We start from the raw sequence: 59,477 nt of genomic DNA, 5'->3' as shown, positions 1-59,477 counted from the left end.
TGTAGGTGTGCAGAATGACAGGTATGCTACCTGGGCTGTTGGAGCGGTTGAGGCAGAACATTTCACTTACGTTTTTTTTATTTTTTAATCAACCTCTCTATCCTTTCATCAGAATTAAAATAATAAATTATCACTATTATAATTTCAAACTTCTTGGGATTTATAAATTCAACATTTCAAGCTAGATTCATAACAAGGTTTGCATTCTATAAAGCGTTATAAATCAGTTCAGCCACAAGACGTAAGTCCCGTGCACTTGATGCTGTAACTTTACTGTTACAAACACGGGTCTTATAGACGGAGACGTTTGCTGCCATGCAAGTAGAGCTGGCAGGAGGGCAAGAGTCAATACATTCAGGCTCAACCTGATCGACGGCCTACGACCATTTCTCTTACAATCACTCCACCCCTTCCCCCTTTTCTCTTCTTCTCGTCTTGCTCAGAGCCTGCTTCGCTTCATTTACTTCTAAGCCATAAGAATGAGTGGTGACTTTTACTAAAGCTATGGGCTTTTTTCCCCGCAGCTGGGTGGAGTTGGGACCAGCATGCATTTCTCTAACTATAGTATTTGTGACATGACTTTAACGTGCGTCACACCTGTTGACCAGAAACGATTTGCGGTGTGAAAAGAAACTCTTCTCACAGATCCACATTCTAGAGTGTATTAGTGAGGAATGTTGGTTACTATATTTACATATTGTAATAGTCATCTCTCACACATGCTCTCTCATTCTGTCAATTTCATGTCAGTCGAGCGTTCCTGCTTGGCTTGTTACACCTGCGTTTCTGCGTTTAAACTTGAGGTTCACATGCTGCTATTTCTTTTCATCTGTCAAACTTTCTGAAATGATTAGTATATTTATTCCAATCCCTATCTTTTTTATTTATTTTGCCAGATGGAATCGATTTGTTGGTGAATATTACTGCACAAGGGCATCCGCTCCCACTGTCCATTTATATGCCCAAATACTTAAACTGAATAATTTGATTAAACTCATTCAAAGTTTGAATCATTATTTGCAGAAACGTTGCAAATAATGCACAAAATATCATAACACAATAAAGGCTCGGTTATCTACAGAGGCATTTAAACCATGCTGAACTCATAACTAGACTGACCTAGAATAGAATATCAATAGATTATAAAAAAATCTTAAACATAAAAGTATTAAAAAATATTATGCCCCTATTTTGGGCCTTTTGTTCCAAGGCCTGGTTATTTTCTGTTCCTCATTCATAATTGTATTTATTTTCAAACCCTGAATGCCCAATGTACATATCTAATTTTTAAGTTCACATGGCATATTTCCAAGTTCACCTTTACAATAAGTTACTGTTGCACTACATTCAGAACAGTATGCAAGTAATACATTAGTTTTAGAATGAGACACACTAAACATAACAGTAATTAGAAAGAGGTGGTGCCAGAGAACAGAAAAACCAAAAAGATTTTATTCAATAAAAAGAAAAACACAACACACGGTTTTCCTCATGGGGACTAAAAGTGACAAGGATCAAGGATCTATGATTTTGGATATTGCCATCTTTGTGGGGATTTGTCCCCATAACGTAGGGTTAATCTGAAACGCACACACACACACACACACACACACACGGGAGATAGTTACAAAATTTTGTTCTCCGGAGAATATGTTTTATTCTAAGGTTGCTTTTGAAAGTGCATTTCCGAGTAGACACATATCTTAAAGGCTACAAAACAAAAGAACAAACGTAAAAAAATAATCTAGTATTTCCACAATTACTGCCCTCAAGGAAAAAAGTTAACTGATACTGAACATTTGTTTCATGTTGTCATGATGAAACCTGCTTTTGTGACAACATCCCTATACCCCTAGCTTATAAACATTAAGACAACTTTATTAAAAACAAATAGCTTCCTTATATCTGTTCCAAATTGATCAGTTTAACACATTAGCCATGAAAAACAGGTCCACACCGGTGAAGTCTGTTTTAAGTAGACTGTAGTTCATAAAGAGGCGTTTGGGGTTGTAAACGTAACGTAGGCCCGTTTGAACCACGTGTTTGCGAAACGTTATGAAAAGAGTGCGGTTAATATTAATATTCACTTAGTAGTTCTGCCATCTGGCGGTTTGTTGAGGAAACTCACTCACTCGTTCAGCCCTCGGGTATCTTCTCTCCGACAGTTACTTTTGACATGCTTCAACACGAACGATGTAGCCACAGAGAGAAAATACCGTTAGGATTTGATTGGGAGTAACCCAGATAGAGCTGTAAACAAACAACAATGTAAAGACAGTGTTACTGTGTCAGTAACAAACACGAGGTGGTTGCAATGTTGGCCTATTAGACCATGTAAGTGTACAGTAGCCTAGCCTAGCTAACTTTCGTCTTGGTATTCTGGCAGTATGAAAGAAAGAGACAGAAAGGGTGGAATGTCATAAAAAGAGAAATTACCTGCAGAAACTTGCCATCTGACAATGACATTTTTATTTCATCATGCTCGCAATTACACTTCATAACAGAAACATAAGGTGCAGTGTGTGAGAATTACACGAGTAGACTAAATTAACTTAACGGTGGACAAGATACAAAATAAAGTGAATTGACTAACATTCAGATTTTATTAAAGTAATAGGCTAACTTCATCTTCAATGCCTGACAAGTAATACAGTGTACACAATAAGTAGATTGCAGTGCAGTCTTGTTTATTTTACAAGAAATATGTAGGCCTATTATTTTAGTATTTTCATTCTAAAGAAAAAAAAATTCCTGTTGATTTCGGTATGTTAAGGTCATTATGAAATCAAAATGGACACTTTTTTTAATGCAATATAAATGATTTAGTGCAATTTAAAAAAAAAAAGTATGTACCCTTGTAATCTTTATTCAAAATATATCTTCCCCTCCCTCTTGCAGCAACATCTCTTCCCTGCTGATGCGTTTACTGGCGTGAGGGCGGGGCAACCTGTCACTCACATGAGATCGACCAATAGCAAACCACAACCATCCAATCAATTCCCAAAGGACAAAATCAAGTCCAGCCCTACATTTTTTTCTTGTTCAGGAAGCCACTTCACTCAGATGCATCATGTCACAATAGGGAATAAAAGACTTTTGCAACCTTTGTTTAATGCCAACTTTAATAGAATAAGAAAGATTAGAAGATTTGTTTGTATGAAAAGGCTATTTTGTTAGGCAACAAAAGAAAAGCCCAAAACATGGAGCAGATCTTTGGTCATAAAAGCTTTTCAAGTCACTGGACAGGCGTGATCGCCAGCGGAGCATCATTTTTGCCCGTTTTGTTGGTACAGGGACTGAAGAACGGATAAATGGTCTCCGAGAAGTTGTCCATGAACGTGTAGATGTGCATCTTTGCGTCCACATTATAAAAGGACACTTGGCCTTTTTCGTAGTCCACAAACAGCCCTATCTTCTGAGGTCTCAGGCTGAGGGGTAGTGCAGTGGAAGGCTCAGTCCTGAAGGCAAAGTTGTTCTTGTCCCGCAAGCTAAGAAACCAGTAGCCGTTGCTGGGGCTGACTGTGATCTTACCTTTCCTGTTGCTGGAATGACTGGCCACCCCCAGGTCCCAGTCGGTCTTTCCATCGACCTCTACCTCCCAGTAGTGCCGACCCCCGCTGAAGCCCTCACGCCCCAGGACGCAGACTACACGGTCGAAGCGCTCGCGGTTGTTGGGAACATGTTGGTGCTTTTCACTGCACCACACCTTCTTCTTGTCTTCTGATAGGAGGAGACGTGGATGAGCAGTGCTGGAGTCCAGGGTCACATCAACTGATGGAAAAAGTTCAAATTATATATACATGTCTAGAATATACATAAACTGCCTGGCCAATAAATAAAGTTTCTCTTTGGATTTAAAAGAGTCTATGATTGGATCGTTTCTAGCATGTTATGTTTGGCAACAGTTCTTCTCTAATTGATGGAGTGTGTAGCTTTTCATTTCTTAAACAACCATGTAGTAAGACACATCATGGCCGTATTCCAGGATGACAATGTCAAGATTAATCAGGCTCAAATTATGAAAGAATGGTTGGGAGGGAGCATGAAGAACCTCTTGATGGCAATAAACATTTAGATGTTATTTCCATCAAGAGTTTCATAAATTTTTTGGTCAAGATCTTGGAGTAATGATGCTGAAAATTCCACTTTGCATTACAGGAACACATATTTTTAAATATATATTAAAGCAGAAAACAGTTATTTTAAATTGCAATATTATTTCACAATATTATGGTTTATACTGTATTTTTAATCAAATAAATGCAGCCTTGGTGAGCAGAAGAGACGTTCTCTCAAAATGTTTTCTCAAACATTTAAAATATCATACCGACCCCAAACTTTTGAATAGAGACACATTAAAAATGTAATATAATTTTGATTAAATATTCTGGTACTATATAAAATTCTAACTTGGATTTTATTAAATATTATGTAATTCAATATTTTATATATATATATATATAAAAAAAGGAATAGAGACATAAAAATTTAATATAATTTTGATTAAATATTCTGGTGCTATATAAAAATTCTAACTGGAATTTTATTAAATATTATGTAATTCAATATTTTCTATTTAAAAAATAGGTTGGCAAATAATGGGTGAAGCAAATCAGAAAAATGCTGTCTAATATAGTTTAATTAAGTATATCATGTCATACTGCTCGACATGCCATGTCAAGTTCCCAAATGCTCAATGTTCAAGAGGAACAACTTGCACAAGAACAACAGAAATTAACTTATTTTGGCCTTCGTAAACACAAGGGATGCAAATGATATGATGTGCAGGAGTCTACAATCAATATAAACTGTTATCTCAGCTATTTATGACTTTATATAAGAGGGCAAAGCAGTTTTTCTCAATTGTTTACACACAAATACTGGTACTTGAGACACAAAGACCACAACATGTAACCCATGCACCAATCCCCTGAACCAATTTTGCTAAACTACATGCACAATTCCTGCTTTACACTCAGATTGCAGCTCTAAAACACACGCTTTCAAAACACTGCACACAATTCTCTGCATTTGGCACAATTTTCATGCAGAACATCTCTTGTTTTCACAAGGAACACACAGCCATTTAAATATGCACACTGACTCATCACACGGGCAAACACCCGTCACACAGTTTTACAACGAGCAATCAGAGCTTTAGCATAAAAGGGCAACAGGTGAGCTCTTCTGTTTTGGAGTAATGGATGCCTTTTTTACTTTAACTTTATAAAGTAAATTCTTCTGTTGTTTTATATGTAGAATCACTGTATGTGCAACTTTGTGTTGGTTGGGATGTACATGGTGTATATTGTTTTTGTGGGAAAAATATAATATATATTTGTTAGTGTATTTGTGTGTTCTGAGTATATTCTCAAATATTTTACAACACACTTATGCATGTACTGTCTGTAGTAAGTGTAACACTGAACAAAAAAAGGCCTAAGTCATTATGATGAATGGGGAAGAAGTGTTTTCCATTGAGCACATCAGTGTTCAACTAAATTCTTATAAATGTCTATTCATATGATGGTTTGTGCGTGTCATTTGAAAACAAAATACCATTTTGAGAAGAAATAACATTGTTTTCAATGTAAAGTTTAATTTTGCAGGAGAATTGAGGGGTTTTGCCCATTGTGTGTGTGTTTTTTGATTTGTGTGTAGAGTTCTGAGAATATGAGGCTTTCAGAAAATGTGTGTAAACAATCGAGAAAAACTGTAAGCCTTGAGAAAAAAAATGATATAGTACCTGCTTATATATACACTGCAATAAAATGTAATCTATAACTCATACCTGCATATTCCTGTACTCTCTTCACTTCTGCAAAACATTGAAATAAGATCATGTTATTGAAAAGAAAAATGCATTTCGTAATTCTACATCCGTAGTTATATAACAAATCATGGTGAGATAAACACTTGGCAACAGAAATCTTACTTGGGTGTGACTTCACTGGTGATTGGTTAGCGGACACAGAGAGGCCTAGGACAGAGAGAAAGGATGTCACTGCATGAAGGAGCATCCGCCACTAGATGGCGCTGTAGTTTAGTGTTTGACAGGTGTCACTCACAGACTGCAGGCGGTTTCTGAAGCTCCTGCTTATATTGTTCCAGTAGCTGACAGACTGAGGCGTAAACTGCTTTAGTTCCCAGGTCACAGGTCAGCGATACACCCGTCCAGTCTTTCTTTGACATGGGGGTACTGACATCAGAGTAGCCCTGTTGGAGAAGACCAAGAGCAATTATTAGTGTCACGCTTATTTTCTTCCTAGAGTTTGCCCATTATGAAATGCCTTGATTGATTAATCCAAAGGAAATTCAAGGCATTCAGAAGCTTACGCAACAGAGAAGACACCAATACACACAGTGTCAGATATAACTAATATAAAAATCAGCAGTCCAGTATAACATTCAAGTATATACATACGTCAAAATGATAAAATATATGCAAGATAAAGCATGTGCGCTGGGGGTTATAATAATATAGTGCAAATTCAATAAATCGCTTAATAGTGCAAGGATAACACTGAAAATATATATGTAAACAAGTACAAAATAACAATTGTGCATGAAGGCTAATACAGCCAGAATTAAAGAAAGGAAACTGGAAAACAATTTAAAATGCAATTATACTAACATTTAAATAACATGTCATTTGCGGAAACTTTATTTAAATAAAATATTTAATTTACATAATTAAAGCTACACTGTATAATGTGTCATATATAATTTCACCGCCAGATGGGAGTAATTCCTACACAGTGTAATAAAAAAAAAAAATAAATAAATAAATAAATACAGCTATTTATTAGCTTGAAAAGTGATTCATTTAAAACTACAGCTCAAAAGTTTGGGGTCAGTGTTATTATTTTTTTTATTAATGCTTTTCTTCAGGAAATTTCATTACATTAATCAAAAGGGACAGTAAAGAATAAAGAAAAAGAAAAATTGTTAGAAAATATTTATATTTCAAATGAATACTTTTTTATAAACTTTCTAATAATCAAAGAATTCTCTATAAAAAAATCATAAAAATATTTGTAAACAATAATAATAAGCAGAAAATCAGCATATCTGAATGACTTCTAAAGGATCATGTGACACTGAAGACCGATTTAAAATATAAAACAGTTATTTTAAATTGTACTAATATTTCACTATTTATTATTGTATTTTTTATTAAATACAGTACATGCAGCCTTAGGGAGCATAAGAGACTTCTTTCAAAAACACATTTGACCTCAAAAGTATTAATTAATTTAATTATATATATATATATATATATATATGTACCATGGAATGTTTTGCTCTGACAAGCACCATTCCAACACAACGGTGTTGTGAGTGGCTTTGCTATGTGGGCATTGGGGTGATTTCTTATTTGCTCATGTCAGTAGAGCTCTATGGTATTTGAAATAGTCGAAGAGAAGAGACTGAAAAGATGAGTCTCAAATGAAATCTGATGCACACTTCCCAAGGCATGTTCTCTAGACACATTACAGACCTTCAGTCCAGTGACAAAATTGTCCGTTTGTGCCAGTTTGGCCAGCGCTGTGCTCCTCCTCCTCATCTCGGAGACCTCCAGCTCCAGCTCTCGGATCATGAGCTCCGCCTGGTGCTCCGCCGCGTGCCGGTGTATCTCCGTCTCCTCCAGCAGCTCGGCCTGGCTGCGCTCGAGAGAAGCCATCAGCGCTGCCAACATCTGCATGCTGCGCTGCACCTCGCTCTCGGACAGCGCCTGGAGAAGAAGAGCTGGGTTTACACTACAGCGGTTCAGTTTTCTCAGAGAACTGGGGGATTTTTACAGTTGTGAGGAAGACAAGCGATCGCTATCGTGTAAACTCACCTTGACGTCAGCTAGTGATCGTTTGATCTCCTCCACTTTCTGCATCCTCTCCCTGGTCATCTCCTGTATCTCGGTCTCTGTGGTAGAAATCTTCATCTGTGTGAAAGTAAACAGGAAATGATGCAGCAGGAAGTAGCCCAGATTTGACCGGTAATGCTACATTATATTAATATAGCTCCACACAAGTGCTTAAGCAATATCAGTGCTTCATGTACATGTTTACATCCCATATATATACATATATATATACATATTTTTTTATGAATGACTGCTCCCTGTTTTTGAATCAAGGTAGTGGCCAAAGATCTCAGCCCATATCAGTAATACTCAGTGGACCCAAAAGAGTATGTGGACACTGAAGTCACACTTACAAATGTATGAATGCCATTGGGTTAGTTAACAAAATAAAAGTGGATTTTTTTTTTTTTTTTTATGTATAGGACAAGCACACCTTTAAGCAAGAAATGTTACATTTGCATTTATTATTTTATTTATTTATTTTATAGATTGACAGCACAAGCAAACTTTTCAAAACAAGAAATGTTACATTTTTGTAGTTATATCTATTTATTTAGTTATTTAATTTAATGATTTAAAATTATTGAATTCAATTATTGAAAACACACAAAAAAAAAATGTTTCAAACAAGAAATCATTCACATTTATTTTGTTTAATTTATACCGTTTAAAATTAATTGACCACTTAATGAAATTAACTCCACTGGCAGCAGTTGATGAAAAGTAATTACTAAGTTACTTCATTAGTTTGCAAATGACACATTTTTAAGGGGAGTTAAAAATGAAAAGCACAGTAATATATCATAATTAAAATATTATTGTATAATAACAGTTATATAATAAAAATTATGTAATAGTTTGGGGGCCAGTGAGGTGTGAGGGGTTTTAACAGGCAATTTGTTTATACTTCCAGAGTTGGGGAAAGTTACTTTTAAAAGCAATGCATTAAGATTGCGTTACTCACTAAAAAGTAACTAATTGCATTATGGAAAGTAAAGTGCATTACATTAATGTTTTGCATTTCTTTTCTTTTCTTTTCTCTTCTGGGCTGGGCTTGTTTGTTTGTTTTTCCAATAACAAACAATTTCTTTGCCAAACATAAAGGCCCTTTCACAAATGAATAAGCCTCAGGCTGAAGGAAACACAAAATAACGCCTGTAGAGGGCGCAACTCAACCTTCAGCTGCGGTGTAATTATGGATTTTAAAAGAAGAAAATTTAACACAGATGTGCTGTTTATCTAAAGTAAATGTTTTGCTTATTCGAATGTTAGCAGCAAAGACATTGGTTAATAAAGGGATATTAAATACATAAATTATCATTGTGAAATTTTTCATATTTAATTATTACAGGTTTGTGTAATATTCACATTTCACTGTATTATTTATTTTGAGGAATACTAAGTGTACTAAGTTTTGTGCAAGTGAGATGAGTAAATGCATGCTCACATTTAGCCTAGAACTACAATATCCATCATGTACACACACACACGGTTCACTATCTTTGTGAGGACTCTCCATAGGCGTAATGTTTTTATACTGTACAAACTGTATATTCTGTCCCCTTACACCGCCCCTTTCCTAAACCTGCCCATCACAGGAAACATTCTGCATTTTAAAATTTTCAAAAAAACTCATTCTGTATGATTTGTAAGCGTGTTTACCCATGGGGACCTCAATTAAGGCACGAGTCCTCATGAGTCTGTGTGCATTCAGGTTTAAGTCCCCACCGGGATAGAAAAACAGGCGCACACGCACGATTTCTCTCAACATGTGGATAAAAGAGCTGTTGCTTGCGTTTTTGTTGTAAATTTAAAAGTACCATTACTTTACTAGTTACTTGAAAAAATAAAAAAGTAATTGATTACACATTACCCTAACACTGTTATATTCTACACAGACTCTCATTCCTCATCATCCTACCTTATAACTGTGCCACTCTTTCTCGGCACATGCGATGTCGTGTGATTGGTGTTCGGTTTGTCCACACTCAACACAAATACACTCCAGATCAGAGAGGCAGAACAGCTCCAGGTTACGGTGATGTTTTGGACATAGCGGCACTTTCATGACATCTGCCGCGCCACTCAGGGTATACCGTCGCAGAGACAGCTGTTTGGCAATAACAGGCATCTGGGTGCCATTAGTGTCAGTGTTCAGTGTTTGTCCAGACCCTCTTTCATCAGGACAGGCCTGAGAAGCACTGCTATGTGCTCTGTGCCGTGATAATCTCTGCTTCATTTCGTCAAGAAGATAACCGGGACGATGGCCTGGCTCTGGCTTTCTCCCCTCTTCTTCAGCGTCTTCTTCACCCGCCCCGATCCCCGCAGAATCCCCCGGGTTTGCCATCATATGCTTGAACTGTTCGGTGATCTCGCGCAGAGTCCGATTAATGTGGAGGTCGGGCTTTCTCTTGAAGGACTGCTTGCAGAGGGGGCACTGGCAGAGCTTCGCCGTGTCCCAGTAGCGCCTGATGCACGTCATGCAGAAGCTGTGGCCGCATGGCGTGGACACCGGATTGTCAAACACATCCAAGCATATGGAGCACAGCAGCTGGTCTTCAGACAAGAAGCTGTGTGAGAATGGCATGGCTGTGCGGAGGGAAAGCAGGAAAATGATGAGAGAAAATGCAGAAATGAATGGAAATGTACATATTTGGCTGCATGACGTGGGTAGGGGAAAATACAGAGTAACACTTTACAACAAGGTCTAATTTGTCAATAATTTTATCCCTTAAAACTCATTTTTGATAATCAGACACATTTAAATGTTTTTCCAGTGAAAATAATTTCTTCATGCCTTAAAATAGTTTGAATGTAACTACACCCTTGCTTCATTTAGTATATGCGGATCAATGAAAATGAAAATTAGCCCCGCCTCCATTCACTCACAGTAGCTCTGAATACCTGATCTACTCGTATAACTTTACTGTAGTAAACGCTACACGATGGCAAGTGGAAATATTAGTTTATTTCATTCATATATGTTTGAATCAGAAACTGATTTATCAAAAGAAGAGGAATTTATTGATGTATCAGAATGGTAATGCGTTTTATGTATCGCTCTCTATAACGTCAGGCACATAACAGCAAATTATATGATTAGCCTTTTGCTTGATACGTTATCAAACCATGTTCCCGTTCGCCATCTCGGAGTCAGACAGCTGCCTTCTAACAATCAGAATCATAAGAAACACTTTGAACAACCATATAGTTAATCATAACATCGTAATATACATCCTAATTCACCCGCTTTACAACTTTATGTACCCGATTTCCCTGTCCCTTCTTAAAGGGATAGTTCACCCAAATTGTCGTCATCATTTACTCACCTTCTGCTGAACACAAAAGATATTTTGAAGAATATGGGTAACCAAACAGTTAATGGGCCACATTGACTTCCACAGTATTAAAAAAAAAATCCATGGAAATGAATGGCGCTGTGGAATTATACATTTATATATCCAGACATAACATCACATGAAAACTAAGGTGAACTACACTGTATTGGGCATTCAAGGTGAACATGCTGGCATCAGATCAGTTTACTGATAGTTTCCAGTGTGTGGGTTTTGTCAGTCTTTGATCTTCCTACTGAGAGTCAAACTATGCGTTCATGTTTACATAGTCCTAGTTCTCATAACTAGATGGTGCTTAAACCTTTTGATAATGTTATCTGTTGTTTGAATTCTTTTGAGATAGATCTGCTGGAGTTTCATGACCAGGGGTGATTTTCTGTATTGTCTTTAGATGCTTTTTGTTTTAGCAGTCACTTCTAAGGCTGTGTGTAAGGTCAACACATTTAAGGACTGCCCACTGAATGCCTGTATAAGATATCACGTAAAGTACCCTTAGCTAGACTTGAAGCTGACATTCAGTGGGCAGTTCAGTTCAGCAGAAGAAAGAAACTCATACAGGTTTGGAACAACTTGAGTTTTCATTTTTGGGTCAACTGTCTTTAAAGGTGTCCTTGCTCATTAATGATAGGAAAAGCCCGGCCCCGCATGTTAATGGGATTATTTATATGTGACCCTGGATCACAAAACCAGTCATAACTCGCACGGGTATATTTGTGGCAATAGCCAACAATACATTGTATGGGTCAAAATTATAGATTTTTCTTTTATGCCAAAAATCATTAAGATATTAAGTAAAGATCATGTTCCATGAAGATATTTTGTAAATTTTCTACTGTAAATATATAAAACATTTATTTTTGGGAGTGAATGCAGCACAATCGTGAACATAAATGGACAACTTTAAAGGCGATTTTCCGATTTCTTTGCACTCTCAGATTCCAGATTTTCAAACAGTTGCATCTCAGTCAGATATTGTCCTATCCTAACAAACCATACATCAATGGAAAGCTTATTTATTCAGCTTTCAGATGATGTATAAATCTCAATTTTAAAAAATTGACCCATATGACTGGTATTGTGGTCCAGGGTCACATGTGACGGTAGGAAACGAACGATTTCAAACCCTATTTTTGATACCGTCTTTGGTTCACTGCAGTTTTAAGGAGAAAATACTCAGCAATGGTGTTGTAGAATGATGAATTTGCACATGGTTAAATGTCCACAGACATATATAGGCCTTGATTTTTTACATTTTAACATTAGTTAATGCATTGAGTATTAATAACTAACATCACTGTACAAAGGTATCATAAAAATGTGGTACCATCTCACAATAATTAAAAATGTTTAGGGCTGTAACGATTAATCGAAATCCAAAATAAAAGTTTGTGTTTACATAATATATGTGTGTACTGTGTATAATTATTTTGTATATATAAATACACACACATGCATGTATATATTTGAGAAATATTTGCATTTATATACTGCATATATATTTTTATATGATTTATAGTATATATAAATAGAACTATTTTATATATATAAATAACACATTTTTATTAAATATATACATGCATGTGTGTGTATTTATATATACAAAATAATTATACACAATACACACACATTTATTAAGTAAACACAAACTTTTATTTTGGATTTCGATTAATCGCTACAGCCCTAAAAATGTTATTCACTCTGATGAAAATCAACCTGACAAATTGGGCAATACCAATAAGAATAATTTCAGTTGGTATGACTTCACATTAGCTTCTGTGTTGACCTGATAAAATGGAAACCTGACTATAGGATTATTGGATGTTAGTAGTAATAGTCAGATTGAGTCAGATTGAGAAAATGGTGTTCTCACCTCTAATCAGCAGTTTTACACTGGAATGAGGCACTACTGGCTAAAGTGTGCACATGTTGTGTAAGAGCTCATCATGTTATCGTTCCGCTTCAATAGCATGTTTCTTATTTTCCAAGTATCTTAGTCATCTGGTGGGTTCTGGGAATCCAAATCTATTTCCAACTGAGGAAATGAACATGTACACAAACGCAACCATTCAGTTGTACTTCTGACCACCATTCTGTCAGCGGCATGTTTTTAAGCTGCACTTAAAACACCTGAATGCAAATAAAAATATCAAACCAAGTTACATCTGCTAAACATGATCCAGTTTCTCGGTTGACCATTTTCCCAATGACTTGATAAAGCGTTAGTTCATGTAAATATGAAAATTCTGTCATTAATTACTCACCCTCATGTCATTCAAACCCGAAAGACTTTCGTTCATCATCTTTTTAATTAAATCTTTCTGTCCCTCCATTGACAGCCTATGCAACTACCACTTTCAAGCCCCAGAAAGGTAGTAAAAGACCTCATTAAAGCAACACTAAATTACTTTCTCTTCGGTCGCCCTACAGGTTGGAAGCGGAATTGTCCATTACCGCTGTCGTAAATAATTTAGCCTACCGTCGCACGCACGCTCGCTGTTTATCCAGCACCGGCTTTGGAATGAACGATGTACACAGACAAGGTAGAGTATGTTGCATGATTTCGTGAAAGTATGATGTATTGCGACATCAGAAATAGGGATGGGCAACGATTAATCGCATCCAAAATAAAGTTTGTTTAAATAATATATGTATGTGTACTGTGTATAATTATTTTGTATACATAAATACACACATATGCATGTATATATTTAAGAAAAATGTGTTATTTATATATAATATAAATTATGTATAAATATATACATGCAAATAGTTCTTTCTTATATATATATATATATATGCGTGTATTTATATATACAAAATAATTATACACAGTACACATACATATAATATTATTTAAACACAAACTTTTATTTTGGATGCGATTAAAAGTTGCCCATCCCTAAGAAGAAAAACAAAATAATGACTATTGTAACGCTTGACGTAAAGCAAGTAAAATTTTTTTTTTCTTATGTCTCATTTGAACGACAGAAACGCGACCCGATCTGGCAAACTTACATAGTGTGGTGGTTATAGCAGATATAGGGCTGCAAAGTGAACCCAGAAGTGCCTTTCACCCTGTTACGACTTGATGAACCACTGACACGATTTTGAAAACATTATTTTAAGGTAAAAAAAAATCTTTAGTGTTGCTTTAAAGTAATTAATGTGACTAGTGGTTTAATGAAAAAACAACTACACAATTTACCACTTAATTTACAAAATATTACCACGATGCATGCATGTTGTGTTGACACGAGACGAGGGCACTCAGATTTCATTAAAAAGATCTTCATTTGTGCTCTAAAGATGAATGAAAGTCATAGGGGTTTGAAACGACATGAGGGCGAGTAATTAATGACAGAATTTACATTTTTGGGTGTATCTATCCCTTTAACCAGCTGGGCCGAAAGTGATTTTTAGTGGAATGTATGAAGATCATAGACAAACTATACATTGTATACAAGTATACATTTTACTCTTTAAAAAAATTTATAATTGTGAAATTTTTGCCTTGAGAAGTGTGCTTATGCTACCTTTCTTACAAATAAATGCTTCTTGGTTTTATTCATTACCAAATAATGACATTCATTCGCTTTTAAGTTTGGCATCCAAAAAAAAAATTTTTTTTTCCAAATACTACTGAAATTATGATTTAGTAAGTGCTGGCTCTTTTATAACACTTTTCGGCTTACATGCTCAACACCAAATCCAGATCAACAGTCATAAAACTTATAGTAGCAGAAATCTCGGAGTAAATTACCTCTGTAAGACTCGTTCTTCTTCATCCAGTGGTCTGTCGCTCCGTCCCTGTGCTGTTTATCCAGGCGAGATTCAGTGGTTTAGGACAGGTCTGATGGTTTGTGATCTGCTCCTCCCTCCTCGGCTCTCTTTCACTCCCTCACTCTCTGCCAGATACAGTGAGATTAAACCTGTTTGATGAGATTCCGAACAAGATTACATGCTTGTTTTTAACACACATTGTCAGGTTTTGACAAATGAAGCTTGCAGGATCATAAGTAGTTTACATTTTGATCATTCCCAGATCCAGACAAAATCTCCAAATATTTATTAAAAAGTACTTAATGTGATGAACTACACTAAGTAACACCATTATATATATATATATATATATATATATATATATATATATATATATATATATATATATATATATATATATATATATATATATATAAATTTGCATCTTTTTTTTTTGGAGGGGAAATAATGGAATTCTGTGGAATGGATTTAAATATTGTAAAATGTGTTAGACTGAGATGATAGTGCAACATTCTTATTGGTAGCTAGAATACAATTATTATTTTTAAATTATAAAATTAAAATTAAATAAAATCACAAGGAGGCGAAGCTGTAGACTTTGCAGAGATCTGGGCCTGATCATGACTGGATACAGTCGACAAGGTCTTATTCGGTCCAAACAAAAACCTGATGTAGTGTTAAATCAGCAGATGTTTTTGGAAGGGAGAACCAGACGGTGACACAATGTTTTTTGGTACATACCATCTGCAGAGAGACAGACGTCTCATTTCAAGAATGGTATTTCAAAAGTCAAATGCTACTCTACTACATCTGAGAGAGAGAGAGAGTGAGAGTGTGTGTGAGAGAGAGAGAGAGAGAGAGAGAGAGAGAGAGAGAGAATTTGAATTTTAACACACCTTTATTACAAATAACCTAAACTAATACATTCAGTTCCTACCTACAAGCATACAAAAAACTACACATTCAATATAGCAAATATCCAAAATAAATACCCATAAAACATCACTCCAAAACATGTGCAAACTTTAAACTCTCATTAATTATTTCACACAGAGCCCCCTTAAAACACCAAATCAACTCAAAAGACATAAGACCCCCCATAGCCTTGTAATACCGAAAATCAATACAAATTCTGGATTTTACTTGATTAAAAAACACAATTTTTTCAAGAGAGAGAGAGAGAGAGAGAGAGAGAGAGAGAGAGAGAGAGAGAGAGAGAGAGAGAGAAGAAAATAACTCAACAGAGTGCAAATGATCAGGGCATCTTTGTCACGTAGTCTGTCTACATCTCTGCGGTTAGGCTACTCCTAACAGGATTGTAGGGTTCGATCACTGGAAGCAGTATTGGCCGATACTGATCACTGAAATATAATAGGCCAACTTAACAAAAATTTATTTTAAGTACACAAAAAAATTTAGAGATGAGAAAGTAATGAACTGACCACTCTTTATTTCTTGCCAAGCAACATGTGCAACATATTTCATTCCCTCTCTTAAAAGGTGATTAGGGGAAGAAATAGCAAATATAGCATTCCAATGACATTTTAAAAAAAGTCTATGGTTTTCTCTTTGGTCTCGTTTGCTCAGGTATTAAGATGCGTTTTGGACAACTGGACGGCGCTAAATACAGGTGTAAATGGGGTCTAAAACGTTTTGAGCTTGTCCACTTTGACCACTTCCAGAGGTAGTCGAAAACACAGCCGGATTGCTTTCATAGTGTAAACGCTCATGTGGTCGAGTGTGTTCATGCAGCCACAAAAGATCTAATGCGTAACATTATGGGAAGCGGCTGGCCATGCGGGATTTGAAACTTTGATTTGAAAAAGCCCATACATTTGTCTTTGTTGTTTGATAAACACTGACACACACGGCATAATGCATATTAGGCTGCTGTCAATTTAAAACCGAATGCACAGAAAGATCCATATGCGACTTATTTCCCAAACGTGTATGTTTACTTAAGACAAAAACCGACGGTGTTTAAGCAAATACTCACCAAGCTCCGTGCTCCACTCCGCCTCAGTCCGTGCAGTTTTAATAACTGCTAGACAGGTGCATGCATGTCTATGGGTGCATGTAGTGTGAAGTTATTTTGTCTCGCGAATTTTGCGTCATCAGCTCGGCTCTTTTGATCGGCCTTTATGAGACCATGCACCGATCAAATTATATTAAGCTATTATCGGTAGTTTTCATATTTTCTCTCAACTTGTTGATATACTGTTAAACTGTGAATACATTATAAAATAATTTGAAATTTGCTCATTTTTAAGCTGTAGGATAATTAAAAATAAAACTGAAACAAAAAATATGTAGGCTAATAAACACTTGTTGCTTGAAATAAAATATTCAAAGTGAAATGGAGACAAAAAAAATCTATATATTTATATTGTGACCACAGATTAAGAATTCATTCCCACGATTCACACACATTTTTTCACTCATTTTGGTTAAATCGTGGCCACATTGAACTAATTGGTTCCTTCGTTTTAAATTAAGTAAAACAAGAAAATTAATTATTACAACGTGGCCATAATTTAGTAAAACAAGCTGATAAATATAAACATTCATGTTCATAATAATAAAATAAAAAATACTTAAAAAAAATAAATAAATAAAAAATCAGCTATTTGCCAAGGCATCATCTCTTAACGTAACTTGATAAAAACTAGACATATTTTTTTTTAAACTATTGAAAATGACAAAATTACTAAAACTTTAACTAAAATTGAAAATATAAAAATAAATACAGATTCAAAACATAATATATATATATATATATATATATATATATATATATATATATATATATATATATATATATATAATAGTATCTCAATGATACTCAAATAACATTGGCTGCAAGTAGAAAGAATAAGAGGAATCAGTCTGTGATTTATATAAAATGTTTTATTTCATTGCATTATATTTATTAGCACAGTCCCTATTCTAGTTGGTAATCTGACATATTTGCGCTATAGTTGCTAGCACAAACATGAAATCCACAGACCAGCCAAAGATAAATACTGGCAGGTGTTGCCAAACAGCAGCCATGGCATAGAAAGAAGTTTGACTTGTTAGGTTATCGACACATAGTTTGTATATATTATATATTGCGCATTTTCCAAGCTATATTGTCCATAGTTTGTGATTGATACAGCAGCCTATCACTAGATGATGAGTCTTGGTGACATCTGAGCTCAGTTCTCCAGCAAGGCAACTCTCTGTCCCTTTCCCTTTCCACTCACGCTCTTCGCCCTCTTCATTTGGTAGACCACATTGGCCGCCGCGTCTGAGATGCCCTGGAGGAGAAAACAATTCTAGTGAGTGAGGCATATACACATTTAACCATGTGAGTGATGATCCATGTTATCGAAGCACGACTTCTTGTTCATTTTATGTAGTTTCCACTTGCATTCAACTTTAAATTATATTTTGAATATATAAAGTGTGAGAGATCTTTTACTCACTGCAGTGGAAGATGTTTGAGGTGCTGGTTGAGCGTCAGTTTCTGTTTTGTTCTGTTTAGAGTAAAAGTGTAATTTTTTAACACAATTACTTTATATCATTGTCACAATTATTCATTTACAAAGCTGAAATTGTTAGGGCCCTTTTTTGACTGAGCTAATTTCAAAACATAACGTTCAGTACAATCACTGACACATATCTAGAAGCATGTGAGAGTGTGTGTCTCTGCATGAGTATGTGGCCTGACTGTGGTATGCAGCCTTTAAGTAAACAATGACAGTGCTAGATAATGACAATGAGGGGTGTAACGGTACATGTGCAGGTGAAACTCGAAAAATTAGAATATCGTGCAAGGTCATTTATTTCAGTAATTCAACTTAAAAGGTGAAACTCATATGTTATATAGACTCATTACATGCAAAGTGAGATATTTCAGGCCTTTATTTGGATGATTATGACTTACAGCTTATGAAAACCCCACATTCAAAATTAGAATATTGTGAAAAGGTTTTCATAAGCTGTAAGCCATAATCATCAAAATTATAACAAATAAAGGCTTGAAATATCTCACTTTGCATGTAATTAGTCTATATAATATATTAGTTTCACCTTTTAAGTTGAATTATTGAAATAAATGAACTTTTGCACGATGTTCTCATTTTTCGAGTTTCACCTGTAAATGAATGAACCGTCACGGTTTGGTGCATATAGTCAGAGGATGAACACAGTCAGTCACAGGCAATCCACACTCCAGTCCAGAAGGGGGGGTGTGTGGCAATGCAACGCTGTTTGCTAACCGCCATAACAGGAAGAAGAGAGGAAGAAGAGACGATCTACGTACCAACCCAGAACAAGAGTTCAGATGGCACGCAAGAGCTTGCTAGTAGCCTATATGCTGAGTTTCGATTCATTTTGTGACGTGCTTCACAAACTTCACGGAAAGGAAACCGGGACGGCAGAAAGCGACGTCCTGTTTTTTATTTTACAAAAGCACAATGTTTTGCTTTTATTGTGAGTGTACACAAATAAAAATAGCCATCTTACTCTTATCTGTGTGACCATTAATGATGGAGTATTGGAAGTTGTTTCCACTGTTATAGAGACAAAATCATTTGGCATTGAGATGATTTGTGTCACTACTACAGTCCAGTGATGAAATATGCATGAAAATGACAGCGTAAGCTACGCACAACACGTTACTCAAACGACACCATCCAGATGTCAATCACCGGTAGCCTAGGAAAACCCTGACAAACTTCCGGCAAAATTGAGATTTGCTCTGCAAGTCCGTCTGGCCAAGAGCCCATTCAAGGCCATTTCCAATTTTTCCAAATCGAGGCACCAATCACAAACGTTGAGGCGGGCTTTACACTCTGATTGGTTTTAGGTCTATCCGATTGCGCCCAGAGGCATTTAAGCGACGTCCATTTGTGACGCCCCTGTGAATGAACCTTCCCCAGACCCACTGTCAGTTTCAACTGAGAAGGGTCTGGTGTCAACCAGGCTAAATCACCGGAGCTAGGCAAAAAAAGACTACAGGAAAGTCTTATTTTTCATTATTCTGTACCTTTATAACACAAGAGATGCTTTTCAGTTTTGTAGCTGATTGTAACCAAATAATTGTTTTTATCAGCCCAACAAAAACAATGCAAGAGTGCTTTCTGTTAACTACACCACAGGGGGATGTACTGCACCAACCACCTCAGGGACTAAACGCCGCTAGTTGGAACCAAGCGGCAACCTCCCTGTCTCTCTCTTGAAACCAACACGGAAGTGAATAAAATGGCAATTCATCGACTGGCCGCTTGAGGCTGGCTGCAGAAGAGAGTCAAATCTGTATCTCCTCCATGTTAAAATGCCCAACTTTACAGCAGAAAAAAACATGTTTACAGCCTGGTTCTCTCTGTGGCTTTGGTCTATACAGCTAATTTTGCCCTTCACAACAACTGTGAGTGGGGTGATTTTTTTTATAACTCATCCGTTTAGTTGATTAATATTTAAAGTTCTGCAAAATTAAGGGTGTGTCCACTTTTGAGTGACAGGTGGATTGCCGCTGATGTCAATACTAGCCGTTTGTCTGCTGTTAGCCGTCACTTCACCTCAGCAAATTCCAGCCGCTGAACTTGCCATCTCTGCCGTGTTTGTGCTTTTTTTTCGGGATTATTTCATATAATTTAATACACCCATTACCTCTCCCACGCCTTTGGATTCCGTCGTTGTCGTCAAGTAACGTTATCGTTGGAGAGAACAACCAGCGCTGTATTCCAGTTGTTCTCCTCTGTGAACATGCACTATGGATGTCTGACAATTTCGTTGCTTTTTGGAGTTCTTAGATTTAAAAACGTCTATAGATATAAAGGCTACACTCGTTGCCAAGGCTGCACTGGAACAGATTATAACATGCGTATGTACCGTCAGATGAAATCCTGCAGGTGTCGGTGCTTCTCAGTCCATGCAATAAATGCACATTCTTGAATGAGTGCGGATTTCTAGCGCATTTACTTGAACTTCATAGGTAATATATCTATGTTTTGACCCATTTGAGAATTGAGATGCGGCCAAAATCAGAATTTAAAATGGACTGAATAATAAAGCTCTCTACGAACTTGACGAGCGATGCCGCGCTGACGGACCATAGACTGTAGTAAAAGAGTGACTGACATGTATGCACATGAATCACGGTCACCCAAAACCGAGGGACACCCAAAATAATAATAATTTCTACTGTACTGATTGAGGGTGTATTCAGACCTGTTTGACAGAGGTGAGGTCTTCACAGATCATACTCATGGTACTGATCCAGTTCCCATAGATGCTCTCTTCTTTAGGGCTTGGCTTCTGTTGGCTGTGAGATGAACAGAGAAAGATACACATGTGATTTCCCACACATACTGTATGATGCACCAGAGAGCAATCTGGAGAGCTTTGCTGTACCTGATGTCTTTGAGAAGGTCCTGCTGAGCTCGGAGTTGTCTCTGTGCTTCCTGTACTCGGCCCTCCATAGTCAGCCTGGCACACAGCTGGGCGCAGTGAACGCCCAACACGGACATATTTAAACTGCCCGCCCACACCCAACTACACACACAGAAAAAGAGACAGAGGTGAAGAAAGGGAGGTTGAGATATATATACACTACTATATACTCAAAAGTTTGGAATGATGAGACTTATTTTTGTTAATAATAAGATTTTAATGTTTCTAAAAGAAGCCTCTTCTGCTCACCAAGGATGCATTTATCTGATAAAAATACAGTAATAATATTATTACAACTTAAAAACTATAGATTTCTATTTTAATATAATCTAAAATTAAATTTTTAGACTTTCCTCCTGTCTTTAGTGTCACATGATCCTTCAGAAATCGTTCTAATATGCTGATTTGCTGCTCAGTTATTATCAATTATTACTGGTGCTAAATTATTAATAATGTTTCTTGTTATTATCAACGTTGAAATGTTTTTGCGGATTAATTTTTTGGGGTTTTCAGGATTCTTTGATGAATATAATTTTGAAATAGACATCTTTTGTAATATTATAAATGTCTTTACTGTCACTTTTAAACAATTTAATGAGTCTTTACTGAATTTAAAATCTTACTGACCCCAAAGCTTTGAATGGTAGCGTACCATCATTTCCACAAAAATATTATATTTATTCAACATTATATTTAAAAAATAATATTATTATAACAGACCAGTTATTTTAAATTGTAACAATATTTCACAATATTACTGTTTTTATTGTATTTTTCAACCAATAAACGCAACCTTGCTGAGCAGAAGAGACTTCTTTCAACTGTCTTTCTATGTCCACAGTGATATTTTTTCCAGATATTTTGCACGTGAAACAACTGATTATAAATCACCATGTAGTTTATGTCAAGACTATAAAGTGAGTGTGTCATGAGCTGTGGATCTGGAGTGTGTTTGCTGTTATTGTGCAGTATTACCTGGTGGTGGTGACCCGTTTCTGTTGAGTGATGACTCTCACCACTTTCTGCAATTCCCGAGTCCTGAAACTCAGCTGCAGCTGAAAAGGGACCCGGTCCCGTTGCTGGAAACCTAAAAGACAGAGATAGTTCACAATTTATTTATTTTCATATCTACTTTTGTGTTTCATTGAAAAAAAAAAAAAACCAGTAAACAGATTTGGAACGACATGTGGGTGAGTACGAAGTAAAAGTAGTACAAAGTACAAATGCTTCTCAATGTTTTTTTTCTTTTTTCTTACTTTCAACTTTTTCCGGTCTGACTGCAAACTGGAAGGTGATCTCAACACAGTCTGTGACGTTGCCAATCTCTCTTACTAACCTATGATTATCCTCCTCATAGGGGAAGTACCTGCACCAATCAAAGGAGAAAAATAGAGACAGAGGTACAATGTGTGTGTGTGTGTGTGTGTTTGCATGCGTTTGTGAGTGTGTGAAGGTTACTACCGGATACTTACATGCCATCCGGTGCTAGCAGTGTTGCCATGACGCTAGTAGCTAGGACATTGTCAGCTATAGCGCTCTGAATCTCTGTGGCGACTGTACCAATATTTACAATATTTATCTGGGAAGTAGATAAAAAAAACATAATGTAGTTTTTCTGACTGATCTTTAATTGCTTGGTATGTAATATTGCAGATATTCTTTCAAAGAGATACAAAACTTTGAGGTGTGATTAAAAAAGTTTTTAAAAGAAGTCTCCTCTGCTCACCAATGCTGCATTTATTTGATCAAAAACACAGTAAGATCAGTAATATTGTGAAATTATTATTGCAATTTAAAATAATGTTTTTTTAATATGAATATGTTGTAAAATGTAATCTATTCCTGTGATATCAAAGCTGAATGTACAGCATCATTACCTTCAGAAATTATTCTAATAAAATTATTTGATGAGCCCAAGAATCATTTCTAATTATCATAATATGTTGAAAATAGTCGTGCTGCTTAATTTTAAGTAATTTTAAGAAACTTATAAATTTTATTCAGGATTCATTGATGAATAGAAGGTTCGTCACTGTGACTTTTGATAAATGTAATGCATCCTTGCTGAATAAGTGTGAAAAAAAATTAGATCCCAAATTTTGAACATACTTATGTATATTATTCAAACTAAGCACGAACTAATATTAAACGGTTGCGACCTTTAAGTACTGCGCAGTATAGAGATGGATGTCACTAAAGTGACTGCAGTTTTGCAAATGTATGCACAAGTTTCCTTTAAGCACAAAAGCACACAATTTCACAATTAAATAGAGCTGAAGGGGAAAAACTGAGCTCAACATCGCTCTCCCTTGCACGCGCGTGTGGGTGTCTGGTGATAAGTATCAGTTTCTCTGAAAAAGGCTTTAATCTATATGTTGCTTAAACCCTTTAAAAACAGGTTAAGCCTTTACAGAGGGGTTTTAAAGACAAGGTTCAGGTAGTAACAGGTTTAGTGCTGTTAGCACAAAATTTAGAGCGAAGGGGTCAAAAAGACAATGTGAGAATTTCTCGCATAGTTTACAAAGAGCAACAAGTATGTGAAATGTAACCAATTAGTGAAAGACGACCCCCTTAGGGGAAATTAATTGTTGCTGGAATCCTTGTGTACGTCTAAGGTCCTGTTTACAGCTGGTATTAAGATATGTTTTGGTTGATCAGATCACAAGTAGACGAGGGAGACACATTCACATTTACACCTGGTGTTTTAATCCGTCTCTATTGTCCACTTTCAATCACTTCTGTCCTGATTTCTTCGAGGAGAGGGTCTATGGGCGGGGGAATGTTTGGGCTTTTTCAGATCTTTTAATCTATGGACAAAATAAGCTCATGCAAATGACATATTAAATATTTACGTGAATGGAGACGACGGAAAAACACACAGAGAACATCAGCTTTTTGTTTTCCGCTCTGACAGCCACAAGATCACGCCGGATGCAGTGAGTGTGTGTTAGAAAGCAGGAATGGTGAGAGAACATTGTGCTAAGTACGTTTTTCTTCTTCAAATCAAACTTGGGTCTCCAGCCAACAAAGTTTAAGGGTGCTTTCACATCTGTAGTTCGGTTCATTTGGTCCGGACCAAGGGCGAAAAATAATACTTTGTAGCATTTTTCAGGCGTTTTCTCACCGCACTGATTGCTCTGGTCCGAATCAGTTGATGAAACGAACCAAAATGCAGTCACGTGACAACATACACATCACTCGTTGTTGGCCAGATGTGTCCTGAACATATTTCCATAACTGTACTTCGATTGGTCAGAATTAACGTGCGTGGAAATTCCAACTCAACAAAGAGGAGGAAAATCCGGCAGACCACGCGCCGCTTTTTACTATGGAGAGACGACTGCATGTGCGGATTGTGTCCCTGGTCATAGTTTATTATATAGTTCTACACCACTTCAGGCAAACAATAACATGTGAGAATGAAGCGAGGATGCGGCTTGAAAATAATGTTTTATTAAAGGGGTCATGACATGAGAAACTAAATTTGCCTTGATCTTTTGATATATAAGAGGTCTGTGTACCATTAAAACGTCCTGCAAGTTTCATAGCTTAAGACGTCCTCCCCATTATAAACAAATCATTTATTTAATCAAGCTCTAAATACAGCTCGTTCTGGATCCATGGTAAGAAGTGACGTCACGGTACGAAGTGACGTACCAGCGTTTGCATATAACCGCCTCCAGCACAAGACAACTACGCTCATTTCGTATCGTTGTCGCCCGCGCGCTGTGCGCCTCACAAGTGTTCAGTCGACGGACAGCAAATGGGTCTGTGTACAGTAAAATTACGATGCCGCAGATGTGCTGTTCCTGGCTGTGGACAAACAACATCTTTGAATACGCTGCCGAAAGATCCAGACATCAGGGAAAAATGGATGCACTTTATTTTTTGCGGACGTCCCAGTCACGGCAGTGTTAGTTTAAGCGTTTGTTCTATAACGTTACATTTGAAGGATGACTGTTTTGAGAAAAAATCCCAATATGATGCTGGCTTTGCCAGAAAACTGTTGCTCAAAGATAAGTCCGTGCCGACTATTCTGGGCTCATCAACGATGACGCAAACTTACTTTTTATCATGGCTAATATAAACACATTTGTATAAGAGAATCTTGAAAATATGTCGCCTTTCTAGTAGGCCTAACGTTTACATGTGATAGAAAATTTTAAATGTTGCCTTTATCAATGCTGCATCTTCAAAGATGGCCTGTGCATGCATTTTTGTCCGTGGTACACCCTATCATTTCATTGAAATTAGTTAAATAATGTTAAACTGTTAGCAAATTAAGCTATAGGATAATTATGTAACAATAATCCGTTGTTAAGTGTCTCAGGTTACAATTTTTTTATTAATTCAAAATAGTTTCACTTTCCATGTGGACACGGGCTGATCCAGTCTTCGTTGTTGTGGTGATGGTTCATTTTCCATCTGATTCCTCCTCTGATTCCGACTCAAACATATAAGGTTTTATCATTGCAAGAGCCATCGCTTGGCATGCATCACCCGCTATTAAACAGTTGCGCCGAATCCGCAAATGTTCTGGCTGGGGGCGTTAATAATTGATGCATAGGCACTGACGTTAGCCAATCATAACAGTGGGCGTTAACACTGAACTCTTAAAGGGGAAAAAACCCCAAAACAGACTGTTTTTGAATCAGAGGATGAGAAACAGTTGGGTCTGTTCGAGGTCGGATCACGTTCTCACCACAAACAAACCGCTCCAGAGTAGTGGAAAGTAGACGGTCTTTTGTGGCTGTTCGAACACATTCGACCACATGAGCGTTTACACTACGAAAGCAATCCGGTGTAATGTGTTTTCAACTACCTCTGGAAGTGGTCGAAAGTGGAAAAACTCAAAATTATTTAGACCCCGTTTACACCTGTATTTAACGTCGTCCACTTGTGATCCGATCTTAATACCAGGTGTAAACAGGGCCTCTATGTTACTCCAAATCAGTCTTATTTACCATCTAATCTGAAATCTACAACATGACTCAGGCTGCTCAACAGAATGAAGATGGACTGCAGATATCAGTATCAGTAACTCACTCTGCCTCCTGTGTGGTCAGCCAGCCTCCCAACCTCTGCCAAACGACAGTCCTCTCCTTCAAAGGTCATCACGGACACTATCACCCTATAAACACCCACAACAACAGACATGCATGACTCAATAGCCATATAGCCATCATAACACTTGACATGATGTTAGTTAACATGTATTTTCGTCTACAGTCATTATGTCAAAACTAACATGATATTCAGAAAGAGATTTGTGCTTTTGGAGCCGCTCACCCCTTTTCAGCAGCATAATGGGCTAACTGGTTGTAGAAATAAGGTGAGGGGTCGGAGCATTGGGAAGAGTCTTGTTCCAAGTGGCCTAGTCCTATGTTGGCCTGCCCGTCTGTGCAAATTATAACCTGAAAAAGAAAAAGAAATAGCACATTATCCATCCATTCATCCATCCATCCATCCATCCATCCATCCATCCATCCATCCATCTATCTGTGAAACTACAAGACTGGAGCAGTGTTGTTTTATGCTGTACTGTCTTAGTAGGGACTATTGAATGTGAATTTACTTCTCAGCGGTATTTAAATGGCGGACCGTGGTCTGCTTGTTCAATCCGGTTCAATACAGATTAAAGTGCAAGCGATGAGGGTCGTTAACTCTAATGAATAGTAGTTTTATCATTACATATTTATCATAACAAAGCAGGTTATCATAGCATATAATTATGAATGCAGACCTTCGATCCTGTGAACTGGGATGCCATTGCAACAGAGATGAGGGCAGCGGGTCCCAGTGCTGTGGCTCCATGTTCTCTGAGTCTGGGGAGAAGAAGAAGAAAGCAACATTAATCACACTTTTTTTCCTTTTGCTGTAGTTATTTCATATTCTGACCACACAGTCTGTTTACAAAAGCGGCCGACAACCGCAAACCATATATGTCTCTTTCGATTGAATTAAAAACCCACATATTACATATTTAAAAATATACTACATAATTAACCAATGCGAGTTTGTCATGTATAATACACCAACCAATCATGATGTAGCACAAATGATCTCAGATCTCACTGGACAATGTAAAGCGGAGTGGTAATTTCTCAGTCTTATTCATAAATGAGTTGAAAACTATATTAGCCACTGTCTTTTTTCAGTTTTTTAACAAAGGTGATAAAGCTAAAAGAATGAATGTCGATGGTGTCTTTTACGACTATTGATTTTACAGTTTGAATGTGGTACGCAGGGAAGGAGACCAGAGGCTGTTTTTTAATGGGTGTCAATGGAGAAGTGGCTTCACTATGCTGAATAAACTGCTTTTGGGGGAAAACTTATCATTTAAAACAATTTTTTTAAATACATTTTATAACTTTTTTGTGTTAAATATTGCTATTTAGGTTTGAAAATGGCTTATAATTCAATAAATCGACAGCCCATCAGCTAATCTTTTAATCTGTTTGCTCTTAAAAATTTGTTTTGGATTGGTCTATTTTTAGACTTTGTATCCGAAAAAAAAGCTGTTTTATAAGAGAAATCATGGACAATTGCACGATAGGTAAGATTGAGTTTACAGCACTTCTCATTCATTTCTATGGCATCCACAAACAGACTGTCGCACAACAAAATTCAATGACGTCAAGGCTGTAATGTTATTGGTTGGCCTTTTCGGTTTCTCCAATGTTAGAGCCACGGATCCTTATATCTCCTAATAATAAGACCATCTCTGGCATAAGGGACACAAAATGAGAAACACTTCAGGAGTTTTGAAGTCGTCATCTGATTGGTTGAACTCTACAGGATTTTCATGAGTTGCGTTCTTTAAAGGGTAACTGTCGCCAAAATTGAACCTAGGCTCTTTTTGTTCATCTACCCGAGTCAAACATTCGTGTGAAAGCATTATTAGAATGGAAATGGCACTTTTAAGATTGACCGTATTTTTGTTTTTAGCTCAAAATGGCTTTTGAATGGGAGTGCTAGGGGCACTTCTATGATAGCATCAAAATCGCTATTTTTAAAACACTAAGGCAGCTCGACACAACATAAAACTGTGCTTGAAGTGTCACCAGGGGCTCTACACATGAACTCGAGCATTGACTACATTGTTTGTGTACACAAAGTTTCCTAAAAAGAAAGGTTTTGTACGACTCACTTTACCAGTTAGTGTTTCCGGTGGCTGGAATTTCGTCAGTCAAAAGTAGTCGATCTCCGAATGCAACGTAACATGAGGAGAGTAAAGATGGTTTCTTTAAAGCTCCTAAAGCTTGTTTCCATATAAATTCTAAGTGTCTAAGTTATCATGCTTTTCATTGGAATTACAAGTTCATGACATTTCCTCATATGGAGTCAGTTCATTACGTTGCGTTCAGAGATCGACTTAAAGTTATTTAGACTTAAAGCCTTGTCTGTGAAACCGGGGGATTGTGATAGATGCCCATTTTTCAAGTTTAAGCCCCTGAGGAACTGACTTGTGTGCGTAAAATGTGTACGTTAAAACTCCACGGACACAACCGATTTGTGTTGAGTGTTTTTTTACTTTCACGTAGTGCATTAAAAATGATCCCTAACATACAAATAAAAAAAGATAGTTATTTCATAAAACTGTGGAACTTTGTACAACTCCGACGGTGTAAAATCATCTGACAGAATGATCTGACAAGTACAAAACACAAAATCAGATAGACCAAGCAGAAATACTGAAAGAAACTCTGTGACAAACATATAAAAACAACCGCCCTAACACATACAGATACACATGTGGCGTGACCTTTGACAGACATACAAACAATAACAGCCGGAGAACGTTCCACTCACTCTTTGATTTTCTGGGTGAGAGGCTGGATAGTCTCTACAATGCAGTGAGGCGTGCTGTAGTTCTCTCCCTCCTTCTTCAGATAGTCATAGTCCACCAACGCCCAGTCTCTCAGAGTGAGAGGAACCCCTGTCCCGTCACCATACACCGTCACCTGAAAACCACACGCACGACTGTCCTGAAATCTGTTCACATGACAGTAAATAAAGCACAATGAGAGCTATTCCGGTACTATGCTTTACATCTAATTTTCTAAAATTGTCCATTCAGATTTAACATTAGTGATTTCTCTTGCTTCTTAATGGTGAATTCTTGTGCCCACATACAGAAGCCACAAGCTCGTCAAAACTAAAACAAGAACAGGAAGTGCTCAGTCATCACATCTTGATATCTCAGTTGCTTTTATAAGCGTGCTGAGTTTTGGCTTCAGAAGTAGAGAGTGTAGTTCTTCCTCATGTCTGTGATTTCATACTTTATGACAGATTTCAGATTAGCTTTTTTCTGGTAGCTATAGAGATTTTGAATACCATCTGACTTCTACACTCATGTTATCTTGACTTTTTTCTCTTAAGTGCACTATTATTATGTTTGATCTTTTTTGTTGTGCAGTCTTGCTAACCACTGTATTTATTTAGTATCTGCAACTATTATAATACATTGCATATATGTGTGGGACGTCTCATAACGGTGACAAATTCCTTGTATGTCTCGCATACCTGGCCAATAAAGTTAATTCAATTCAATTCAATTCTACCCATCAAAAGTAAAATTGGACTGACATTGCAAAGAATTCAAATAATGGTGTGGTGGTTTTTGTAAACGAGTGAACAGAAAAAAATAGAGGAATTGGAATAATAGGTCTGTGAAAATCTAGTTTTAAAAAAGACTTAAAAAGTGGAAAACCTGTCATTTAATGCCTAGTTCTTCCTCAAAAGCACTTGCACTTTAGTGACATTTTGACATGTCTCCTCCCATAAGTGTCTTTACCTCATTGTTAAAAGTCACCAGTGCCAGTCTTCGGTGAGGTGAGGATTTCTGCAGGGTGGACAGCACCAACTGAAGAGCTTCTTGGACTCCCTGAACCCAATAAAATAGGAGTAACATCACATGTTGTGTGCCAGTTTATATGAGCCAAACTTCAGAAGTCACCTCTCACCTGCAGTCGTGAAGTATATGTGGGTGATCGCATGCTGTTACCTGGAGAGATCTGAGAGAAAAATATATTTAATGTAAAAAAATGTCATTTAAATGTGTTAAGCCCTGGCCGTCAGTAATGAAAGAAGACAGGCACCTCAGAAGTGACACTCATACTTCCGGAGGTGTCCACGCACAGCACAATAAGCATGTCGTCTAGATTCTCATACTCCATGTCCCCGTTGTCTTCCATGTAAAGTATATCCCTGCCTGGAGGAGAGCGCAAGGGAAACCGGCCCGCCTTTAGTGCCGCCAGCGAGTAAACGTTCTCCTTCCCGCAAAACTCACAGCTCCACATCTAAAAAAAAAAAAAAGACACAGGAATCACTTTTAACAAAAGAAAATCTTATTTAAACTAATATCAGATGCACAGATGGGTTTTGCACCCCTTGGTATAACTTACTATTGTTGTTTGGTGTGTCTCTGGGCTGCTTGCGGAGGACATGATGGCATTGCATTTCCCACAATGCACTGGTTTCTGGCTGCTCTGTATAGCAGATGCTACGGAGACAGAAAGTGAGCTGGTTTGAATTGAAAATTTGGGATATTTATACTTTCAGAAAAGAAGTTTAGCAGTGTAGCACACCTTTAGAAATGTCCACAAGGCTTCCTACTTTTAGCGACACTACGTTTACATTAGCTTTAAGTTGAGTCTCTCCATTCATCTCCAGACCTGAGAGAAGAGAGAGAGAGAGAGAGAGAGAGAGAGAGGAGAAGTAAAATATATACAATTTGGAGAACATATTTTGTTGTTATCAGCTCACAGAGCCAAAAATACCCCACCCTAAAAAAAAAAATCAACTCTCTGACCCTGTTTATTAAAAAGTTAAAATTTTCTGAGCATGTTTGTGGTATAAAGGGAGTGTGAATGTCCTCACCTCTCGGTGGTACCGGTGGCGGAAGAGAGCTAGACAGACTCTTTCTCTGCTGTATGTTACGGGGCGGTACAGGTGGTGGAACCAACGATGGAGCTTAAAAAAAAGTTTATTCATTAATAAATAATAATAAAAAAATATATAGTTTCTTAGACAAATAAAAGCAGTTCAAAAGTTTGGGGTCCGTACTTTTTTTCCAATTCATAAAAAAAAATAAAAATAAAAATGATCAAAGAGCAGCACGACTGCTTTCAACATTGATAATAATCAGAAATGTTTCTTGAGCAGCAAATCAGCATATTAGAGTGATTTCTGACGGATCATGTGACACTGAAGACTGGAGTAATGATGCTGAAAATTCAGCTTTGATCACAGGAATAAATTACATTAGAAAATATTTTTAAATAGAAAACAATAATAATAATCACATTTTTTTACTGTATGTATGAACATATATGTAACAGCAGGGATTTTTTTTTAACACGCATTCATCAACATGCACTTGAGAATGTTCCTATCATCAGTTTAACAACCACAAAAAGGATGTGACGTTTTTTATTTTCCAATGAACAATTTCTTTGCAAGATAACTTTCATCTTCTTTTAAACTGAAAGAGTGGTTTCACTACATATTATTGTCTTTTAAGAGCTGCTTTACAGCAGAATTGAATTATTTTTGCATCATTTAATCATTATTTTCCTGTTTATCACTGTAAAGCTGCTTTGAAACATTCTGCATTGTATAAAGTGCTATATAAATAAAGGTGACTTGACTTAAAAGTAAATCAAATGAAGTTAAATTAAATAAATAAGACAATTCTGCTGTTCTTTATCAGACCTAGTAACATTAAAGCATTAAAGGTAGGGTAGGCAATAACAAAAAAAAAAAAATGTTGTTTGTTATTCTGGTATATAACTCTTTTCACAGCCTGATAGCAATCATTAATATGAGTGGTCTAAATATTAAAATATGTACATATCTTCTGTAAAAGTCCATGGATCAAAAAACATTTGTCCAATCATTGTATTCGGTTCTACCCGCCTGTCAACATATGTGTTTCCACCTCGCGCAGACATCACTCATCATCAGTGTGTTACTATGCAGAACTGTAGACAGACAGTTACCGAGGGCCACAAACAAACAGTAGCCGCCTTTTACAGTTCCTCCTGAACCAAAACAAAAAGCTTATGCTTATGTAGTAACTGTAATTAGGAGATATCAACCCGTAACGTTCTACCCAGAGCTGTTATCAACGGCAAAATGGATCTGCAGCAGTCAGGTGGCACAACTACATCTCTGTAAGTTGTTTACGTTCATTATTATAATAATGTTGTGTGCTTTGAGACATGAGGTAGTTTAACGCCGTCTCTCGTGAAGCTTTGCAGACTCTTTGAGACTCATTGAGTAATTAATAATGACTGTATAATGAGCTATGGCAATTGAAATGTGATTTTTTATTTTATATTATACCCAGAGAGTGGTAATATTTTGTACATAGAAGAGCTTATATTTTTATATTGTTATATTTAGTGTATATGTGTTGCGCTGTGTGTGTGTGTGTGTGTGTGTGTGTGTGTGTGTGTGTGTGTGTGTGTGAGTTAGACGACTTAGATGATGTTGTGTGCACTTCTGTATTTGTCTTCATTGTTGTGCAGCTTTGATGTTAATATTTTGGTAAAAATTGTTAAGACCCCAGGAAGAAGAGCTGCTGCTTAATGGAGCAGCTAATGGGGATCTAAAAAATAAACATAATAAACTCTGCTGTACACGTTCATGTGTTTTGAAGGATGCTCTGAAGGGAGGGTGGGATCCTATACTTTCAACGCTAACGTGCTATTGCTAGCCTCTCCAAAATTGCCTACCCTAGCTTTAAAGAAAGAAAACTCATTCCTCATTTCAAGAAGGCTCACAAATACAGAGATAATACAAGCCACTTCTTCACTCATTCTTCACTCACAATCTTCATAAAGCAATGCTAAAGTGAAAAACAATGTGTCATTTACTCACCTGGTTTGGGAATCAAGGATACGCGGTTGTCGTAAGGATGATCTGAGACAGAATGCGCTCTGGACAGACCACAGAGAAGAGTGGAGGTAGAACCTACAAAACATGAGCAAACATGTGGGACAGATGGAGTTATAGACTGACTGACTGACTATGTGTGCAATAAAATATAGGAGTACCCCAATACACTATATGGGGAAAGTTGTCATAATTGGACCATGCCTATTATTATTAGACACTATTTAATGTTGCTTCAGTAAAACAATGATCAAACACAAAACAACTGACAAAATAGCAATATTTAAAAGGCAAGATGCAATAATATTAAACAAACAAATACATAAGCACGTGACAACCCTATCCTGACATTGAATGCAACATTTAAAAAAAACATAGCTAAAGCAAGACTTGTTACTAACTAAGATACAACCCTTGTGACAACTCCCCCTTAATAAATAGTATTTTTATTTCAGTAATTCTGTCTCTATATGTCTCATCAGAATTATCTGAGCTCTTATAATAAATGTTTACATCACATACACTTTGCATACGACTAACCTTGATTTGAGATTTTAGCTTCATCTTCTGTTAAACTCTCAGACCTCCAGTTACACACAACATGACTGCAAGCGAACTCCATCTCTGTGGGTGACACAAAAGGAATTGCTGCCAAAAATGGTGAGAAATTACGTCAAGTTCTATTCTTGACAGTCAAGTTAAAATAGAATCCATTATGTTAACACACCTTAAAACAACAACAACTTCTGCATTCCCTTTGTCATGTTCTGCACACAGAAAATGTGCAGATTATGTGTTTCAATGTAGTTGAAAGGCAATACTCTAGTTCTTTTCTAAGACTTTCATTTCCTGCTAAAATGGTTCACTTATTGTACTTTGATCTCAGTTGCTGAAGGCAGTCACACCTGTGCTAAACACTGTGGTACAGTTTGCCTCCCTTGTAAAATTATAAAGAAAATGGCCTGATTTATCATTTAAAGGGATAGTTCACCCAAAAATTTAAATTCTGTCATCATTTACTTACCGTTACCCCCAAGTTCTTTCACAAATGTAGGCTATGCATTTCTTTCTTCTTCTTATGCACAATAGGATATGAGAACGTCGGTACCCAAACAGATGGACCCCATTGACTTCCATAGTATACAGTATTTTTTTCATACTATGGAAGTCAATTGAGTCCATCGATCATTACATAATTTTAATTTTTGGATGAACTATCCCTTTAAGGAAAGCGAGTATGTGGTGATACTTTTATCCATCACCTTATCCTTTCTTTTTTTCTGTTCTTTCCTTCTAGCAAGAGTTTACAGAAACCAACCCATGTCTCATAATGTACTAGCGACGTATATAAGATGTACACTAATGTCAAAATGAGTGAGGTAGTGAAAATAACTGGTCACATACTCTGACATACAATGGTAATATAGGCTACACAGCATGATAGAAATAGCCTCATCCACTAATCGCGAGGGCTTCAATCTCTGATACTAGGTAACAGTGTTTAAAAAGTACCTACCTGGTTACGGCAATTCAAAATGAAGTGTCTGACTGTCATTCAGCTTGCATAAAAGGCCAACAACATTACGGTCTTGCGCTTCACACATAGCCTACCTACTTCGCACGTTTGACTGTGCGCGTGAAGATACAGGAAGTCAGGAAACAGTGGGTACAAGACTATCATTTTTTTTTCAAAGAAACGAAAGAAAGAAAGGAACAAAAGACGACGCCCACCTCAAATGTGTTAAAGTGTAGATTTAAAAACACTGTTCCCTTTCCTATGTCCTCCTTCACCTAACATGGACTTTGACTCGGATGTCAGACTTACATTATATAAAGATTCAAAATTCAGTCATTAAACATAGCAGCAGTGCAGTGTGTGATTCTCTGCTTTGCTTTCACTCCGTTTAATGTAAATAGCACCTCATCACACTTACGTCACACCATAAATATATCACTCAGTCAAGGCTCCTTCCGTTGACATGTAGCTATGATTATGCAGTCTGAACAACATTGGGGTGTTGGTATTGTGAGCACGTACTTATGCTGGGGGAATAAACATCACAATATTATCATCATATAAAAGGAGATATATCCAGCTGCAGACCCGCAGCACCACCAGTTTCAGAACCCCAGCGCCAGAACCCCAGCGCCAGAACCGGAAGTGAGGGGCTTATTTACAATGAGACAAGCATGTAAACGATGACAGAATTTTCACTAGTTTGAAGAATGTTAACCCTTTCACACGTAAGTTTAAAGTATTCTAATTGACCCCCCAGCGTGAGTTTTTCAAGGCGACCGTTATTTCGAATCTGTCACTTTATGGTTTCCATGGTGACGCGTCACTGCTTGTCACGTGACACAGCGCAACCACAACACAGCGCTGAATGAATGATGATCTGCTTTTATGTAATTTTTCCTTTTTTATTCTAAATATTCATTACTTTAACTTACATATTTGTTGAGTCTCTTTTCTGTCTCTGCTTACTGAAAAAGGTGTATACATTTTATAAGCTACCATTGACTAAACATTGGGGATTAGTCTACAATAACTACAAATTAATTTAATATATATTCCTTCTGGAGAGTCCCGAATGTTTTGTTCAAATATTTGACTTGCTGTATCCACATTATAATATAGGATCTACAGATGTACACTACTCTGCATTGTGAAAAGCCAGTGTCAAGGTCCAGCACACTTCTGAATGATTGGTGACAGTTTTCATAATTACTTTAACAATGGTGTGTGTCACTTTACAATAGTTTGTGGCATTTTCTCTCATTTACAATTATTTGAAATACCTGATTGGTAAGTGTCAATTTGTGGTGCACAAACAACATACTCCTGCTTGTAAGTAGTACCACTTTAATAAGAACATTTTACTAAAATAGCTAAATAGTTTCTATATTATTGTATAGTTACAAATGACAGCTTAAACTGTCCTATATACAAATAGAAATAAATGTGTTATCATAACAACTGTATTTACAATATGTAAATACATTGTACAAATTATTATAAAAAAGAACCATAGTAAATATAAATGCATACAACGGACCACGATATTAAAAATATGGTGAAGCCCAATGTTTCTGTACCTTAATGTATCATTATAACATACGTATTAAGTATGACGTTTCGTGTGTAATAAAAGTATACCGTTTTGTGTCTAAGCAAATTACGCTCCAAAACGCGTTACTCGGTTTAGAACGTAAGCTCCGCCCCTCACTTCCGGTTCTGGCGCTGGTGTTAGAACGTAAGCTCCGCCCCTACTTCCGGTTCTGGCGCTGGGGTTCTGAAACTGGTGGTGCTGCGGGTCTGCAGCTGGATACTATAGGAGAAAAGGGATAGGTGTCACCCCCGCCTAAAATATTTATTTGAGGAATGTGTTTTTTTAATGTTCCGCAGAGAAAGAGTCACAGGGGGTGAATAAATGATGAAAGATTTTTTTTTTGGTTGAGTAAACTATACCAAAAAAATCTGATTATTAAAAACGATGTCTTCACAGATTAAAATACAGCTGTTTTTTTTATTCGTTTTTATTAGTTAAATTAATTAATTTCACAAATTCACAATTAATACTGCATTTAAAATTACTTTAAAACATTTTGTGTTAAATTGACCTTTAATAATGGTCATTTTGCATTAAAAGCTTATTAATCCTTTAAAAAAGTATATATCTGCATTAAATTACAATAATTGTTTTCAACAGTAAAAAAAAAGAGAAAGAAAAATGATTCAACTACAAGCCCTCTCACTTTTACAATGTTTGGTCTTAGTCACTATTATTGTTTCATTAATGGTAGTGTGTATTGATGGATTATTTATTCACTATTTCCACCATTTTCATTAAAGCTGAAAAAAAAAGCTGTTTTAAACAGGTTTCTTGGACCAAACGCACACAATTAATTGAGCCAGTATTTCTATGTTGGTCAAAAATAGTTGAATGTTGAAAATGCAGCAGAGCCAGAGTTTTACACTCTACAGGTGTGTCAACTTATATCACATTTAACTGGGATCAGAGAAAGTATTTCAACGTTTTTCAAATCATTCACATCTTTGAAGATCTGCACAAATCAATGTTAGCAAATCTTTGTGTTTTTTTTTTTTTTTTTTTACAAGCCTTTTGCTTTACAGATCCTTAAAGTGCCCCTATTATGCTTTTTCGAATATTACCGAACAACATCTACTTTGACCCTCAAAAACTGTAGTTGTAGCTGAGACCTGAAAGAGTTTGGTTTATGTTGTAGAAATGTTGAAAAGATGATGTTTTCAGTGCTGCGAATCCACTTTGATGCACTTCAAAAGGATGAGGACTCGCACTGGAATTGATGCAAAAAAAATTACGCCATCTTTACGGTTCGTATCACTGTGTATCAAGAGCTGAGGAAGATCCGGAGCTGAAATTCAGATATGGTAATGGTCATTTCGTTTCCAATATTTGTTGTAACTGGTTGACCAATCACAACAGACTGGGCCATCTGAACAATCAGAGCAGAGTTGGCTCTCGGATAGGAGGGGTTTAGAATGACTGAATCTTAAATTCGAAGGAGCCGGTTTCAGACTCTTTGAAAAATTAGGAGATGTGAAATGTATATTATGATAATATATATTTTTTTACCTTGCATGCATGTAAATCTATTGTAGGAGACCTCCAAAATAAAATTAGGAACCTTTAAAATGGCATAATAGGGGCACTTTAAGAATGTGCATATTGTTGGTGAGCTTCTTTAACTCTCCGCCTTCAAAGAATGGAGAATGGCCTTCAGAATGGCGGCTACCGCCACGGCACCAGGGTCAGGCTGGGTCAAATGTTCAGACGCAACGTAACTGGCACGTCCGGCCCTTGCAGCGAGACTGCGTGTAGATTCGGCTCCCAGATCTGCTTTCTGTTACAGACAGACAAGAGGCTAATATCATAGATGCAAGAAATTATGAGAAAACATAAAAAGCAAAATATTGGTATTTAAAGCTGCAGTCGGCAAGTCTGGCAGATTGAGTGGACTTAGCCAAAAATGTCATGCCCCTCCCCCACTACCGCGAGCACCCTCCCATCGAGTTCGTGCTCGTCAGTGCGTGTGTACCAGATTTTCTGTGAACGTGCCCGTCTCTTCAGCATCATTTTCTTTTCTTTGGTTGTTTTGGACCTCCTAGCTCTGGTTGTTAACCGAGGAATTGGAAACTTGTTAGTAGATTTTCTCTCCGCCATCACTCTTCGTACAATCCAACACACCTGCGAACTTCAGGCGTGTGCATGTGATATTGTAACGTGCGCGAGGGGGGATCTGTGGCTTGTGCACGAACTGTGATTGACAGTCAGATCTCACACAGCCCTGCGCTGACTGGACCAGAAGAACCGGGAGCGGTGGATTTTTGCAAAACAAATAACACTCTCCAGGTGGAGGTAGAAGCGCAGGTTTTTTTCTAAAACCGGCTGATTTATGTCGTTCTGTCGGAGCAGTGTCGGTTTCACTGAATATGATCAAAAAAATCTTGCTGACTCCAGCTTTAAAGTGACAGTCCATACCTCCACTGCTGCTTGTAGTATAGCCATGTGACCATCAGGAGGTGCTGTGGAAAGTTTCATCAACTCCTCCACAGCAGGGCATAGGGCATCAAGCTAAAAGATAACACAGAGGGTCAGTTTCATCAATGATTTGCAACGATCAAAAGATTTGATTTAATAAAAGGTCCAAGGATAAGACTTGCAAGTTAATTATTTCAAAAACACTGCCCAAGCACATTAATCATTGATACAGGATATAAACGGTCAGTAGTGTTTGCCAATAGCCTACACATATTTATCCAAAATACTGATCATGTACACTCAGTTAACTATTCAGGTAAACAGGGAACTACACTACTATGCAAAAAAAAAGATTATTTTTGAAAGAAATTAATACTTTTATTCAGAAAGGGTGCGTTAAATTGGTCAAAAGTGACAGTAAAGACATTTATAATGTTGCAAAAGATTTCTATTCCAAATAAATATCAGTTTCCACAAACATATTGTTATCAATGCTGGAAACAGTTGTGCTGCTTAATAAGATATGTTTCTTGAGCACCAAATCTTTCAAATTTCTGAAGGATCGTGAGACTGGATAATGATGCTGAAAATTCAGCTTTGACTTTTTTTTTTAAATAACAAAAATGTCACAATATTACTGTTTTTACAGTATTTTTGGTCAAATAAATCCAGCCTTGGTGAGCAAGAGACTTTTTTCAAATTAAAAAATTGTCAGAAAAAAATTATGACCTCAAACTTTTGAGCGGTAGTGTAATTCATGCATATGTTAACTACCGGTAATACGCTTTTACCATTTGCACCAATTTGTGTGCAACAATGACTAAAATTTGAATTGATAAGAATTTGACTCTTAATTCCTGTCTCAATCATACCATGGTCCGATCTCCTGGTTCAGCACCCCCATATCTGTCGGAAAAAACAAGGAATACATTTGCAATAAAATGACACACATCTTTATACTTTGTGCCAAACTGTAAACTTGGCAAAGTGTATATATATATTTTTTTTTCTTCTTCTAATATACTGAGAATAAAGTATGAAGGAAAACAATTGAGAATGAGTTCATTTAATACTGGTGTCCCTGGCGGTGAACGTGATTTCACCAAGTACAACATTTTCCTAAATCAACATCTTTGCTGATCCTGAAACAACATTCCAATCAACCAATCAGATTTTAGGGTTTATGTCACATTCAGGGTTACAACCAGTCTTAGGTGCTTCTACATCATTGTTATTCACCATCATTTCCCTCTGATTTTAGGGTTAACTTATGGGTAGGGTTAGGTTTAGCAGTAGGGATAGGGTTAGGACTACATTTTCAGACAAATGTTGTTCCAGGAACACACATGACTTGACAAAAATCACAGTGACCCGTCACTGACCTTTTCATGGCCTCGGTCCCAGCATGCAATGCCTTGGCCCAAGCAGCACCATCACTGTTTTGTTTGAGATAAGGGGCAGCCGCAGACAAAAACAAGCAATATAACTGAGGAGAAAAAGATAACGGATCAATTGATGAGAAAGACATAATAACATACAATAATATTGGACATTCAATGACCGTGTTTAGCCCAGCCCAAGATTCGTCGCAAAATATACGCCATAAGCCGTTTTTTTTGCATGTTCAGGTTAAGTGTTAAAAATGACATTATGAACGCTAAGTAAACCAGGATTAAATGTATAATCTTTTTATTGGTATAGAGCAGACCAAACAAACCAAGAGAACCGAACTACAAGTGTGAACACACCCTTAAGCCCCAATCACACCAAGGACGATAACTATAACGATAAAGATATAGTTCTAAAATCATTCTAAACAAAAAAATAGCAGAGTTCACACCACAACTATAATGATAACGGTAGAAAGGAACGATATCATTGGAATCACTGTAATACAAAAAAATTCCAGCTGATGAACGATAAAAACAGCCAATCAGAATCCACCAGACTTTTAAGAGCTTGAGCATTTGAAGCAGCAGACGACTGCAGTGCACGCTTAAATAAACAGAACGATATCAACCCATATAGTTTTGGTTCTTGGTGTGAACGGGCCATTAGAATAATTTATCAGCTCAAGCACTGGTTTACCGCGTCCAGTGTCTGAAAACATTCACATACCGCCCCTGATGATCCTCCCATCCTTTCCTGGACCAACAGACCCAGATCTGCTAGAAGCTGGCCAAGGTTTCCAGGGATTCTGCTGGTCTGGAGCCACTCCTGAATGGCTGTTGTCGACCACATTGTGAAGGCAAGTGAAACATTTGACCAACATTACATCTGAACACAAAGTTAAGCAATATGTTGGTTAATATGTGCACTGTTGAAATGTTTTACCATTAGCTAAAAGAGCACGTGTGCTCCCACAATCTCCATCCCCTGCTGCGCGGTCCAAAGCATTGAGTTCCTCTCGGCGCTGAAGGAGGATCTTGCACACAGACTCCAAAACCCGGCGAATGACGGAAGAAAGCGAGCCTGTGAAGCAGCACCAATGTGTCGATGAAGTGCTTCAGGTATTACAGATATACAATACTGTTCAAGTAAGATTTTTTTTAATACTTCGGGCAAAGATACAAATTGCCAGTGAATACATTTATAATGTTACAAAAGATTTCTATTTCAAATGCTGTTCTTTTGAACTTTCTATTCATCAAAGAATTCTGATTCATCTTTACCATCATGGAAATAAATTAATTCTAAAATATAGTAAAATAGAAAACGGCTACTAACATTTTTTAATATTTCACAATTACTGTTTTAACAGTACATTATATATATATATATATATATATATATATATATATATATATATATATATATATATATATATATATATATATATATAAATAAAAAAAGCAGCCTTGGTTTAAATAAGAGACACCAAGGACGATAACGATATAGTTCTAAAATAGTTCTAGCAGAATTCACATCACAAGTGTCGCGATAACGGCACAGAAGAACAATGTCGTTGGAATCACTTTCTGAATGTTTTTTTCCAGCTAAAAAGCAATAAAAACATTAACAGGCAATCAGAATCCATCCTGCTTTCAGAGCTCAAGCATTTAAGGCGACAGGCGACAAAACTGCAGCGCACTTATAATAAACAGAAAGACATTTATCAAACGCCTAGGCTCTCTTGCGAATCCTCTGCCATCGTCAGTGAACTGTGATTCCTGCCTCACTGATTGCGACGGCAACTCGTGCTGGACGAGCAGAGCAGGCTTTTACATCAGTTTATAATGGTTTGTATTTTTGATAAAAACAGCAAAACGACAGTTGAGGCGAATGCGAGTGTAGCGGTGGAAAATTATATGCTTATTTCACCCTCACATATCGAGGCACGAGATCTCTTCACACCCGTAAATAATTGTTAATTATTTATTATAAAAAAAATTATGTATATTATTAGTTAAATAATTACAATAAAAAGAACACAAAGAGAGAAACTGAGACTGAAATTTAAAAAAATAAAAAAATAAATTGCACTCTTCTCTACCTTCGTGATATTTATCTGAAGCTGCGGCAGGTTTTTCTGCAGGTTCCATGAACAGGTTCCTCCCACTCACAGAGGTCGTGCCGAGGTTAGGCCAGGCCGGGGCTGTGGTTTTAGCATCTGAAAAAGACAAATCAGTACATACTATATACACATATATATTTATAACATGGCTTGGTTAAATTCTAATGTAAAATGCGGTCTGTTATTTCTTTATAACACACCACTGCTAAGTATAACACACCGTTGCCATGAAAAACAGAGCGTTGCCATGGACGGAGGATTCTAACCGTAGAGACGGAACGGACTATTTTCTTTAGCGGAAGCCATATAAATCGTTTTTAAATCAATATTTTGTGTCAAATTATTGATTTATTTGGTAGGTAGCCATGTAATAAGCGGGATAATGTATAGCGAGGCGGTTGTTATAGCGAATACAACCCCTTCAGGCTAATCAGCCTGTCGGGGGTTGTATTCGCTAGAACAACCGTCAACCGCCTCGCTATACATTATCCCTTACATATACAGAATATACTGTAAATTCACTACTATGCATTAATTTCAGAGTATACTGGCAAATTAGCAATTTTAGCATCTTAAAAATGCTGTGTGCAGTGAAACTTTTCACGCGTTTAATATACATATCAGCTCTGTCATAATAACACTCTTTTTCTGAGAACTAACTAACGATTCCAATGTCATCCAGGTTAGTGTGCATGTAAAACTGGATTAAAAGCGAACGCACCAAACAGTCTGAGCATCTCTTCATCAACCTTCATTAAAGAAAGAGACATTCCCGCCATCTCCAGTGATGTCATGAACGATCCCGACATCACCCTGACAACCAGCACACCACGCTCCTCTGAAAAGGAGAATCGAATCAGAAACAGTTGAAGACATCACATTTCCAAACAGCATAATTAAATACAAGTATTATGATATAACAAGATAATTTATTCAGTTCTATATATTTTATCTAAAATGTAACGTTTTTAATCTAGTGTTGTGCTACTTGAGTCTCACCTAGGCAGTGTACAGCTGCTTTGGAAACCACAGCTATCTCCAAACATGAGAGAGCACCAAGATTATTCACACACAGCACCACCTTGTCTCCTGTTAGAGAAATACATTTTTGAATTCACATTCATGTAAACGCACACCTTCAGAATCAACCTTGTGCTGACCAGTTACACACCATACCTGACTTCAGGGACAGATGTGATTTGTTCGAGGAATCAGTCATGTGACTTATTATAGTTTTCACAACTTCATCGGCAGAGGCCACCTGAAAAAATAAATAAATCAAAACCATCAATCTCAAAGGACCATACATTACTCTTTATTGTAGGATTGGATGAACGGCATTTTGAAAAGACTCACTTTTGATCTCTTAATACCTGGCTCTCCATGGATCCCTATACAAACAAATATAGTAACAATAACAAATAATAATAATAATAATAATAACAAAAGATTAATTTTTTTAAATAAATGCTGAAAAATGTCCTGAAAAAATGTATCACGTTAAGCAGCACATCTGTTTTCAACATTGATAATAATAATAATAAATGTTTCTTGAGCAGAAAGGATCATGTGACACTAAAGACTGGAGTAATGATGCTGAAAATGCAGCTTTAATATAGGAATAAATTATATTTTTAAATAATATATTCATACAGAAAAATTATTTTAAATTCTATTTAAATCTCTATTAAAATATTTTTACTGAAATTTTGTTTAAATAAATGAGTGTATATATAAATAAAAATTGCTGTCAAATCGATTAATCTTATCTAACAAAAGTTTGTGAATATACATGCATGCATGTGTCTGTGTGTATATATATATTATATACATAAAAATCATAAATCACGATTAATCAATTTGACAATCAATTTTGATATATTATATATATATTACTGCTGTTAATTCGATTAATTGTGATTAAACACACACATAAAAGCTATATACACGTATTTACTGCTACATAAAATAATTCATTTTAAAATCATTTTTAATCTTTACTCTTTATGATATATATATCTCTCTTACCCAGTCCCAACTCCATCTCTCCTGGTGGAAGCTGGAAAGATGAAAGGCATCCGGGAACACTGCATGGAGACAGACTAACACCCAATGTGCCTGTTAAAACAACAATATATAATGTCAGTGTGTATATATATATATATATATATATATATATATATATATATATATATATATATATATATATATATACAGTATATTGCATAGCAGAGGTTGGACTTTCACAATTAACTTTTTAAAATTTGACTTAGTACTGCAGCATTTAAGCTATAACAACCCAAATGGTCTTTCTCACCAATATTTTTTGTTGCTTTGTTCACCCACGCAACAATTTCATCCAAAGGACATCCTTTCTCTGCTAGAGCTCCAGCTAGCTAAAAAGAAAAAAGTAATTTATTAAAAAACGATAAAATTGATTATATAGCCATGTCAAGCTGATTCTGGTACCTTATGAATGAACACAGTTCCACACAAGCCTCTCCTGCCGGCCTTGCTGGGCTGAGCGAAGGCGCAGTCATCGGCCACAATCACCATGTCCGCCTGGACGCCCTGCGATCTGGCCTGTTCGACAGCGATGCCAAAGTTTAGACGGTCACCCGTGTAGTTCTTCACGATGAGCAGGACTCCTGAAGCGCCTCCCTTCCACAGAGTCAGGATGGCAGCCAGGACACTTCCCGGAGGAGGAGACGCAAACACTGCTCCCGCCACAGCTCCGGACAGCATCCCCATGCCAATGTAACCTGAGTGAGAGTGAGAGTAGCTCAAGTACAGCAGTGGCACTAGCAACTCATAGGTGCAATAACCAGGGAATGCATAAACTGTTACAACTGTTCATATCCAAGTCATGTTTGCTAAAAGCATCTGCCACATGCATAAAAGTACACAACATAAAATATTTTTTTATGTTTTTTTAAGTCTCTTATGCTCACCAAGACTGCGTTTTTTGGATCAAAAATACAGTAGTATTGTGAAATATTTTTTCAATTTAAAAGAACTGCTTTCAACTTTCAATTTTCAGCATCATAACATAAGTCTTCGGTGTCCTTCAGAAATCATTATAAAATGCTGATTTTCTGCTCAAGAAATATTAATTATTATTATCAATGTTTAAAGCAGTTGTGCTGTGGAAACAATGATGCTTTTTGTGAGGATTCTTTGATGAATAGAAGAAAAAACTGTCACTTCTTGTCAATTGAATGTGTCCTTGCTGAAATAAAGTACTAATTTCCTACAAAGATTTTTTCTAAAAAAGAAAATCTTACTGACGCCAAACATTTTAACAGTAGGCCTAGTGTAAATGTTATAAAAATGGACTATGGTAACCACAAACTTCCCTATAGTTATTGTTAATATTGTCAAATCTCCTTCAAACTGTATAAGAAGCTTTCATAATCATAATCATCTTTGTCATTGTAATTTCTTACTTAAAATGGGGGAGAGGGGGATGCATTTATGATAATGTATTACAATTATACAGTATCATATTCCCTCTTGGTGTGCACAGGGATTTACTTGAATGTTTTATCAGGTGACCAAAAAAGTGTAGCCTATCATATAATCTGAACCTGTTTAATTCAAGTCAATTGACATTCAAATGATTCAAGTCAAAGACCTTTAAAATGTCTGATTCCACCTGACTACATCAGATTATAGCAAGCAATGTGATTTTAATAACTACCGTAAATCATATGTTCTTCTTCTTTTTTTAAAATATACCTACAGTTACGAACAACATAGCTCAACAGAATAGAAAGGGAGCTGCTGTTTCACGCATTACCTGCATGTGCGGGTTCATGGCCAGATCCTCCTCCGGACAGCAGCGCTACCTTTCCCTTAATGCTCTCCAGATCGGACCGCAGCACAACTCTGTGCCCCCGCAGCAGCGCCAGACCCCCGGTACTCCTGACGAGACCCTCCAAAGCCTCGTCCACACACTTCTCAACCGAGTTCAATAATTTACTCCGCACCTGCTCCAGCCGTTTACAAATAATACATTCGCATGTCATAAGCCAGTCACTACTGAACAGTTGTTTCAAAATCATAGCTTTGCACAATCAACATGTAACAAGTTTATTGCAATATTCCTGCTGGAGACACCGTTACATACCTCCATCACGCCTGCAGTCAGTCTCTATATAATATATGGTCCACAACCTTCGTCCCTTGATCACTTCCGCAAACATGCATCTGACGATGACGTCGCGAAGCCCGCTCCAGAACGAGCGCTCATTCATTGAAGGAATTTTTCAATTATTTCCCGTTATTTATGAGACAACTATGGCAGATTGTGTCCACCACTGACACAAAGACCCTACATTGACTGCTACGCACGCAACTAGCCTAATTTGAAGCTTCTAAAAGTCCATAAAGAGATCTTAAAACTATCCACATGAATTGAGCGGTTAAGTCCAAATTTTCTGAAGATACACGAAACACGATCACTTTATGATGAACAGATTGAATTTAGGCTTTTATTTACATGAACATCCATCCACTCACACATGGAAGTTCAAGAATGTTCGCTTGTGCGAGAACCATTGATGATTCATTCTCGTGTTACACGCACGTTTGAGCTTCCACAAGAGGTTTGTTCTCGCGTGTCTCTTCTGTTTGTTCACTGACCAGTGTTTATATGTCAATAAAAGCCTAAATTTAATCTGTTCATCATATAACGCGAACAAGTCTCTTCAGAAAATTTGGACTAAATTCATTTTACGATCTCTTTATGAAGTTTTTGAAGCATCAAAGTGGTAGTTGCGTAGCTGTCAAAAGAGGGACAAAAATTCGTCAGATTTTATAAAAAATATCTTAATTTGTGTTCTGAACTGAAGATGAACGAAATTCTTACAGGTTTGAGGGTGAGTCATTTTCAAACAGAATTTTCATTTTTGGTTGTTCTGAGTTTTAATCTCCTATAAACCCTATGACCAATATGACCAATGCATGACCAATTATTCTCTAGTGTATATTTGTAGAAACAATAATAATAATAATCAGAATAATAATATACTTATAGTAAAATAAGCTACTCATATCCACTTTTCCCTCTCTTTATTATTAAATATGATTACAATTTACTACAGTACATCAGCAATATAACTAGGCTACATATCTCATTTACACAACATTGATGTTCTTCATCATTCATATTTATATATATCCTTTGCTTGCATTAAGTAAACACTTTGAGCGTAATGATCTGGTAAAAAAAAGAAGAAGATATATTTGATATAAAAGATATATATCTTTTTCTTTTTTTTACCAGATCATTACGCTCAAAGTTTTTACTTAATGCAAGCAAAGGAAAAAAACTAACAAATACAAAGTTATATTTGAAGAAACTTTGCAAAGGACTACATTTGTATTAAACATAAAGGCCCCCGCATTTTTATGGTTAATCTTTTCTAGTGAATGGCAATTTCTTTTGCTTGGACAGAAAGAGAATGGATTGTATTACACTGCTTGGTCGCATTATCCATAAATTGATGCCTGCTAGCAGGCAAAACTTATATACTGACAAATATCCATTCATAACGAGCAGGAAGAATTCCAGGCCATATGGAACAGATATGCAAACTAGAATGCCAGTGATGATTACAAATGCCCTCTTTTTCTGGTGGTGCATCTCTTCCTTCTGTGTTTCACCAGGACTTGGTCTCAACAGGATCTTGAGGACTCCTAGACTACAAGTAGTGATCACCAAGAGGCTGATTGCTAGAAAACCAGCGTAGACCTCAATTTGCCTGCGTGGATATGTGTAAACAGAAAGTCCTCCATGAACTATACTCAGCATCCAGACCAGTCCAGCACTAATATATCTGTGCTTCACAAAGGCTGGGTTGCGGTACATCGCTGGATGAGCCACAGCTATGTAGCGCTCAACACAAATCAAGCTGTTTATAAGGGGTCGTCCAACAAGGTAGGTTCCAGAAAATAATACAGCAACGAACATTGTGTAAACATAGTTAAAGGGAAAGGTAACCGTAGAAACGCAATAAAGTACCATCACAAAAACCTCTAGTACAGAAAGGTTCATTGTAAAGATTTCTGAGGCTGCCAGACGTCCCCTTAGTCTAATATTACTTGTGCCCAGCCAGAGGACCCAGATTTGGATGGGCAGGAGGACAATGAGGTCCAGTGCTATTACAGAAAGTTGAAGTGAATACCCTGGCTCTGTGCATGTGACCCCAAAAGAAGATGTTTGGTTCTTGGAGACAGTGCTGTTCATGTTTCTCTTCAAGTTAAGTACGCAAGAGTTCCTAAAGGACATCAAGAACAACAAATAATGTAGTATAGCAATGAAAATACATTCCAATGTAAAACAACAAGACCAGGAAATGTATTCAGTAAATTACACTGACCTGATGTTGGACAGACTAGAGTGATTCCAGTGTCGTTCCTGCAGTGTCGATTCTCTCACATTTGTTTCATCATATATGTCACATTTGTTTGCATCTGTATCTATATGTGTGCTTTATGAAAGGAAAATATGCAAATATGGAATGAAAAGCAGCATTTTAACAACACGTGTTCATTTGAGTATGTGTTCACAGTTTTATATTGCAGAATTTGACTGTAAATGTCATACTTACTGGTCTGATTTGTTAATGACAATAAGATTGATGTGTATTGTGTTCATGGAGATTTTGTTTTATCGATTTTGAGTAAAAACTTTGAATGTATTAAGGTAGTGCTTGACTTGTCACTTTTTTGCCTTTACATTGGCGGTAAAACGTTTGGAATAAAAAAAAATATATATATATATATGAACCGATGAGATCTATAAGTGTACCGAGTTTCATATTATTCCAAGCAAGCGTGTTTGATTTATGGACCAAGTTTTCGGACCGCGTTCCAGGGGGCGCTGTCGATTATGTTCTATTATTTATTATAATGTACAATGTAGAAAAGAGCATTGGAATACTTGATCACTCGAGCGTCACTTTACAGCGTCATCAGCAGCGCTCAAAAGATCTGCCCTTATGTTGTTGAAGTTTGGTTATTTAAGAAATTCATAATAAATAATAATAAAGCAAGATACCCTGTTGAAATATGTGACGTGTGGTTTATATAAACTGCAATAAAATTATATAGCTATAAAATTATTGTGACGATGTGAAGGGGGAGGAGAATTTACACTTGCGTCACGTTAAGTCAATAAAACACTTCCGCATAGGATACACCTGTGTATCCTCGCTCATAGCTCCTCTGAAAGCCTCCTCACTCCTCGATCCTCGCCTCCTCACGGTGCAATTAGAGAATTGAGATGTCCTTCAAGATGGCTGAGCTCAATCGGTTTCCGGGTCATAGGATGGAGGACGGAGGAGCGAGGAGACGAGGAGGGATATTGAGAAGCACCCATCGCATGCCCGTTTTCAAGTCAATTGGACTGACTGTTGCGTAGCTATTGCTATTTTGGTGTTTTTCTTTTTAATTTTATAGTGCCCCCAAGTGGCCAGTGGCCGTGTCCTTTTTCATGTGATCCCAGACTAAGCTTGTACATAGTTTGGTGAAGTTATCTCATTCCGTTCAGTTATAGCCATTTAATAAAAGTCGCAAACATGAATGGGAATTTCACCTTTTTTCTATAATTATTGACAACCAGACTCTAGAGAATCTTCCTGCACTGGTTTGGTTCCGATCGGGGCGAAAAACCTATACGACTAGTTCACAAAAAGAAGATTTTTCAGACAATATAAGGCCCTGTTTACACCTGGTATTAATATGCGTTTTGGTTGTAACGACTGAGACAAATCAGACACAATTATTTGGTATATGTACCAAACAATCTTTAAAACTCACTCTGGGATCTGTGATCCCATCCCCCAGTGAGAGCAAGAAGGTCTTGGTTACCATGCCCACCATCAGATAAGTTGGTTTTATGGCTGTTAAAAAAATGTGGTCACGTGCTCAAGATAGAGTCAATGAGGGAGACAGGAACAGCAGCAGACTTTGCTGCATTAATCATAGACGACCTGGTCTATAAATGACCAGACATCCCAGAACATTTTGTGAATGATTACTGTCTTGTGTAATGTCTTCTAATTCTATTATTTTGTTGATGCTGTGTATTTTACAATCGAATCAATGGTCACCTATACCATGTTTGGTCTCTATAAATTGGTACTTTGAAGATCGAAATGATTGTTTGTGTACATGATATGCCGATAGATGCGCAACATTAGTTTTACAAGAATCTTTCTTAGTTTCTTCATCAGAACCAATCCAACTCCACATGCAAATGAGCACACTTGAGACAGCGTCATAAATCCTCCCCACAGAGAAATCTCCCGCTTAGAAATTCCTCCTTTCTTAGTGGCTGGGCTAACCCTGCAGGGTGGGGCCTTTGTCAAGCTTAAATAGCCTTTCCACTAGCCCTTCCCTAACTCTTGGTCCTTCCTGAAATCCTGAAGATGATGCTGCACTAGAAGTCTTCTGAAGGCCCCGGCAGGCCCATGGGCCCCGGCAGGCCGTGACCACAGCTTGCAATGCCTCCGCAACAGAGTCAGACTATTTTCTTCAACCCAACTCAGAAGAAAACTGCAACCCTCACTGAATGGGCAGCCATTACCTCTTTTGACTTCCTCACTCCTTGGTTGCCTGCGTAGCACAGGGCCCAGCAGGCCGTGAGCACTGTCTGCCATGCTTTCATGCTCCCAAAGGGAGTCAGACTGCCTTTGCTTCAATCCAGAAAATGACCATGACTACAACCTTACCATCACCGAATGGGCAACAAACCACTCTTGGCCTTCTCGATACGTTCAGGATGCCATGCTGTCCAGCGTGGCCTCAACAGGCCCCCGGGCTGCAGGCTTCGACTCACAACAGCCATGTGCGCACGCAGGAGAGAGAAGACTCTCTCTCAACCACAACAGTATCACAAACACCATGCAAGTTCATCATCATCTTCTCCATCAAGCAGAGAAGAAAACGATGGCAACTTGCACCATGACTTTTGACACTCACAGACTCATCAACTCAATTTTCAACCACTTCAAGAATTGTCCTCGCACACAGACCATGCAAGTATCAATTTAATGAGGTGCTCTGAGAATGATAAGCTGATGGTTCTTCTCATATTTAAATAGATCTTTTCCATAGTTCTATTTCCTGCTTCCGGTTCCATAACACTCACCATTTTACCTATGCATGTATGTATGAATGTATGTATGTTTGTTTAGTTTAGTTATGTTTGTGATTTAGTTAATAAAACTTGTGCACAATTATGTATTTTGTTTCTGATCCTCTGCTTGCAACAAAGTCCCTTTTACGATTTAGATTTTGACTACGGGCTCTTAGTACTGTACAGTAAGAAAGACATTTCCCTTCCCCGGAAACTAATATTTCTTTCTAAAACTAATATTTAACTAATATTTCAGGAAATAGAACTATGGAAAATTAACACTGAGTGTTCACAGGACGAACAGGTGGGTTGATTGTAATATTAACTTTACTAAATTAAGTTAATTATATTAACTGATCCAAATATTTATAATCAATTATAACAAGTTATTATTGATTATTCATATTTCATAGAGCTAATTCGTTACATGGTCTATCGGATCACAAGTGGAATACGTTAAATGGATGTGTAAATGGGGTCTAAAACAGTTTGAACTTCTCCACTTTCGACCACTTCCAGAGGAAGTTGAAAACACATTCGACCTGATTGCTTTTGTAGTGTAAACGCTCATATGATTGAATGTGTTCTAACGCTTCAAAACATTATGGGAAGCCAGACAGGATTTAAACTTTGGCTGGAGACCCAAGTTTGCATTGAAGACGAAACACATACATACCAAGCTCTATGTTCTCTCATCATTCCTAATTTCACTCACAGTGTTCGGCGTGATCTTAAGTGCGGCTGTCAGAAAAAAAAAGAAAAAAAAAAGTGCGGCTGTCAGAGCAGAAATGAAAGCTGCTGTTCTCTTGTGTTTCTCTGTCATCTGTAGTCATGTAAATATGTCAATTGAATGAGCTTATTTCATCCATTAGATCGAAAGATCTGAAAAAGCCCATGCATCTACCCCCCCATAGACCCCCCCCCCCCCCCTCGAAGAAATCAGGACAGAAGTGCAGGTTGAAAGTGGACAAAAGAGACGGATTAAAACACCAGGTGTAAAACATACTGTAAATGTGTCTCTCTCTTCTACTTGTGATCTGATCGACCAAAACTGTGGGGTCCCACAAGGATCCATGTTGGGTCCCATCCTGTTCTCATTGTATATGCTCCCAGTGGGAAAAGTATTTTTAAGAAGTTTGGTGTGTCTTACCATCTGTATGCAGATGACACTCAAGTCTACTTGCCGTTGAGATCCAGTAGTCAGGATTCCAACTCCTTAGGTGTCTGGAGGAAGTAAAGCTGTGGATGGCTGTAAATCTCGTTCAATTGAATTAAAACAAAATGAAAATGATCACAGGTCGCAGTATACTCACTACAAAAAACTACACCACTGGTACCAGCAGGATCGAGTAAAGAATTTGGAAGTCATTTTTTACTCATCTATCATATTTGATCGACAGCAAAAGACGGTGGTTCGTAATTGCTTCTTCTATTTAAGAGCAATAGCCAATTTGTAACCGATTCTCTCAGCCAGCGACCTGGATAAAGTTGTCCACGCTTATATTTTTTCCCGTCTAGATTATTGTAGTGCACTGTTGGGACCTGTCAAACATACGTTGCCCGTTTGCAGCTAGTAAAAATGCTGCTGCAAGGATGTTGATGAATGCTGGTAAAACGGATCATGTTACTCCCTTGTTATCTTTTTAGGTTGGCTACCAATACATTTTAGGATAGGTGGGACCAAATCATTGTTTTGCAAGTCACAAGTAAGTCTCGAATCTTTGCATTCAAGTCTTGAGTCAACTCCCGAGTCAAAACAGACAAGCCCCAAGTCAAGTCCCGAGTCAAGACAGGCAAGTCCAAGTCAAGTTGCAAGTCCTCAATTATAAGCTTCAAGTCTTAAACAAGGCATTAGTGCTTTTTGCACACATTAGTGTGTCAGTGGTAATTACTGCAGTAAATTAAATGTATACTAATTTATCTCAGAAAGGCTTTTTTGCAATGCAGATTTAAAAATAAAAGTAACTGTTCATTGGGATAATTCAATGTGATTTGCTACACCTTAAGTTAAAATATTGAGTCCATGGTTAAATTATTTTGTTATTTTGTACTACCATCCCTAAAAGTGTCAAGTCTCTAGTCTACGACTTACGGTTTGATCTGCCCGATCACTTTTAGGGCAGAATGTTGATCTTTGAAAATCCTAACAATTACAATATGGTTTCAGCACTACGTAGGCCTACTTGACCTCCTAATAATGGTAAAAGGTTAATTCAAAATAAATGTAGATGTATTATAGCATCTCTTTATTATTAACAGAATCATTACACTAATAAGCAGTTGATTTACCTTCACACAACATTAGAAATCTCAATATTTTCATACGTTTTACAGTATGTTACTGTGCTTCGTTCCTTTAAATGTGCTTTATTCACTTGATCTACTTGCATTTAATGCAAAATATATATTTAATTCTTATATAATTAATTAAAGGAATTCCTGATAATTTATGTGTTTATTTGGCTTTAAACAATAGTGGTAAAGCAATATTAATAGGGAAATGATAAGGAGAAAAGATGGTTACAAAACCCAACCCAGAACTGACCTTTCATCTGAGAGCCACTGCTCTGCATAGATATGCTATTTATGAGGACGTGGCTTCAACATTTTGTGTTGTTTTCATAAGAACCTTTTTGATGCATGAAAACACACCATGCTTGGACAGATAGAGAAGAGGCTGTATAATACTACCTTGTTGCAATAACCATACATTGATGCTCAACAGCACACAGAAATCATCATTAGAAATATTATTCCTAATGGTGAAAAATAGTATATCCAGGCTATATGGAACAGATATGCAAACTAGAATGCTAGTGATGATTACAAATGCCCTCTTTTTCTGGTGGTGCATCCCTTCCTTCTGTGTTTCACCAGGACTTGGTCTCAACAGGATCTTGAGCACTCCTAGACTACAAGTAGTGATCACCAAGATGCTGATTGCTAGGGAACAAAAGTAGACCTCCATTTGCCTGCGTGGATATGTGCAAACAGAAAGTCCTCCATAAGCTACACTCAGCATCCAGACCAGTCCAGCACTAATATATCTGTGCTTCACAAAGACTGGGTTGCGATACATCGCTGGATGAGCCACAGCTATGTAGCGCTCAACACAAATCAAGCTGTTCATAAGGGGTTGTCCAACAAGGTAGCTTCCAGAAAATAACTCAATAAGGAGTCTGATTTCTTGATGGTTAAAAGTGAAAGGACCTATAACTAAAGAAGAAATTATGATCACTAAAACATCTAGTGCAGAAAGGTTCATTGTAAAGATTTCTGAGGCTGCCAGACGTCCCCTAATTCTAAAGTTTCTTGTGCCCAGCCAGAGGACCCAGATTTGGATGGGCAGGAGGACAAAGATGTTCAGTGTTGTTACAGAAAGTTGAAGTGAATACCCTGGGATGGAGTCTGTGCATGTGTCCCCAAAAGAAGATGTTTGGTTCTTGGAGACAGTGCTGTTCATTTTTCTCTTCAAGAAGTCAAGTGTCTAAAGAACGTATGAGATCAACAAATAATGCAACGGTACAATGAAAACACATTTGAAAACGGTAAAAACTAGACAATACCTGTTTTTCTCTGTGGTGACGATGAACAATATAAAAATGTAAACTATAACTTACACTGACCTGATGTTAACCGGACAGATAACCTTCTGAGTGGTTGTCATACCTGCAGCCCGTCTCACATTAGTTTCATCCCACGGTACATATGTTTGCATTTGGATGAATTATGAAAGGAAAATATGCAAATATGGAATGAAACCCAGCATTTTAACAGCATGTGTTCATTTGAGTTTGTGATCGCAATTTCAAAATCTCAAAATAAGAAGAGAAGAGAACTAATATTGCAACCTTTTGAATGTCATATTTAAAGGGTTAGTTCACCCAAAAATTAGCCCATGATTTACTCACCCTCAAGTCATCCTAGGAGTTGTAACGACTGATACAAATTAGACACAATTATTTGTTATATGTAACAATCTTTAAAACTCACTCTGGGATCTATGGTTCCATCCCCCAACAAGGGCAAGAAGGGTCTTCCATGACTACGATCAGATAAGTTGTTTTATTGCTGTTAAAAATGTGGTGATGTGGTCAAGGCAGAGGCCATAGGAAAGACAGAAACAGACCTTTAAAACAGACTTTTCTGCATTAATCATAGACAAACTGATCTATAAATTAACATGCATCCCAGAACATTGTGTAAATGATTTACTGTCTTGTGTAGTGTCTTTTAATTCTATTATTGACATTTTGATAATGTGTATTTTATGATAGAATCAACGGTCAATGTAACCTCACCTCTACCATGTTTGGTCTCTATAAATTGATACTTTGAAGATCGAAATGATTATGTTCATGATATGTCGATAGCTACGCAACATATTAGTATTACAAGAATCTTTCAGAGTTTCTTCAGCAGCAACCAATCCAGCTGCATATGCAAATGAACACGCTTAAAACAAAGACTCATAAATTCTCAATAGAGGAATCTCCTGCTTAGAAATTCCCCTTTTCTTATTGGTTGAGCCAACCCTGAAAGGTGGGACCTTTCTCAGGCTTGAAATGGCTTCTACACAAGCCCTTCCTCCTCTTGGCCTTCTCTTGTACGTTCGGGTTGCTGCCCTGCGGGGCCGCACCAGGCCCCAGACCCCAGGACAGCAGGCCTTGACTCACAACCAACCATGTGCTCATTCAGGAGAGAGAGGACTATCTCAACCACAACAGAATCAAGGACAACCTCAAGAGTTTAGCACAATGTCTTCATTCAATGTAGAAGAAGTCCATCGCAACTCCCACCATCAACTCTTCCGACTTCCTCCCTTCTCCTGTTTGATCTGCGTGTCCTCTCCGGCCCAGGGCTGGCAGGCCACAATCCGCACTCTCCAGCCATGTGAACAGTCACACTAACCATGCAAGTTCATCATATCTTCTTCATCCAACAGAGAAGAAAACGATTGCAACTTCAACTTCCATTTCCATCTTCAGGAAACTTCACGAAATGTTTCACTGCAAAGGCCATACAAGTATAAATTTAATGAGATGCTCTTAAAATGATAAACTGATGGCTCTTTTCATAGTTAAATGGATATTTTCCATAGCTCCATTTCCTGCTTCCGGTTTCATTCTGTCACTTCAACCATCTACCCATGTATGTGTAATTGTTTGTATGTTAGTTGTGTTCATGACTTAGTTAATAAAACTTGTGCACAATACGTATTTGGTTCTGATTCTCTGCTTGCAACAGAGTTTATTTTACGATTTAGATTTTGACTACAGGCTCTTAGTAGTACTGTACAGTAAGAAAGACATTTCCCTCCCCCGGAAATTAACATTTATTAGAATTAATAATTAGTTTATTAATTTTTTATTATAATAATTAGTTTATTAACAATTAACAATGAGTGTTCACGGGACAAACAGGTGGATTGATTGCACAATTAATTTTACTACATTAAGTTAATTCTATTAACCGATCCAAATGTCCATAATCAATTATAACAAGTTTAATTGATTATTGATATTTTTTATAGAGCTAATTTGCTACACAGGGATTCAACTCGTCCTCCTCCACCAGGGTCAGCTTTCCCTTGAGGACCATACAGTACCTGTGAGTTTTTGGACCTTTAAATTATTTCCTTACTTTGCTCTGGACTTAATGAACCTCTAGGAACCCAACTTTGAAATAATGGTCAGTGATGGTCACTTTGTAAGTTTTTGGATTATGCCCTTCAGCTGAGCATATCCTCCTTCAGTGTGGGAGAGATGGAGAACACTCCCCTGCTCCTGTCGGTGAGAGCAGCCAGCATCTCTAACCAGTCTCGGAGGTCATCACTTTTTCCTCTCCCATTTAGTGTGTCTGGGCCACACTCACTTCCCTCGAGGTGGTGGTGTCTGTCACTGCTGTGGAGGCCATCTCAGAACTCACTGTGCTCCCTACCATGACCAAGGAGGACGATTTTGAACTCTTTGAGCCTTCTGTCGACTCTGATACAGCCATAGAGGCCGTTTCTGAACTCCCTTTGCACCCTGTTGGCTCCAGCTCTGCCAGCCCCACCATGGTGGTCTCCTGCTCCATATTGGCCCCCCACTCTGCCTGCCTTCTCTAGCTCCCACTCATTACACTGAAGGGATTAGGCCAAACATGCAATCAGAGATCTTGTTTTATCATGAAGGGCTTTATTTTGTGATCACTTTTGCTTACACAACCATATTTCATTCATTACGGTCACACTATTAAGAATGAGGACACAAGGAATGCAGTTAACAGATTTTATTTATACACCGGTTTCAATATCCGATGTCCTAGAAGGCTTCAAGATTCACACAGAACAGAAAACAGGAAACAGGGAATAACTGAAACATAAACAGTCTTTTGAATATTATGAATTCAGAAATAGACTTGAAGATTAACAGGACTTGAAGGCAGACACAATACTTCTAACTTGAATGCAGACACTTCAATAGAGATCCCGATCCAAAGACACATGAACTTGAGAGCGAACTTGAATAATCTTCCAACTTGAATGCAGAGAGGAGATACAAGGTCCGTAGATGCACAGAAGAACTCAGGGAATCAGACTGGAGGATCCTGAAGCACCGCCACACACAATGGCTGCTTGGAAATACACACAGGAGAGTAGTTAGTGATAAACCATAGTATTGGAGGAACCGGGTGAGTCACATGCGTCGATTGACGTGACCAGACAGAGAACAATGGAGAAACTGAAGCTTAAATCCTGTGTGCAGTGTGGTGAGTAATCAGTATTCAGGGGATGATGAGCGTGACCAGGTGTACTAAGTTGATGCTGGTTGGGGTGTGTCGTTAGGTGTATCCGTGACAATCACTGTTATTATGATAAGTCATTCATTTCCAGGTAGAAATGACCTTTTGCTAGTAACGTCCACATTGGTTAGTATTGAAGTTACTATTGTCATAGTGGCGAGTCAAATGTAGGTTCATCATGTGTGAGACTGGTCGTGGTGAATTCATTTATTATTTCGTTTTTCATGAACATCCAACACATTTGTTGCAGGCAAGAGTGTAAAAACGTGAAAGGGTGGCAATATTCAATGCTTTTAACAGAACAATAAAAAAAATATCAGATTTTTTCTGCCTATACACTATATTGGCAAAAGTTTTGTGACATACGCCTTTACATGGACATGAACTTTAATGACATCCCATTCTTAATCTGTAGGGTTTAATATGGAGTTGGCCCACTTTTTGCAGCTATAACAGCTTCAACTCTTCTGGGAAGGTTTTCCACAAGGTTTAGGAGTGTGTTTATGGGAATTTTTGACCATTCTTCTAGAAGCACAATTGTGAGGTCAGGCACTGATGTTGGACGAGAAGGCCTGAACTAACAGTCTCCGCTCTTATTTATCCCAAAGGTGTTCTATCGGGTTGAGGTTTAGGGCTCTGTGCAGGCCAGTCAAGTGCACCTTGCTTTGTGCACTTGTGCACAGTCATGTTGGAACAGGAAGGGGCAGGGCCGGAGTGGGGCGACTTTTCAGCCTGGGAGTTTCAGGCCCAAGACCGGGCCACTTTTTCCATGGTGGAATTTTCAATTATGCAAATTGGATAAATGAAGAAACAGTTCAGCTCTTACTATTGTGTAGTTTTTATTAACACCATGGTTCAACAAATAATGTAAAGGTTAAATAATAATTCACTTAGGCTGAGAAGTTAACAAAAAATATTCCACTATTCCACAAAGATGCTGTTATACGAACATATGAACAATGTTTACAGTTCAAGTTACAGTACAGTTTACAGTTACATTGCAAATAGCACCAACTGCATATACAGCATCAGTAGCCGCCTAAGCAGTGCACTGGTTTCAGCCACTTTATCGATAACCATGTCGTTGCTTATAGACATGTGGATTTCCTTCTCTGTGCACATTAACATGAAAGCCTCCAAGTTGTCCTGACTCAATGAGCTTCGTAGCCTA

The 59,477-nt window shown here is 37.3% G+C and overlaps 3 protein-coding genes across 15 annotated transcripts; all 3 read right to left on the bottom strand.

Moving 5' to 3' along the window:
* Positions 1 to 2,417: 2,417 nt before the first annotated feature.
* LOC306989940 (E3 ubiquitin-protein ligase TRIM39) lies at positions 2,418 to 17,462 on the bottom strand. 7 transcript variants are annotated; one of them, XM_079596052.1, is made up of 11 exons: positions 16,994 to 17,110; positions 15,739 to 15,807; positions 14,978 to 15,146; positions 13,088 to 13,249; positions 9,783 to 10,450; positions 7,844 to 7,939; positions 7,502 to 7,735; positions 6,069 to 6,216; positions 5,936 to 5,980; positions 5,792 to 5,818; positions 2,418 to 3,771 (listed from the first exon to the last, which is right to left on the bottom strand). In XM_079596052.1, the coding sequence occupies exons 5-11, from the start codon at positions 10,446 to 10,448 to the stop codon at positions 3,236 to 3,238; spliced, it is 1,752 nt and encodes a 583-aa protein (XP_079452178.1). In that variant the 5' UTR covers positions 10,449 to 10,450; positions 13,088 to 13,249; positions 14,978 to 15,146; positions 15,739 to 15,807; positions 16,994 to 17,110; the 3' UTR covers positions 2,418 to 3,235. The 7 variants fall into 7 exon arrangements, with proteins under 7 accessions (XP_079452178.1, XP_079452177.1, XP_079452175.1 ...); XM_079596051.1 differs by lacking the exon at positions 15,739 to 15,807 and having other exon boundaries at positions 16,994 to 17,128; XM_079596049.1 differs by lacking the exon at positions 13,088 to 13,249 and having other exon boundaries at positions 16,994 to 17,113.
* A 421-nt stretch (positions 17,463 to 17,883) lies between these two features.
* On the bottom strand, positions 17,884 to 35,487 carry LOC306989912 (circularly permutated Ras protein 1). Of its 6 annotated transcripts, XM_079595998.1 has the most exons (22): positions 35,068 to 35,242; positions 34,853 to 34,964; positions 34,064 to 34,103; positions 33,877 to 33,960; positions 33,322 to 33,414; positions 31,318 to 31,410; positions 31,026 to 31,112; positions 30,843 to 30,940; positions 30,537 to 30,737; positions 30,402 to 30,452; positions 30,233 to 30,322; positions 29,248 to 29,399; positions 27,179 to 27,260; positions 26,725 to 26,849; positions 26,482 to 26,566; positions 22,908 to 23,014; positions 22,692 to 22,801; positions 22,411 to 22,522; positions 21,397 to 21,537; positions 21,214 to 21,307; positions 18,465 to 18,515; positions 17,885 to 18,296 (listed from the first exon to the last, which is right to left on the bottom strand). In XM_079595998.1, the coding sequence occupies exons 4-22, from the start codon at positions 33,956 to 33,958 to the stop codon at positions 18,195 to 18,197; spliced, it is 1,956 nt and encodes a 651-aa protein (XP_079452124.1). In that variant the 5' UTR covers positions 33,959 to 33,960; positions 34,064 to 34,103; positions 34,853 to 34,964; positions 35,068 to 35,242; the 3' UTR covers positions 17,885 to 18,194. The 6 variants fall into 6 exon arrangements, with proteins under 6 accessions (XP_079452126.1, XP_079452124.1, XP_079452122.1 ...); XM_079595996.1 differs by having other exon boundaries at positions 34,853 to 35,247; XM_079595997.1 differs by lacking the exon at positions 34,064 to 34,103 and having other exon boundaries at positions 17,886 to 18,296; positions 35,068 to 35,193.
* A 1,358-nt stretch (positions 35,488 to 36,845) lies between these two features.
* Positions 36,846 to 46,938, bottom strand: tkfc (triokinase/FMN cyclase). 2 transcript variants are annotated; one of them, XM_079596110.1, is made up of 17 exons: positions 46,505 to 46,646; positions 46,175 to 46,364; positions 44,845 to 45,137; positions 44,693 to 44,771; positions 44,404 to 44,493; positions 43,732 to 43,766; positions 43,552 to 43,636; positions 43,375 to 43,464; positions 43,097 to 43,213; positions 42,355 to 42,471; positions 41,196 to 41,333; positions 40,980 to 41,086; positions 40,244 to 40,347; positions 39,734 to 39,767; positions 38,862 to 38,954; positions 38,046 to 38,223; positions 36,879 to 37,486 (listed from the first exon to the last, which is right to left on the bottom strand). In XM_079596110.1, exons 1-16 carry the CDS (start codon positions 46,508 to 46,510, stop codon positions 38,065 to 38,067), a joined length of 1,737 nt encoding a protein of 578 aa, XP_079452236.1. In that variant the 5' UTR covers positions 46,511 to 46,646; the 3' UTR covers positions 36,879 to 37,486; positions 38,046 to 38,064. The 2 variants fall into 2 exon arrangements, with proteins under 2 accessions (XP_079452235.1, XP_079452236.1); XM_079596109.1 differs by having other exon boundaries at positions 36,846 to 38,223; positions 46,505 to 46,938.
* Positions 46,939 to 59,477: the final 12,539 nt, after the last annotated feature.

This window comes from Phoxinus phoxinus (assembly GCF_949152265.1).
Source record: "Phoxinus phoxinus genome assembly, chromosome: 2".
Classification (NCBI taxonomy): Eukaryota; Metazoa; Chordata; class Actinopteri; order Cypriniformes; family Leuciscidae; genus Phoxinus; species Phoxinus phoxinus.
This window is presented reverse-complemented; position numbering and strand designations above follow the sequence as displayed.

What these genes read in the sequence shown, in the direction of transcription:
- LOC306989912 (XM_079596000.1), bottom strand. Translation starts at nt 33,958, where the DNA reads ATGGAGTTCGCTTGCAGTCATGTTGTGTGTAACTGGAGGTCTGAGAGT. An exon ending in ACCTCACCTCTGTCAAACAG is followed by an intron (nt 18,516 to 21,213) that starts GTCTGAATACAC and finishes TACTCTAAACAG; the next exon opens with AACAAAACAGAAACTGACGC. An exon ending in CTCAAACATCTTCCACTGCA is followed by an intron (nt 18,297 to 18,464) that starts GTGAGTAAAAGA and finishes TTTCTCCTCCAG; the next exon opens with GGCATCTCAGACGCGGCGGC.
- LOC306989940 (XM_079596048.1), bottom strand. Translation starts at nt 15,002, where the DNA reads ATGAAGAAGAACGAGTCTTACAGAG. An exon ending in ATTTTGTCACTGGACTGAAG is followed by an intron (nt 6,217 to 7,501) that starts GTCTGTAATGTG and finishes CTTCTCCAACAG; the next exon opens with GGCTACTCTGATGTCAGTAC. An exon ending in TCAGAAACCGCCTGCAGTCT is followed by an intron (nt 5,981 to 6,068) that starts GTGAGTGACACC and finishes TCTCTGTCCTAG; the next exon opens with GCCTCTCTGTGTCCGCTAAC.
- tkfc (XM_079596109.1), bottom strand. An exon ending in AGAGATGGAGTTGGGACTGG is followed by an intron (nt 43,767 to 44,403) that starts GTAAGAGAGATA and finishes TTGTTTGTATAG; the next exon opens with GGATCCATGGAGAGCCAGGT. An exon ending in TGGGAGGATCATCAGGGGCG is followed by an intron (nt 40,348 to 40,979) that starts GTATGTGAATGT and finishes TTTTCTCCTCAG; the next exon opens with TTATATTGCTTGTTTTTGTC.